This window comes from Pollachius pollachius, assembly GCF_949987615.1.
Source record: "Pollachius pollachius genome assembly, chromosome: 15".
Lineage (NCBI taxonomy): Eukaryota > Metazoa > Chordata > Actinopteri > Gadiformes > Gadidae > Pollachius > Pollachius pollachius.
This window is the reverse complement of record NC_136948.1, coordinates 17329834-17401922: the sequence shown is the minus strand read 5'-3', so window position 1 is coordinate 17401922 and position 72089 is coordinate 17329834. Positions and strand designations below refer to the sequence as shown.

General features: G+C 42.6%; 1 protein-coding gene across 1 annotated transcript; it reads right to left on the bottom strand.

The window, feature by feature from the left end:
- Positions 1-21747: 21747 nt before the first annotated feature.
- Positions 21748-28040, bottom strand: LOC307087093 (leucine-rich repeat and fibronectin type-III domain-containing protein 2; the record flags this gene model as incomplete). Its single annotated transcript, XM_079752540.1, has 2 exons — positions 21748-22732; positions 26665-28040. The coding sequence occupies 2 exons, from the start codon at positions 28038-28040 to the stop codon at positions 21748-21750; spliced, it is 2361 nt and encodes a 786-aa protein (XP_079608666.1).
- Positions 28041-72089: the final 44049 nt, after the last annotated feature.

The window sequence follows — 72089 nt, the reverse complement described above, 5'->3', positions numbered from 1 at the left end:
AGGATGAAAGAAAAGCTAATAAGGACGACCTCACCAAAGATAGACCAGAGAACGACATCAGCTGGAGACATTATTTATTCACCACTGTGCTTTTTTTTCTTTTTTCTTTATAGTCCTCCATCAAAATAAAGATGGGTTTGGTTTTTGACACGGTGCAGCACAGCAGCAATACAGACAGTACATATAATGCACTACACCATTATGGACGAGAGAGAGAGAGAGAGAGAGAGAGAGAGAGAGAGCGCAAGGAAAAGAGATAGAGAGCGAGAGCACAAGAGCACGAGAGAGAGAGAGCGAGAGAGAGAGAGGGACTTAGTATTACATTTCCCTGGGTCTGTGGCCTTTCTTGCAGGGCGCTGGCAATTGCTGCTATGTCTCTCTGTGTCTGTGTGTGTCTGCTGGTCACACTGGCACTTGTCCCACAAGGAGACTCTTAATTACCTGTGTGTGTGTGTGTGTGTGTGTGTGTGTGTGTGTGTGTGTGTGTGCGAGTGTGTGTATGTGTGTGCGTGCATGTGTGTGTGTCCCTGCGTGTGTGTGTGTGTGTGAGTGTGGCTGTACACACACGTACACACAGGTACACGCAGGCACACGGGCCTGCTGTCAGAACTACGATTGTAGTGTGAATTGGCACAAGCCGTAGTCCACAACTGAAATGTCACGTGTATTGTTTGGTTTTTATCCTTTGCCTCTTAATGGGTGCATGTCAAGATTGACTGACATGCATTTCTTTCTTTTTTTGAGGAGTTATTTTATTTGTGTGTGTGTGTGTGTATGTGTGTGTGTGTGTGTGTGTGTGTGTGTGTGTGTGTCTTTGTTCCCTGCAAACATTTTATGCAGCTCTTTCTCTTTCTGATGAAGCAGAATATTTGAACAGGATTAGCCTATAGAATTTGAATTTGTGGTTTGAGGTTTGAGTTTGTGGTTTAGCGGCTTTGGAGGGCTTGACAGTTTGTCTACAACTGCCATCTGCCTATTTTGGTGAGTCAAATGGCTTTTTTTTATATAACTAGAGTTTCCGCACGCACATTGCGCGCGCTCAACCTATAGTTGTAATTAACAGGAGTATTCGTTCAATGGAAAGTGTAGTATACTATGCATACAAATTAATTATTAAATAGATTTTACTGCTATTCGGGGCTGATAAGTGCATTGACATTTTATAATGCAAGGCAACTACTATTGGTTACTTGAAAATACTTGAAAATCATTGAGATTAAACATCCCTTCCAGTGTCCTGGCCAAGACAGGCAGTAGTAGCCTACAGTCAGACATAGCATACACACAAAACCTAAGGAAAATAAAACAACTAAAACAGTCTGCAGGGGGGAAAGGGGGATATCAATATCCCAAGACATTGCTGGAGGCTCAAGGAGGAGGGTAATATTAGGTTTGAGCAACAAAGTGCAAAGACATTTCGGGAGGCTAAAGGAGAAGAGTAAAGTGTAGTCTTGTGGTGGACTCTACAGACATAATTCACCATAGCCTACTGTGTTCTTGACATGTTTCGCTGCGTTATAGGGACACTGTCTCTTTAAGATCACCTCACTTGTGTGTTGATATGCCAGTCGGCGCGATGTTTGAATTCCACATTTTTTATATGACAAAATGAACGACCTGCCGTTGCTTGTCGAGGTGAGAAATTGTCTCTTCCCTTAGGCCCTGTTTACACAAAGGGGAAACGCAGATATTTCCACGCAGTTTGGCCTCTCATTTACACGAAAACCCCTGTTTTTATCACAGAAAATGATTATTTCTAAAAACTCCGGCCAAAGTGGAGATTTCTGATAACGCTGGTTATGTGTTGTCGTGTCAACTGGCAGAAACTGGGTTTTAGGTTCTCAAGCAACACATTAAGCGCCAGAAAATGCTTAAGGTCATGTGAGCGCCCGCTGTCTGTCCACACGAACGAACCTCGCGCCATATAAGGGGATTATTTGTTTATCAACACGGCGAATGCGGGCGCAGAATGATCGCAAAAAGAAAAATTGTTTGACCGGTTGCCATGGTTTTCTCTGTTTGGTTCATTTGCAGTTGCGGTGTTAATTAGCGATGTTGTCAGCTTATTGTTACATTAAACTGTAATCAGAAAACGTGGTTATATGCTATAGACCATATAGTATCTGTGGTATAAAGACACGAATGGGACGAATTTCAAATTATAAATATGTACACTTTATGTTGAAAGTATAGACCGTTGCGATTTCCATTGAAACGAATGGCGCGGCGATTATTCTTCAAAATGAGAGCCGGTAAATTGTGAAAAATGAATTAAACTGTTTTGAAAGGAACAGGAAGTCGCTTGTGTTATTCGTTGTTGTTGATTCAGAGGATTCTGATTGGCTTGCATGGCTTTATCCTTCTCCCTACACTGCCGCCCATAGGTTTGGCATAGTTATAATGGCGCTCAACGGCGTATTTATGCGGGTTGATGTAAATGACAACTTTTTTGAAAACGATGTTGTGTGCACAATGTAATTTTTGAAAACGGAGGGGGGGAAATATTTGTTTCTCTAAATACCCTGCTATGTATAAACGTGGCCTTATTTTATCGCAATTTCTATAGTCTATAGACAAAATGTTTTACCTTGGAGAGTTTGTCGACGGCGGAGCCGTTATGTTTAAAAACATAACGTCTTACCTGGGCGAGTGTCGCAGCGGTGTTTGCTCGTGCGTGTGTGTTCTTACCTAAGCATGTGCCGATGGCGGAGCCGTTGAACGTCTTTAGTGTGTGTGTGGTTGTGTGTGTGTGTGTGTGTGTGCGAGCGTGTGTGCGCGCTTCTGTATATGTGTCGCTGCCTTTGTGTTGACGTGCGATGTGTGCGCGTGCTTGTGTGTGTGTATGCGTGTAGTGTGTGTGCATGTGTGTGCGTTTCCATGAATGTTCGTGCGCATGTGCGTGCGTGCGTGTGTGTTCTTACCTGTGCGTGTGCCGATGGCGGAGCCGTTAAACCTGCTTGTGTGTGTGTGCGCGTGCTTTAATGTGTGCGCATGTGTGTGCGTTTCCATGTATGTCCGTGCGCATGTGCGTGCTTGCGATGTATACATGCATACGCGCTTGGCACATGCGCACTTGAGTAACTTCAGTAACTGGTGAGACAGGCCTGCTATTATAGTAGTACGATTTCTCATATACCAATATACCTATATAAAAAAATATAAATAATAATTGGACATGGTGCAATTAAGATCAAGTAAATATTGTTTAAAAATCCTAAAACATTTGTGGCTATCTGGAGATGGTGGTAGAATCCAGACTCTTGCATTTCATAGTGACTGATCTATCTTGGTAAGCTTCATCATTTTGTGTCATAAACTCCGTAAAAAAGTATTTTCCTTTAATGATCTTCATTTCTCTCTATTACAATAAGGCAAGACAAGTAGAGTGATTCACACAGTTTCTATTCAATGTAAATGTTTCAATACAATGGACCACCAACAACAAATGGAAATAAATTAATGGGATTTCATTAACCTAAAAAATAATATCAGCTATTCCTATTCCCAAATTAACAGACGCTTTACAAATAAACTACGCCAATAGCGGCAGAATGAAGGGTGCGATCTTATGGAAGGAGAACAGATTTTGGTAGCTATAAATCAAGAAGTTAAATAATGCCCCGAACAAAGAAATGAAAGCTTCAGTGGAAGGAGATGAATGGCCCGGTAGTAAAGATTAATAGCAGAGATTAATGTGTTCAGAATACTCCCAAGCTATTAAAGGAAAAAAAACATCGATTGGCATTAGGCTTGCCTGCGCTGCAAGTTTAATGTGAAATGCATGCACACTTGCTTATGCACACAAACACATTCACACGCACAGGCAGGCAAGCACGCACGCACGCACAGGCACAAACACACACACACACACACACACACACACACACACACACACACACACACACACACACACACACACACACACACACACAAACAAACAGATAAATACTTAACGCTAAAAAATGCAGACAATTCATGCACATGGGGTAGTACTCAAGGGGGTAAGAAGCAGTAAAAACTAGGGGGGGGTGGGGTGCATGACTAAGAATAAGGTCACTGTGAATTTGATAAAGACATATATTAAAAAATGTGTGGCATGAATTTGCAGCTATGTTTTCTCAATACCATTTAGACCAACCGAAAACACTTTCCCGATTATGTTGCATCATTATGCTCACTGAGCAGGGTGCTTTGGAGCGCGGTGACCTTAAATGGGTTGCTTTTGATTGCTCCTGGAAGAGATATTAATGCCACCGCATGCAATATTGAAAATGTTCCAAACTCCTTTTGTTGACTGCATCATGTTGGCTTTTGTTTTGCTTCACTGTGGGCAAATGTGATGCAAATCAGTGCCTAGCGAGCCTCCATGTTACTATATAGAAGCTGTGCTGTGTGGATAGGTTTGTTGGTGAATCTGTTTGATTGTCTGATTCTGCACTGTTGGTGGTAGGGCCCATATGTTTTCATCAACACCACTGGAACACATTGTAATTTTCCTAGTTTCTTCGGGGAACCGTCCTAATACTTAAAACAGCTTGAAATGGCTTATGTAATTATTTAGCGTTATTTACTTATTCCCAAATCAAATATTGGAGATTAAGAAAACGCAGGAGGGCTCTAGCTTGATCCGTCGGGATTGGATTGAGTCAAAGCGGGAAACAATGTTTGTTTACAATGGAATAATAAATGATATTGAATTGATTTTGACTGATGCAATAAATACAACTTTCCTGTTAAATACGGACGTAACTGCATTACTGCATTTGACTGGGGAATATTATCTAACAAGGCAAAAGGTAACTTTCATTTAATTTTGTCTTTGATGAAGTGGTTGTGTTTCTAAAACGTTCGATGTGACAAGCAAACATCCCAGATGTAAAGGAATTGTTTTGTTGTGCAATTAATCACTTGCATCCTGTGCACATTCTTACCACAAGGAATCCCTTCATCCCAGCAGCACATGAGTTGTCAGTGCGTGTGTGAGCGGGTGCAAGTGTGTGTGTGTGTGCGCCATTGGTCTGTGTGAGCCTCTCACACCTGACTTTCAGCAGAGTAAAGCCTTGCTCGCAGAGTAGTCAAAGCTGAAAGCTGAGAGCTGAATTATCACTTTGGTTTGGTCGCCCTCAAGGTATAATTAGGAAGCAGGAAGAGTAGCCTTGAGTGGAAAAGGCTTTGGGTGATACTCATTTTGACCATCTGTTCCCTGCCTCCGACTCTTGTTCCATTATATATAAGGACATGAGCCCCAGGGAGGGTTATCAAGGCCAACTGGAGAGTCTAGGAGGGAGTAGAGTGGCCGAGACTAGACTACTGGAGAGAGTGTGTAGTTACTGGAGCGAGAGTCTGGCTCCACCCTGGCCTCCTCCCGGCTAAAGGGGGCTGGAGAGAGACACTTATACCCTAACCGCTTCCTCCAACTAGGAGCCGGTGTCCGTGCATACAGTGGGTGGGTTCGGGGGTCCTGAAGAATGCTGTTTCTGAATCTCTACGGTGAAGGAGTAGTCGTTATACATTTGTATGTGAATATCTGCAAATATGTTGTTAGGTAGGGGATTAACCCAAATGCATATTAGACAATGTATGATAGTGGCTATATATATATATATATATCAAATCTACCCATGACAATAAGCAACATTTGTTTTCATGTATTCATGTGCTGGCTGGTCTCTGTTCTCAATAATAATAATGCCCTGATGTAAAATACACTGTGTGTATTATATGATGCCTATATTTATTTTTTGTGACCAAAAATGAACCCCAAATGTCAACAAACATCTATCAGAACAATCAGAACCACAAAAGATGTATTCAGCATCTTGTTCCTAGCACCCCTGATTCGGAATATGGCCGACCAATGTCTGCTCCCACACCGGTTGTTTAACGGCACAGTGTCTGTGGCTGCATACACGCTAAGCAGGATAGTTAGTACACTCAGCGTTGACCTCCAAAATCTTACACTGAGACCGCAAAATGACGCTGCTCCATGTTTTTTTTCTTCCAAGGTCATGATCGTTTTGACATTATTTTGATCCGTGGCATTTCCCAGAAGTCGAGCTAATGGCATCGTTCACAAGGTTTACTTTGAAGATTCTGTATCGTATTGGACATCGCATTGGATACCACCCTTGTCCTTGCGGTTCATGGTTAGCACCCAGGATGAGGAATGCTTATTAAACTTGCATTGTTTTCCTTGATCACTTCATTTGGTGTATTGTGTGTATGCCTTTTAGGCACACAAACAAAAAGTATACACTAATATCCATTCTGTGCATGGGCAACCTCTGCCCAAGATGTGGCTACAATTAGTGGGTGTCTGGCTTATTAAAGGACAGCATGTTGCACAATGTGTTAATGATTGTTAGATTGGGGCCTCAACTGGAAATCTGTGTTATTAGAACTGATTCTATGGCAGCCCACCTGTTAACACTGTGGTCTAAACTGATTGCCAGCATTTTGTCCCATCTAAAAATCCCCACCCTTAGGAAAATATCAGTTATTACACCTGCCTTTGAAACACCTTATCAAAAGACAAAGGACTTTAGGTCTGATGCATCGACATCCAAGGTCATGAAATGGATAGCTGTAATGTTAGACTTCTTCTGGTTTGCTTACATGCTGGGGCGTATCAAAGCTCACACACCTGGTCACTTAACACATGGAAAACCCCAGAGCTCATGAACGCCTACTGCTTGTTGATTCGATCTCAGCCTCATAGTTTGATTCAGACATTGAATCGGATCAGTATTGATCCTAATTAATCCTTATGCAGTATCTTTGTTTTGACACCAATTGTACCCACATGTTAGGGCCCTTTTTCCCCACGATGCCCTTTCAGAGTGCAGATCCATCAGCCCTAGTGACACTGAGGGTTCTGTCCTCTCCCGGGAACTCTTCGCACTCTATACAAACGAGCGCATGAGAATCCACCCTGAGAACCGCATCATACAGTTCTTAGACGATACCGCCATCATTGGCGTCATGCACAGAGACAGTAGTTCATCAGTTTAGCAGACTGGAATAGAGAGTTTGGTGCAATGGTGTGACACCAGCCGTATTGTACTAAATGAGGACAGAGGAGATGGTGTTAGGCCATCAGTGAGTGATCTTGGGTGGTGGTTTTCCACAATTTATCCATCACTCAGGGCTGCTCTTATAAGTGACCTTGCCCATATGTATAATAGACTCAGACGGAGGCTCAAGTTGAAAGTCTCTTCTCTGGACTGCAATAGTGGATGCATATTTTATGTAGACATCGAGCAGATGCTCATGTTACTAGCAGAAGTTCACGTTACTCTTTTATAATGCAGCCTTAGAGAGTATTATATGCTAGTATAACAGGTAGGGCAACTTGTCTGAACAGTTGAAATCACAGTTTACTTGCCTGGTGTGGACTGTTGTGAAAATTATTGGGGTTAAAAACATGACACGATTCCTTGGTTATTGCATTTACAGTAAGGGTTGCTTAATAGGTTTCTTGTTATCTAAATTAAGGCTTAGATACCTGGCTAATGTCTATCAAAGCCAAATGTGCTCAGTTTAATTGGCTGTTCGTTAGACAAAGACGGTGTTATTGATTATTAATGATAATTGCCTACTGAGAGCAAGGAAAATTTCTGATCTAGAAATCAGCTGATGCTGTGCAGATCCTTGTTCTGTTATGATTTGGCGTTAATGGAATTATTTCTGCGTTGCTTTAAAATATTCAACAGTGAAAGATTTACCTCATCACTTGAGCTTCCAGCCGTAACATTTCCATGTTTCTGCGTTATTATGACACGGTTCAATGGGGTCTGATGGTCAATGTGCTGCAATATTACCAGAATAAATATTGAAACCACCTGCGAAATTGATCTATTGAAACATGTTAGGCAGTTACCAATATTCTGTCTGTAAACAAAGGCAACCTGATTCCAAAAGTAAATATGCATGTGCATTATGGAACAGACCAACAACCACATCTGAAATTAAATATATTCCCTCTTTTAACAGTATCATTCAAAACGCATCACAATTTACACTATAGGAGAAGATTTCCATACATGTATGGGGACATTAATATTACTGCAGCAATGAATGTATACATAATTAATTTCTAGCTGAATACTTTGCATCCACTGCACAGAGCATGTACATGGAAGAGAGAGATGTACATCCTCATGAATAACATGCATGGCCTCTTGGGATGGAAACTAAGGCACATCAGCAGAGGGAGAAATTATGTCATTGATCACTGGAAGATAGAGTCCTCACGAATTCCTGATTTGCATTGTCATTGGAGCAGGATTTGCATCTCTTATCCCACTGGTTTATGTGTGCAGGATTATCACACAGGCAAACATGTACACACACACACACACACACACACACACACACACACACACACACACACACACACACACACACACACACACACACACACACACACACACACACACACACACACACACACATATGGTGATCACCCTGAACCATAATCCACTTCTCCAACTGCTTCTCCTGTCACTCACCTTGAAACACATTTAAAAGCTGCTGAGAGTAATTTATAGTGTTTTTTAGGTACTAAATAAAAGATCGCAAGCCCCTGGTCTCCCCAGCTGATTGGCCATGTGCAACAGCCAATCAACAGGATCATTTGTTATCCACAAAGATATGTCACTAAGTCGCTTTGACACGCCCATAATGGGACTTCCTGCAATGATCACTGAAAATGCTGTGTGTGTGTTTGACCCCGAAAGGTTGTGTTTTCATTGGTTTCTCCCCCGTATATATGATACACACATGAATACGTCAGACATACATACACAGGATCTGGAAAACAATTAAATGGAGAGTGCATGGCCTCTTACGATCCTACTGACTTGTGTATGTGTGTGTGTCTGTATGGGTCTATCTGTGTGAGTCTATGTGTGTGTGTGTGGGGGTGTCTTTGTGTGCGTGAGTCTGCGTGTGCGTGCGTGTGCATGTGGGGATCTATTTGTGATTGTATGTGTTTGTTTGTTTGTGTGGGGGTCTGTGTGTGTGTGTGTGTGTGTGTGTGTGTGTGTGTGTGTGTGCGTGTGTGTATGTGTGTGTGTGCTTGTGAGCTTCCAAATGAGTCGGCCTTGTTGCCTCCAACTGCGAGGGGGCGGGGGGGCCGGGATGGGGGGTGCTTGTTATTCAGAGCGCCCGGTGCCGGAGCCTTGTCCTTCTTCCAGGTGGAAAACGGCACCGCTGTCTTCATTCATCCACTGCTGTATTGGTATTCCGTCACCACTGCGGAAAGCCTTCAAGCACACACACACACACACACACACACACACACACACACACACACACACACACACACACACACACACACACACATGCAGACATGAACACACACGTACACACGTATGCTCACACATACACACACACACACACACACACACACAGACATGCACGCTTACACACACTCTCTCACACACACACGCACACGCGCACACACACACACACACAAATGCAGACATGAACTCACACGCACACATGTACGCTCACACATACACACACACACACACACGCAGACATGCACGCTTACACACCCACACACACGCGCACACACACGCACGCACACACACAAAGACGTGCACACTTACACACACACACACACACACACACATGCAGACATGTACACAAACACACACACACACACACACACAGACATTCACACACACACACACACACACACACACACACACACACACACACACACACAGACATGCACGCACACACGGACACACAGCGACATGTAAGCACACACATACACACACACACACACAAACACACGCAGACATGTAATCTTACACACAGACACACACGCAAATATGCATGCTTACACACACACACACACACACACACACACACACACACACACACACACATGCAGACATGCATGCACACATACACACACATGCACACACACACACACACACACATGCATGCTCACACACAAACACACACAAACACACACACACACACACACACCAGCACTGGCGGCAAAAGGGAAGGTTCTTTAATGCCACGGGGACGTGTGGTGCTGTGACAGAATTCCTTCCCATACTCATGCCTCCGTGTGGAGTCTTCCCACGGAAGGAAAAACACAGTCAATGAGCGTTGGGAAGCTGAGCACAGGATATCGATCATCCGTCTCTGTTGCCATGCGTGGACACGCTGGATGGACAGACTCTAATGGGTGTCGGTGTGTGCGTGAAGGCCGTCAGTGTGTGCGTGTATATGTATGTGTTTGTGTGTGTAGATGCATGTGAATGTTTGTGTATGTGATTGTGTGTGTATGCGATTGTTTGTGTGTGATTTTGTGCGTATGTGATTGTGTGTGTTTGTTTGTGTGTGTGTGTGTGTGTGTATCTGTGTGAAGGGGGTTTACAGTCTGTAGGGGGATATAGAGCAGAAAGAGATGGTAATGGAACAAGTGGGAATGTTTGAAGCTGTTCAAACGTGCAGGAGAGTCATAATTCTCTATCATCCACCGAGAAATTATGAATCATCCACCAAGTGTATTCTTTTCGTTTGCATTGCAAAAAATGAATCACCCAAAATGTCACCAATGTCATCACATTCATGTTGTATATGTGCTTTGTACGCATGTCAATGCGCAGATTAGTAATACAAATGCAATTTTAGAGCTGAATTCTATGTGCTGTGAAACATTGTTTATTCCATAGAGCTTCATTCCAGACGACCAACCTGTTTTTCCACACAAACCGAATCACCCGAACCTCACGACACATGGCGCGATATGTACTCACGACACATGACGCGATATGTCAATGCATGGCACATATACATCACTAGTGTTCTTTCTGTATAAAGATCACAGATTACAGGAATCGGTAGTTATGAAGAGCACTTCTTTTGCACCCTTGAGTGGTAAAACCCCCCAGACCCACGCTGTCTTAACCAGGACAGCGGCCAGCTGGCCCTGGATGCCCTTATAACCCCGCTGTCTCCCCTCACTGATAGTAGTTCACAGCCGGGAAGACGGAGAGGTCAGAGTGTCCCCCTGTCGGGTCAGGAGGAGAATAGGGCTGCTAGTAAAGTCAAGTTGAGTCAACTTTATTTGTATAGCGATTAATCACAGGTCCAGTCTCTATGGGCTAAATGTACGAGCCCGCACAACTCTAGCCCCCCAAAGGACAAGAAAATACTCCCTTGATTGACAACGAGGAAATCTGGAGAAGGAACGCAAAGTGAGAAACCTCTTCTCCCAGGGATGGTCAGGAGTGCAACGGGCGCCATAATTGACATACATAGTAGTATTGTACATTATACACTTAACATATCAGTACATTGTACAGTTACATTGAAAAAATGAATGAACACAAGGTTAAACTTCTTTTTTAATGTCCATGGTGATGAGGTGCTGGCTTGTGAGCAGGCTGGGAGCTGTGAGGGATGACCAGCCGTCCAGACACAATCACACCAACACACTAAAATAGAGACAGCATTATTGTCAGATGGGGCACAATGAACCTGCAGGGAACCGGTAATCTAGTACCTGGTCTAGTAATTGGGAGCAGGGGTAGGTTAGTGCTGGCTAACACGTGGATTTAGCTGTAATGAGAGCAGAGGGACAATTTTGGGAGACAATACTGGGAGCCAAATGAGAGCGTAAAGAGGTAGGTTTTAGGTTTGGATTAGAATCTTTCAGCAGAGTCAGCGTCCCTGATTGCTGGTGGCAGACTATTCCACAGATAGGCCGCCCCATAATAGAACACCCTGTTTCCTTCTGATTTATTCTCAACTTTTGGAATTGATGGATGACCGGAGGGGAGGAGAAGGACGATTGGGAATAATAACGTCCTTCAGGTAGGATGGTGCTAATCCAGGCAGGATTTTTAGAAGGTAGGTAGTAGCACTTTCATCTGAACTGGCATTAATTGGAAGCCAGTGGAGAGAGGAGGGAATAGGGGTAATGTGGTTGGATTATCTGGAGACAAGCAGCGGCTTTCCTCCCAAGCTGGAAGCTTTTTGTAGTGGGGTTTGGGGAACCAGAGAACAGTGCGTTACAGTTGTCTAGTCAAGACGGTGTAGATGCATGGATGAGCAACCTCTGCAGCAGTCTGATTTTAGCCATGATTCTAAGATGAAAGAATGCAGTTCCTGTTGTACTTTCCAAAAACAGCATAGGGTCACACAATACCCTCATGTTTGACACAGGAATTTGTTTGACGGTGGCTAAAATTTTTTCTAGTACAAAGGAAAGGAATGTCAGAGAGCTGCTGAGTACTTCAGGTTGTAGGTCAGGTTCATGAGTAGAGGTTTTATAACGGTAGTCTTTAAAGTAGAGGAAAGTCTTTAAGTAGATAGGGACAGGTTCATGGTGAGGAGCATAGCAGGTCCAACCTTTGAGAAGAGTTCTTGAAGAACCTTGGTTGTGGGTTTGAATGCTTGTTTCAGTATGGGAGTATGGGAAGCATCACCTTTTTGATAACTGATTTGACTTTGATTGCAGATATTTTCAAGAAGTTGCTAGGCGAGATGGAGGAGCCCATTTTCTGAGGCTGTGTCAGTGCATTTACATTGTCAAAGAAAGAAAGTTGGTTATTGTAGCTTTAATAAATCACACTGGAGAAGAAGGCTAATACTGAGGATTTTAGGGCCATGATTTTAGGTGTAAAATGCATTGCATCCATCAAAGAGGGAACATGCCTGTGGGACTAAGTGAAGGAAGTAAGAGAGAGAAAGGATTAGAATATTAGAAATTAGACATTTTATTTTATACTAATTTTTATACTTTATATAAACTTATTACTAATATCATTATCATCAATATGACTGGATGATGGCATCATATATCTTTATTACAAGCTGACAATGGTATCTATATATATATTATATATATATATTATATATATACATATATATATATATATATATATATATATATGTGGTAGATAAACAGATAGATAGATAGATAGATAGATAGATAGATAGGCACATAGATGGACAGATAGATGGATAAATGTAAGTTGAGGTGATGCCTTTCCCTTTAAACACGGCCATTTCACATGCAGATCAGGCGTTTACTCTGCATTCATTAACTGTGAATTAATTGCACAAAAAAAGGAAGATGAGAGACACAGAGCTGTTTACCCCGTTCTAGTGTGTTCATAGTGCCAATGTCCCAGCGATCTCCTGCTCCACAGCACAGCCCGATGCGGCACGGCTAGCTTCGTTGGTACGGTTTCTTTGTGTTTTTTCTGGCATCTCCATAACTGTTTGGCTTGACCTTTGAGCGCTCAGTTAAGTAGTACACTTGGGAGGCAACGTGAGGAAACAAAACAGCGATGGTTTGCTCTCAATGTGTCAATAGAAGACCCCAGTTATACAGAGCAAGGGCCTTGCTGGACAGCCAGCTGTGTAAGAAAGAATTTGTGAAAACACAAAATAAATAAATCACGTAACACTTAACAGGGCTGAGGAGGATCTCTAAAAGATGCCATTTTTCCTTGTTGTACTATTCCAGTTTGTCATATTTTACTCAACTCGGCTACTCATGTTGTCAGTTTGTTTGTTTATGGGCCCATGATTGCCATCCACAGTTTATTTAACCATGCTTTAAAAATACAAATGTATCCCCTCTGTAGTTTTAAGGTTGTGTTACAATGACTTGGTTCAAACGGGTTAACCAGAAAAAGATTGGCTATGGGCTAAGTATGTCACTTAAGTTTGTGTTTATTTTTTTATTTGTTTGGCATAGTTATTACCCTAAAATGCTCAGAAATTACTCAGACAGGATCATACACCAGCCTTGAAACCCACACCACCCTCTTGTGTCACCAAATGTCAGCATTTAGATAAATGTGTCACCATGTATCACACTGCCGTTTAACCATTAGTCACATCATCTCTTGACAAACAGTGAGGTATACTCCAAGCCGCCCCATCCCCTCCTGGAATGTAAACCTGCAAAGTAAGTCATCCGGTGTGGTAATGAGTGTACTGTTACACATTCACATTCAAAACAGGCTTCATAAAACTAGCTTATCGACTAAGCTCATCAGAACATCCTGATCTCTGTTTCTCTCTGCAGATCAGTGTGGCATCCGGCCCTTTGAAATCCTCTCAGGAATGTGTTTAAATGACTGGATCAATCAGGGCTTGGGAGTTTCAGTTCATGAAAAACCAGGAGTGCTGACGTCTGCCAAATTTCAATACAATGGCTGCCCCCAAGGAAAGGGTAGCAATGACCCTAGCAAACCCCTTTATATTAAAAAAAATTTAAGTTCTGGGAAAATCGTACAGCCTTGGGCTAAGCGGAAATCATTTGATGGCCTTACAATTTTCCTATGCAAGGCTTGGGAAAAGCAAACTGTAATATCAGGATGATCTCACAAGACTACATATTTACTCACATTACAGATATATCAACAGGTAGTGTGGTGGTGCTGACATGACACATACAAAATGTATTCTTATCCTTTCTAGTCTCTCTATCCTATCCAGCCTTTTCGCCATAACTTCACTGAATTAACCACCTTAACTCATGTCCCATCGCTGTCTCTTGGTTTGAGCCAACTAAACTGTGAAAACATGTTTCAGGTGACAGTGGACAACTGGTTTACCTTAAAAGTTATGCCAGTGCTGGGCGAGAGCTATCATGGGTTATAAATGACGCATCGCAAATACGGCGGTTGTTGACATGTGCAGGGTGTGGGACGTGTGTGTGTTCAGAGTGTGATGGAAAAATCACCCTCTGCAAACTTAGCTTTGTTTCAGCCAGAAAGTTTGACCATTGACGGAATTATTCAGAATCAGACCAATGGATAGCGCAAACCCCCTCTTAACAATGACATCAATGGTCCAACTTTTCCACAATTCTTTTGAGTTAAGGTTGCAGACCGCAGGCAGTATACTCTATTATGTGAGAAAACAGCATGGGGGTTCACTTTAAAGTGGAACGAAAACTAAGTGGGAAATGAAGGTCAATGCAGGCGAGTCCATTCTCTGCAACGATGCACCAACCTCACTGGAATAAAGATTCTAGTTTGGGAACCTTCTCAAACGTGATGCCTATCCTAGCAATTTATATTTGTGTGGAAGGGAATCAATGGGTTCATTGTTTGTTTCTGTTCCTTTTTAAGAGTAATTTCTGGTCATCGACCCATATTTTATTTAAGAGCTGCGAAGCTGTCTTTTCTTCCCTGGGTTCTCTGGAGAACATTTCCCTGTCACTGTACTAGTGCCCAGCTATGATGCACTGTGTTAAGGCCATTGGGCGTGCCCAAAGGACCACTTGTGCTCTATTTGCTGACAACATGTAGAGATGGAATGGAGGTTAAAGCGACCGGCTTGTTTCGCTGAAAGAATCCGCAGGAGGGCTGGAAATACAAGACTGAACCGCCTACGTCAAGCACATGTTGCCTTTATTCATTTTTATCCTTTGAACTTTTGTCCCTGGTAATAATTGAGCTGCGTGTGTGACATAAAAGAAATATGGAATTGGAATATCACTTATTGGACATCATTACATCAGCTCCTCCATGGATAAAGAAACATACTGTGTCTATAGTATTAATACACAGTACATAGTGCATATTGAGCTGAAAAACTGTAGAAAGTGAATGTCAAATGAGTGCAATAAATGAATCTGTAAGATGGCAGAGTTCAACCTAAAGTTTCCTAGAAAAAAACGAAGTGAACTTCCTTAGTAACTAAGTGTACTGTGTTTTCTACTTTCCAATAAACTCAGCCTGAACTCTCATGTTTTTCTTCGTTTGCAACGTTCTCTGCTGAGTTATGGAGGGACAACTCTAATGCATAGTATAATCAACCACAAACACACACACACACATACACACACACACACACACCACACACACACACACACACACACACACACACACACACACACACACACACACACACACACACACACACACACACATTTCCATCTCTTCCTTATACTTTCTTACCCCTCCTGGGATCCATTGATGTCTCCAGCTGAGCATTAATGGTAGGCTACATGTTTGAAGCGTTTGTAGAGGGCTTTTACCACAGGGGGGTCGGCTGGGAAAGTCGGTATTCTGAACGAGAAGTGCAGATAACGTCCAGAACTGAGCACCCCCTGAAGACGCTCCCCATCTCAGCCCCTCACCCTTGGCCCTGAAACTAATTCCTTGTGGTCTTTCACTAGCTGCTGTTCTAGTGTGGACAGCAGTTAGCGGGGAAGCGTTGTGTACCTCTGACCGTTGAAAAGTTGAAAAGGAAAGTACACAGTACAAATGAAAGCGCATGCTTGGTGGTGAACTGGAGTGTATGTGCTTGTGTGTGTGTATGTATGTGCTTGTGTTTGTGTGTGTGTGTTTGTGTAGAGTACACGTTGAGGTAGTACGGTATCTGCTTTCATTTTTTTTTATACAAAAAGGAAAATGAAAAGAAAACTATTATGCAGCACAATGGACAATCACAACGGATTCTAATTACACGGCTAAGAAGAAAGAGCCTCGATTCACTCTGCTTGTGATGTGTCACGCTGCTTCCACAAAGCACCCGTTGAATGTGCTATGCATGTACGACATGTATCACCGCTTTATCTATAAGCTTAATGACTGGACGCGGCGGCACGACGAGGAACACTTGACGACCACCGTTTAAAATACGCGCGCCACTATTTGAATACTTCTTAAAGACGTACTCCTTTATTCTTTCGCCGTGTGAAAACAAATTGAGTTGATGCGTCCTATTAGATTCTCATTTCAATAAATGAGGATGTGTCAAAAGACAAGTGGTTCATTGGCACAGTTTATCTTCAGTGTGTTGTGGCGGCAATCCGACTCAGCTGCCTGCTCCGCTAATGTATCTCTCATAGTGCTGTAGGGAAACTGATGAAGCTGAATTAGGTAATGCAGCTTTAATTAAATCATTTATCAGTTCATTTATCTTATGGGGGTTTAAATGCTTTAGTTAAATGATGACTGTTGTTTGTATGATTTCATTTAATAGATAAAGAGAGAGATTATAGGAAATGAACCTGGTGGAATGTATTCAGATGAATACACAGATGGCAGGGTTACATTTGTATCCTAAAGTGAACAAAATAAGATTATCAAAAAACAAACAAAAATCCAGTTATTTTTTAAATGAGTTGTGGCCTGAAGCTGTTCCATAAAGTATTCATAATACTAGTTGTCGGATAGAAATCGCTCTTCTAAATCACAGGGCCATTCTTATGCATGTGATATGCAGACAGGTTTGCCTTATACCCGACGCGGGGGTTTGGAATAATGGACTCTATATTTTGCCCCATTCATCATCCAGGCCTGAACACTGACCCCAGCTTGTACAATTGCATGTGGAAAAGTAATACGAAGACAAATGGTTCAAGGTTATATGCACTACATCCATTATTTTTACAGGTTGACTTTCATACATTATTGTTATCCCTTCTTCTGGGCTATTGCTGGCTGAACCACCGGTCTCCCTCCAGAGAACAGACGTTTCGGCTGAGTAACTGGTTCACATTATTATCAAAGTATTCACACAGATGTCTGGAGATGAATTATTACCTCCAATACATGTTTATGACACAAGTTCAGGACATATTTTCAAACTATTTCCAAATGCCTTGAATTCACATCCAATAAGAGCAGATGTGTTGCTATCCCAGTAGACGTAGGGATTTTTTATAAAGAGAGAAAAGAGATTGCAATGGAAAAGCAACCAAAGGGATGAGCAATAACTTAATACTTTTAGCAATAATATACAGTAATACAGTTAATAATTTGTTATAATAAGTCATAATAATTCAAATGTTTTATATTAAATTTAAATATAAATGAGAAAGGATTTCAGTCACCTGTGTTTTTCCAACTCTGTGTTTTTCCAAAATCCGGGCATTTATCAGCTGTACCAGAGTGGACACTGTGTGGTGGAGAGGAAGCGTATGACAGCGCTAACAACAACAACAAAAACAACAACACCGGATATTGTCAGCCCCAGTGTAAGTACAATAAACTCTCAGGGCCCCCAAAGCGTCACACACGTCGCTGGAGGAAGTGGCGTGGACTGGTGCTCGTGGATCCCCTGACAGGCTGATGAACAGCCGGCAGAAACACAACAAGGGCGTCCTTCTTGGCCTCAACGACCCAGCGCTCTGTGCCATCTTTGTTGTGGTAGGACATCCATCCCCCACCATCCACCACCACCCCACCATCTGTCTTCTCTGCCTGCACCCAGGGGTCTCATCGGCGGTCCGGCTATCATTAATATGAGGGTCTGCTAGGTGGGCGTGGGAACAATGGGATTAGCACTATTAGCAAGTTAGCAAGTATTAGCAAGTTCTGTGTCGTGTTGACCCCCCCCCCCCCCCCCTGCTTTGGGGAACGGTGATTAAGAATGTAATCATATTATAGTACTGCGGGAGGATTAAGTCAGCTGCAATAAGAGAAGTCTTGTCGGGCAGAGGTTTTTGGCTTTGAATAAGGGGGAAACGGTGTCCAACAGGGGTATTTCGTCACTGTGCGTCCTAGAAGTTGTTAGGAACCAGGGGGTATTGCTTTTTGACATTGTGCACAAATAACAAGATGTTAACGTCTTAATGCCTTTCAACTTATTACGAGATTGTCATGTGTTCTAAGCAGCAGCAATAGCCTCGCCCTCAGGAGAAAGGCCTTTTATACAGCCCTCGTTTAAGACCTGCGCGCTACAAAATGATCCCCTCTGCATACAATACCATCTTAAGTCGGAACAAAACAAAATAATAAAAAAGGCAAAAGGCTTTGTGTGTGTGTGTGTGTGTGTGTGTGTGTGTGTGTGTGTGTGTGTGTGTGTGTGTGTGTGTGTGTGTGTTGGCCTCTTGGAATGTTTTCCACTCCTGTGCATTCCAATACCAAGCCGAACAAGAAATGCTCGCCTCATCCTCCTCAAACACACTTACACCTCACCGCCCCGATGCCTGGCTCACAAAGAGAGGGCTCTGCTTTTGTGCAGCCACCTCTTGAATCTCCCCATCGCCACTCGCTGACACGGCGTCTTTTTGTTCTTCATATATTTGCTATTAGCGCTGAAGACGCTCTTCGGGGGTATTGATTTTAATTTAGCGGATGTAATTAGAGTGGTGCTTGAGTTTGAGGAAACGGGCACAGAGTGAGTATATATTACACCATGGAGTGAGATCCACTCTCACCTTTTAACAACGGTTCAACGAGCGAGGGCCATTGTGCTTTCTGGAGGAGGTTTCCTGCGGAGGTGGCACAGGCACAGAGCGCCCTTCACAGATTAGATTGACTCGGTGCTGCTGCTGCCGCAAGCACCTTCACCGGCAGATTATATGAATTAAGGCCTTGTTATTGGCTGTGACCATTTCTCCGTGGACACGCCCTGCAGATGAATTGGACAGCGTCTGAAGTAGAGCCCTGGCCTGATTACAGCAGTAGCACACAAAGGGAGATTGGAGAACTCGAAGGAGAATGGTCTTAGAAATCCTTCTGAATGTCTACCGTGAGTTCTATCAGCAGAAAAGCGGGATGGCTTGTTCCTCAAACCTTGTTCCTTAAATTCACTTGCGTTTCGATAAACTGAGGTTAGGTCAGTTTGTTATTTTTCTATTTGGATGCTTATCTTTGCAGATGTGCTGTTGTGTCATGCAGGTAGAAGTGAAAGACGGATGACTCAATTTGATTCGTAGGAATTACCAATACTTTATATTCTTCTTGTAGCAAAATGCTTCCACACACACACACACACACACACACAACATTTCTTGGTCATATTTTTTTGTCTGTTTTTAATCATATCACCCTACGTGAGAATATTTACTATGTCAAGTACACACTCACAATATGTTTCGTCCTTATTTCTCCAAAGGAAAGAGGATCATCGTGTTCAGAGCAGGCAAACTGCCATGAGGCAGGATTCTTCTTACCCGCAATGCATCATGGGATCCCATTCCATTCAGCCGACAAAGAGCCACCGAGTTGGTACACCACACTAAAGCACCTTTGCGCCATTTGCCGAACAAGAAAATAGAAAGTGCCACGGCACAGTTTTCCCCTTTTACATTCTCACCGGAGTTTTTATACAAAAATGCCAATATACAGAAGAACATCTAGAAAAGAAAACCATAAAAAAGACGGAACGAACCCCCCTGTTTTGTAATGTAGCAGAGAAAAAAAAAGGCATCACGATGTTTGTGTACAGTTTGTAGAGTTGTGTCTCTGTTCATCATGGGTCAAGACAGGGAGAAGAGGCCACTCACTCAAATGCTTGCTATGTTCAAATGGTTACAAAGAGACCGATGGGTCGCAGGGGACTAAACTCGACAGATGACGGATGTTCTTGGCAATTCAATTTAAACAATGCACAACAGTGAGCAATCTGTGTGGTGGAAACACGAGACAGCAGGCCGGTTAAATAGTGTTTTAGCGGTTTCCAATTGATAAGCTGTCTTTCCCGCTCCTCCCTACTTATCTCACGGTCCTAGGCATTATACTGACTTGTAACAGGTTAATAGGGAGCTGTTGATTTTCGCTGAAGTGGCCTTTGACCAGCATGCATTAGCAATTAGCAATCCCTGCCCTTTTAACCCCATCTTAACCGGAAATAATTAAGATCCCAATTAAGATTCCAGGTGTTGGGTTAAAAAAACAAAATCCTAATTAATTTGGTTTGATGAATTTCAAATACTTTTTACTGTCTGATGCGACAAGTCCACTGGCACCGTACCCTGAGGCGAACATTCTGTTTACATCAGTGACCTTTTGAAGCCGCCAGCAATGCACACCTTGTCGGCCGATAGGGAGACGCACTATCAAAGCCATCAGACCTTGCAGGATTCTGACCTGAGTTAGATATTTATGCTTATTTTCAATAGAAAGGTTGGCTACAGGGTTCTTCATTTGAACAGCTGCTCTGAGCCGTTTGTAAACCCATCTTGCTCCTCCGATCACATATTTCCTCAAATGCATATCACCACGCATAATGCATTACTTGAGGTAGACGTTTAACACAGGTTCCGATATTCAGGGGATCACACCGTTCATACTGCAGTTGTCTTGGGAAAGAAAAAGTCAAAGGTTTGCATTTTGTGAAAATGTAACAGACAGCAAAGTTTGTGTTTTGAAAATGGTTCTATTTCAGTTGACCAGATTGTCTGATATCTTGATAACTTTGTGATAATCTGAATTTGACCTCTTGATTGATTTCATAAATAATAAATAGTAAAAATGATGAAAAACCCAGACAAAATAAAAAAAAAGGTTATTTTATAGTTTCTTCTTCTGTTCTACTGCGATAGTAGTCCAATATCACATTGAGAGTCCAGCGTATTGTAATGCACATTTAATGCACAAAAGTTTTGGCCCACTTCCCTTTGACTCCTATCGATGAAAACAGGGTACATCCAGTTTCAATTTCCTCAGCTCTCTCTTTTCTTCCATTTTCTCCAAAATCCTCGTACATTTCTTTGCATGAATGGTCGGAAATCCATTTAGGCCTATAGTGGGTCCATAAAAATCGTGTCTCCTTGGAAATAAGTTTGAAATACATTTTCACACATCTTGAGAGATCCGAGCTCAGGAACCGAGAAACCATCTCCTTAAAGGTGTCGCTTTTCACATGAAGTCTCGGGAGGACAGAAGGACAAAAGTATTCACATGGATAAACTTCATGCAGCGCAGGGTGGATGCGTACGTCCCTGGATAGCCACTCCACCGTATGTCTCCCAAGTTCCCCCCACCGCCGCTGGGGGTCCCGTCAGAACCGACGCCCTCACACTGTACTTTCCATCACCCACTCGGAGCTCTCCAAAGAGGGCTTCTCCTCCTCAGAGTCATCGTACTGGAGGAGCATGCCGTTGACGGACACGCTGCGCTTAGTCCAGATGTTGCTGATCCTGCGCGGGTAGCTACTGACGCACTGTGCGGCGCCCGCGTGGCCCATGTCGAACGAGTGGCTCCTCTTGGGCTTGCTCTCCTGGGGCAGCCCCAGCAGGCGGCCCAGCACGGTGGTGGACTCGGCCCTCCCCAGCAGGGGCTCTTTGTCGGAGGGCGGCACCACCGCCACCGTCATCATGCCGGTGGTGGTGACGGAGCAGCCGGCCGCCTGCTGGTGCTCCTTCACCGTGACGCTCCGCAGCTCCAGCGAGGTGAAGGCGCCCAGGAGGTGGTCCAGGTGGGGCCGTCCTTTGGGGCCGGGGCCGTGCCTCCTGAACTTGCTGATGGGCAGGGTGCTGCACTCGCTGGCCTGGAGGCTGTACTGGTCGGCGGGCCCTCTGTCCAGGGAGTTGGACGAGTTGGACGAGGACGAGAGGCTGCTCTGGAGGGAGCCGCACTTGAACTCCACCATCTCCTCGTGCAGGACCACCACGGTGGGCTTGGCCAGCGGCTGGGCGCCGTTCAGCCGGCTCAGCCCGCCGTTGGTCTGCGAGTACGTGTTGCTGACGCTGGGCAGCTTGCTGGCCGGGGCGCCGCTGCCGGTGGCTTTGTAGCGCACCATGAGGATGACGATGAACACCAGCAGGGTGGCCACGATGACGCCGCCAATCACCAGGATCATGGTCCCACCCAGGAAGCCGCTGTGGAGGGACTGGCACTGGGGGTAGTCGTCGGTGGTGGCGAACTGGACACAGCCCACGACGTTGGTGGCAGTGAGCGTGGTGGCCGTGTCCTCCCAGATGGCCAGGACACACAGGTCGTACTGCATCCCCGACACCAGGTTACTCACCAGGAAGGCCTTGTTGGCCATGGGGATCATCCTGAGGAGAGGGCAGGGAGGAAGACGTCGTTAGGCACGCCTTAGCATGAGCAACGTGAACCGCTCTCTACATGCGGAGATGTTGAGGGGCAGGGGGAAGACGTGTGCGGTTTGATGACGTAGCTAGTTATGGACATATGAACCTGCTTATATTAACAATTCCATAAGGCTTGATGTGTTACACTATTCTAGGTCCATGACGGCCGTCCTGTTCTGACAAGTGTTGAGTCGCTTGTGCTAGAGGTCTTTGACATGACCCAGTTTGGGAACTACTGGGTTAGCGCTTTCATAGAAACCCCCGATGGGGAACCCACTAGCGAGGTACACCAAAGAAACCTAACAGCTTAACTACTTGAATCATTAGGAGGTTAATGCTCATTTTGCGTCTGATATACTGTACATGTGATACATTATTAGAGAAATTAAATAATTATTTTGTCTTGAGTACTAATACTTTGAGTAATCCATTCTTACAAGTTACTTAAGCCATTGTGTAATACATTATGAGAGAATAATTAAATGCTGAAATTACCAAAATGCGTTTTCAATCCAATTGTAAACTCCTTAGAATAGCAACCATTTCTCCAACTGAAATTGAAAGTCCTTGCTTCTTTTGTGTTTCACATGGGATGCCAATCAATGACATGCTAAAAGAATCACTGTTATTTCCATGGCAACAGATTTTGATGGATGCTTTCATCTACCGAATCCATCTGTCCAACACCAGATATAGCAGAGGCAGATTAGATCTGTAACCACCGACAGACATTAAAGCCTGGCTAAGGATTTAATTAGCTTGAAAAAAAATACACCAGATCCTGCCTTTTAATTACATTGCAAAGGTAAGCCAGGCATTCCAGAATAGTTTTTTTAATAAATGACCTTACGCCCCATTTAAAGGACAAATCCAATAGCAATTAGCAATTAGCATTCAGGATAGAGCCTGAATAAGATTGTAATTATGCCTGCCTTTTTCACTGGTGTATAGGCTGCCATGACGAGCCTGAACAGTCAAACATGCTTTGCTATTAACTTCTAACTCCTCTCAACCTCGCTCAGTAGGGTTTCTAATTAGCCAAGAAATGCATTGTTTCTCAATTGCATTGTTCAATTGCCATTGAAGCTTCCTCTGGTGACTATGCTAATTGAGAGGGAAGAATGGAATGCCATTAATACTGCATTAATGACTTTTCTATTTAATCTATTCAGTTGGATTCTGTGGTCATTAACCATACCTGAACTCCTCCAAAATAACTACATGACTCTGCATTTTATTGATTCATTTGGTTGTTTGATTGCCGGTATGATTGATTGACATTTTTAATTGATTAGTGTATGCATTAAAACATGTTGGAGTATTTTCATCTTCTTTTTCTACTACATCTCCTACTTCTTCTTACAAATCTATCATGGCTTCGACGTGCCCGCTGTGTGTAGTGTAAGGTGGCCGGGAAACAGTCGTTACACATCGCTCTGTGATCAGTATTTGACACTCGATCCCCTGTGCATTGACCGCTGGGCGCTGGAGGCACGTGCATAACAAGCTCTGATCGCACAGCGTGGCTACGTAACCAGCAGACCCACAGAGCGCTTTGATGGCCTTCATTGTTTATTTATGAATTGTCTTCTTCATTATTCAAAAGGAGGCGCTATACATGTGTACATGCATGAGCTCACGGCACAAGAAGCGATTTTCTTTTCCCACCCAGCAACCGAGTTTAGACCATGACGGTGTGGCCCAGATTGATTTTTACTGCTGCCATTGGGCTGGTCCGGGGGGGGGGAACCACAATTGAGGGGCTTGTTTTGAGGCCCATGAGGAGAAGAGGGGAAGGAGTGCAGTGGGGAATAACCAGCTTCTAGCTTAGCTTCTTTTATGCACTCAAACTGTACCCTGGCGCTATCGAAAAATTATCTAATTTGCCTTCTGACATTCAAAACCCAAAGGAAAGTGTAGCCATTACACAAGGTAGCACATAATCGATATCTCATCGGCTGCGCTGCAGTGGGAGCCTGGCATTATAAGTTTAATTGAATAGCTTAATGTTATAGCCGACAAATTTATCGATATTGTTCAGCGAAGGGCACAGAAGTTTTCAGTTAGGGGATACAGACTTGCCATATAGTACTACTGTAAGTCCATTATCAAATTATGTATATTTAATATATTTATGATGCTATATTACTATAAAATATAAAGTGACTATTAACTTTTGTCATATTTTTAAGACCACAGCATTCCAAAAGAAATATGACCTTTATGAAGCTGCTCACCGAAGTCATTAAGATAAAACCGTATTAACGACCCATTCAAGTCTTGATAATTGTTTTCAATTAGCTGAACAAACCGAAAAGTAAGGATTAAGAAACTATGAATTATAGTTTCCGAAATTGAACTCAATTCTCTTGTAGGCTACTGCAATATACATTTTTTCTACAATATATAGTAGATCCTAAAAACGCCACTAAGCAACTATTGCAATTTAATGATAAACAGATTTTTATCAGATTTTTGTGTAAACAAATCGAACACACACAACAAACTAAATCATGTGTTTTGCGGCAAATTTTCACTACATTCCTTTCTCCCCAGAGACTCAGAGACTCTCCTCGCACAGAAGACCGGATAAACACAATCAGTGCATAAAAATGATGAGTTTCAACCAGATACCCTGGACAAAATAATAACCATCTGAAAAACGGCACAAACACAACCTCATTCTTATCTCAGCCGCAGCCAAAAACCAGCTGCCTTACTGCATCGCTTCTGTGGACGGCATCGGCTGCCGTCTCATTTTAAGGTTCATTTGAAGGGGATAGTTGTGTTGGAGGTTGGAAGGGGGAGGGGGGTTAAATAGCATGGCGCTAGTATTAGTGTGTATAGTGGTGTGCGCAGGCTTTTAATGGGATACATTATTTGCTGAAGGGATTCATTAGCATTCGATCTGGAGTGATTACAAAACGAAAAAACAAAAGAATAGAAAAACGAAAACAAAAAGCGTTTTGGCTGTTCTATTCCTATTGTGATAGGGTGTATATTCTTTTTTTAAATGTAGCTCTACATTCAAATGACTGCAGAGGAACTATTGTTAGACTTGCGTATTGCTTCTGGTTTTAAACTGGTAAATCCTCAGATTAAAGGGTAATTTTCTTTTCTCTTGTGCACATAAGTAAATGGTTTTGCTGTATGCAGGTTAAGGATTAACATTCAGAGCATGAAAAGTATTTCTTAGTCATTGCTATCAGTTCTGGCAGGGTAACCTATGTAATAACCTTTCATAATTAAGTTCCTAACATGTATTAAACACACCATGCTAAAAAAAGATTGAGTCACTGGAGGAAGGATAACGCCATTAGAAACAGCATGTCGGAGACCAAGTGGAATAAAAGAGGGGGCATCATTTGCAAGAAGCTGAAATTGAAACTGCATTAAAATGCTATGGTCCCATGGTATGCTGTAATTTAAACGCTTATTGAGTTACTCTATCGCTGTAACATTAGTGACTGCACATTTTTATTTTCTGAATGTGCCAATGCTTGCAGCATCATATCAGAATCACATAATAGGAAAATTACAAATATTTTAGAACATGATGTCAATATCCAAGCCCAAATATGGTATTAGACACCTCATTCATTCTGAAACTATCTACTATCCTCCCTCTAAGACACCCATTTACCCTTTCAAACCTTTTCTTGAATGATCTGAAATAATCAAGGATGAGGATGAAATAATTAAAAGGATAATTTTACCAAGCCGGCGTCTACCTGTTTGATTTTCTTGATTTTCACAAATAAAGAAATTCTCCAACCTCAGGACTTTTGAATTAATTAAAACAGGGCTTTTGCCCACTAATATATCACACACATGAATCACCAATTCAGTGTCACAATGAAATGGCACTTAGTTCCAGCCACAGCTGTCCATCTCACCTGTAAATGAGCACTTCATCCTCAGAGCAGTTGTACTGGAGCTGGAACATTTTGACCTTCGGGGTTGATTTGCTAACGATCCATTTGATCAGGGCAGAGACCGACGTCACCTCGGACACCGACACCGTTTTCTCAGGGGGGGGCTTGGGCTCGCCCTTACTAATCTTGGTGGAGCTGGTGATGTCAGAGAGGCCGGACTTAGGCTGCGCGGTGCGGTTCGTGCTGTTGTTCAGGTGGGGCAGTTGGATGATGGAGAGCTCGATGGAGGCCGTGGACTCGCCGGCGGCGTTGGCGGCGATGCAGGTGAACGTGCCGTAGTCCTTGGCCGTGGTGATGGCGATGTCCAGGGTGCCGTTCTCGTACACAGTGGCGCGTGACGAGTTACTGATCAGGCGGTCGTCGGGCGCCACCCAGTGCACCGCTGGCATCGGATCGCCGACGGCCTTGCAGCGCAGGCTAGCCGTCTGGCCCTCCAGCACCAGTAGCTTGTGCGTGTGTTGCGTGATCAACGGGGGCTCGCAGACAAACTCCTCTTCCCGAACGGACCAAAAGTAGCGCCCCTTCAGGGTGGCGGGGGAAGCGCACGTCTCCATGTCGTCCTCGCGGTCCAGCCTGCGTAGCCACAGCACTTCACAGTTGCAGTGCAGTGGATTGCCCCCAAAGCTCAGGGACAGCTGCGGGGCGAATGGGGTGGTGTGCACCACGCTGCTCTGGGAACGGCTGAATATGGGGTCCGGGGGTAGTTTCTGCAGACGGTTGGAGGTGAGGTCCAACCGGGCTAACTTATCCAGATCGGTAAACGTCCCCTCGGAGATGTAGTTAATGAGGTTATGGTCCAGACTCATCTGGTGCAGGTTGACCATCTTGCGGATGGTTTCCCAAGGCACGCTGCGCAGGTTGTTGTAGGACAGGTCCAGGTCTTCCAGGGTCAGCATCAGGTCCTCGAAGGCGACGTTGGAGATGCGGTTCAGCTGGTTGTTGTTGAGGATCAGGTGCTGCAGGTTGACCAGGCCCCGGAGGTCGTCGGGCCCCAGCTCCGTCAGCCTGTTGCTGTCCAGGTGCAGCGACCTCAGGGTCTCCAGGTCGATGAAGGAGAAAGGCTGGATGGAGCTGATGGTGTTCCGGGAGAGGGTCAGGTCCACCAGACCGCTCATGTTGGCAAAGTCCTGCGTGCTGACCTTGAGGATGAAGTTCCCGCCCAGCCGCAGCTCCACGGTGCGGCGGTCGATGTCCAGCGGCACAAAGAGCAGGCCTTTGGACGGACACAGCGTGCCCAGGGACTCGGAGAGGTTCTGGCAGACACAGTACTTGGGACAGGCATGGGCCGTCATTACGGAGGTTCCCAGGAGCAGGAGGCTGATTACCACTTTGTCCATGTTTGCTTATGGAAGGGGACCTGGGATGAAAAGAGAAAAAGAGTTGACAAATGTTTTATTATTAATGACTGCACTCATTCATTCAATTATTCATTCAATTTTGATAAAACTGTCCTTTGAAGAAAAAAAACATTCAATTATTATATATATTTTTATCAATTTATAAATGACCACTAACTTCGACTAACTGAATACATTGATGTTACAATTCTGAGCATTTAAGGTTAATGGATAAGACCTTGATTACAAGGACCTAAGCAGCCGGGATGGCTATTTGCAATGAAGCTGATGCCCTATAAGCTGCAATAAAACTTTGACAATTTTTTTTAATTTGAATTTACACCATCCATGACGCATCAGCTAAACTACCTGAATACTTGCGTTTTTAATGCCAGATAAGTAAAAGCTGGCCTTCAATATTTATGGTGCTTTAACTGCTGGTTGGAAGAGCCATGTACAATACTTCCATGCATGGTCTCATACAATTTGGATATTGTTCTTCATGCACCATTTGTCTCATCACACTTGGTTTGGCCCGAAAGATTTAGCAGAATGTTTGTATCATCAATCCTCCTATACAGTCAAAACTTTTCAACCAGGTATTTTTTTTCAACCCTTAAAAAAAGTATTATTCATCGAAAACCCTGCCTGCAAGCAGAGTCTGCGCATTCTTCCAAAACAAAATATATCCATAATTCAATTTTAATTTGCACCATATGAAGCGTGGTTTGTTGCTTGCATCCATTATTCAATGTTAGACAGGCTTGACACAGTATGAGTGGCTCTTATCTGCCTCTACTTCTCTGGAACAAGCCTTTCATGTAGAAAACCTTGGTTTCAATAACTCCTAATTATGAACGCCTATATACATGACAACCCCCCTCCTGGCTGATACCAGTTTTGCAATTATACCCTGTAGCGCTGATAAAACCCTACTACACGTCAAATGGCCATGAAGCTAAATTGAAGTACTGCAATATTGTGAATGTGGAACATAGTTTCCAAGCAATGAATATTGGAGCAAATGAAAGTCAACATAAGTACATTAATAATGCTGCATTTTCTTTACCGTTAATATATATATAAAAAATTACGATGTTCAAAGCCTTTTGCCTTGAGTGACCATAACAGGGGCAGAACAGCTTCAACAACAATCCAAAATCCATACCATGGTTCACTTTTAGCGAGTGAACCATGGTAAAAAATTCATGCACAAACCGTCAGTTTACTTTGCATCGTAGTCGATAGCTTTGAGAGAACATGTTGACAAGATCCCTGGCTGTGCACTCAAAATATTATGTACATGTTGCTGTTCATCAACTCTCAACATCTAAATTGGATTCCATTAAAAAGAAACATGCATAGGTTGGTTAGGAAAATACTGCTACATTGTGTTGAGCGTGACCCTCACAAACACTAAACAACCAGTATGAGCCATCTGAGCGATAGTGGCCTTTTATGGTGACAGACTTCTCAGAATTACTCATTTTCACACATCTCTTTATCCCCACAAGGGCAGCAAAAAATATCTAGAAATATATTTGATATGATTTTTTGTTAAGTCTTTGAATCATGAATAGTGCTGGTAAATGTGACATTTGCACACCTTATTTGCGTGTGACAGCACTGTTCTCTGGAGTCAACCAAACCGCAGCCTGAAACTTTTGGTGTTTTTCTTTCTCCTCTGATTTCTAATTGGGTGTCACACTGATGTCCTTTCCGTGGCGATTGCAAGCCAGCCAATCGCACGCAGAGCTCACAGAGAAGCTGTGAATTGGCATTTACAACGCCACAGCCTTCATGTCAACAGTAGAATCACACAATGATATACGATTTTTAAAAAATGTGCAAACAAAACAACTTTGCAGTTTGCACGGACCCGATCCAAAGCAGCATAAACAGACAGACACACAACCACACGCACACACACACTCACACACACACACACACACACACACACACACACACACACACACACACACTCGATATTAAAACCATAGCCCTCAGGAGGGATGTCATGCTTCCATTTTTAGGTCTCCTCTGAGCATTGCGCCCTGAGGGATACTGAATGTAAATACGTGGACTGCGTGCGGCCGCTTTGATCCCTGGTTATTAGCTTTGGAGGACGGCCCCTCCGCCTCAGACCAGCTGCCGCCAAGGCCCCGGAGCACCATGAGTCGGCACATCTTTTACGAATATATTAAAGGTTACGCACAGTTCAAATGCAAGTGTCTATTTTATATTCCTACTTTAGCCGGCGTTCTCTCGTTATTTCCCATAAGTCTCAAAACCGCATAGAAGGGCTTGTGATCTTCTCCCCGCATGAGTTGTCCATACAGACGCCTATACTGTATGTGTGTATCCACTGGTCCTCCATAGGTTACCAGTCAGTGGGTTACTGTTAGCTCTTTTACTGTCTTAGACAACTTGTGCTCCATTTCTCTGTGCATTCCCTGGTCCCTACATAGGTTCCCAGTGAGTGTAGAGTTTTGTCTTTTACGGTTTGAGGCTCCCGGACTGTATATCTCTGTATATCCACAAGCCGTCCATATAGGTTACCAATGAGTGTGTAACAGTAAGGTCTTACACGGTCTTAGACACATGTCCTGTACATCTCTTTCCTTGGTCCTCCATAGTTTACCAATGAGAGTGTTACAATCCAACGCCATCTGTTATTGTTGTGTAGAAACATCGATTTAAGTTAGGCAAGAGAGTGGTTGAAGAAAGGAAGAGATTCAAAGAGGGATAATTGGTTACACTTTACAATACCGGTAGACTAATTGACCATTCATTGACATTAGTTAATGGAGTAATAAGCATTAACTAACATATAATGAGTGTTATAAGATCATCATATACAGGAATGGTGGATATTGAGCTCTGAGCTTTTGTTAGACAAGGTGATTTTTTGAACCAGTACAGCTGTATTGATATCTGTCAGACACATCTGATGCAAATAGCTTCCCTCCCCACACAGATCGTCCCAAGGTGAGACTAACAAAGATGAGCATCTTTCAGAGTGATTCATCCAATATATGTGTCATGTATTCATGTAATTGTTCCTAATTAAAGGGAATAATTAGCATAACCACTCATCCATCAGTTTGGGCAACAATACACAGATCGTGAAGTGGATGGATTAATTTAGCCGTAACATTTTTTTATAAAGTGTCAATGCTAGTTCAGGGACATTATGTGTTTGTTTGTACTTTCATTGTATATTTTGTTTTTATATTTGTCTACATTCCATGTTACGTATTGAGGCAATAGCTCCAGGCGTGAAATTGCGCTGGGAATTTCAGAGCTAAACTAGTTCCTGTGCCAACATGGGACATTCTGGCAAAATATGAGATTGGATTATGAGAATGGAAAATGGTAGAAACACACAGCTGCAAAGTGCCACGTCTTTGGATGTCAACCAAGTTGGATTCTGGTTCAATTCCACGCACGTTTGCCCATGGACGCACCCCCGCACACACAAACACACGCATTGAAGCCTCCTGGAGGAGTGAGCGGCCGCCTCTGCTGATTGGATCAACCAGTGCACTTCATTCTTCATTGGGAGGCGTTTGAAATGGAATCTCCGTCGCCGTGATGGCGGTTATTCGACGGAATGGAGGAGGAAGGGGTTCATACATCTCAGCTAACCTGCTCCCAAATTAAAATGGGGGACGGGTCATCATTTAACAAAGCAAAGCCAAGGTTTCCATCTGCCCTTCCTCAGGATCAAGTGCTCATTGGTGAGAAGCGTGCAAACCCTTTATCAATAGTAACGCCTACTTTCCTTAAGGAAAACAGTGAGCACGGACGCAGGTCATCAAGCAGCCACTCTGTGTCGGACACCTCAAACTAATATGCCTGGCACGTTTCCAACATTGAAACCCCTAACCCTTTGTCTTGCCACTACCCTAAGCCAGAGCTTTTCTCTGCCTTTTCTCCTTAAAGGCCTCAGCATTAATCAGATGACTTGATTTAGTAATAAGCAGTGCAGCAAGTCGGAGAGACTGAGCAATTCTCTCCATCCCAGTAGAGTTCTGCTAAGTCCCCTGTATGTGGGTTGTCTCTCTTCCACCATGTGCAGGTGTCAGTCCATCATCCATTTGCATCGTTAGCCCGCCTCTGCAAACCAGCTTATCCACCTCATCCGTTTCCAACAATGGGTGGCCTGCCACAACCATTTATAATCTTTGTTTGGTGGTCAGTCTTTCTCTTTTTCCTCTGCTGACGGTACCTCTGCTTGATTAGGAATATATCAGTATATTGCCCATCAGTTATATTGCCCTTCCCTCTACTTGAGTCGCGTTTTCAGTGTTCCTGTTAGTCTGATCCCATTGTCATTATTTGTTGCCACCTTGCGGTCTTGGGACAGGTAAGAAAGAGGCCTCTATACACTTGCATCATCATATATTGGGTTAGGAGTTTAGCCATCCACTGTATTCTGCGGTGAGTTTAGGTTAGAGTAGGTGTGTGGTTCTAGCTTGCAGCTAGGTTAGCGCTGTTTTCTTTTGATATTAACCTTGGCAATGCTAAAGACCCGGGTGCATGTCTTGTGGTGTTGAAAATAATTATTTCATGTTTTATGTTCACCTCTATACTTATCCCTCAGTCAATACATTTTTCTTGATCACCTGTTGCTTCTAGACCATTGTTCTTGTCCATTGCTCATTCACTATCCCCTAAACCCAGCCATTTTCCATCTAATACCTCCACCACTGCCCCTAGACAGTGGGGTTGTAACAATTATCGAATACACACATACTCCCACACGTACTACCCACGCAACTACAAATACACACACTTAATGCGGTCAACACACTGTCGCCCTCGCCGTTAAAAAAATGATAACAAACGGCAGAGGTTTCGCCTTTGAGAGCCAATCTCAGCCATGCAAAACAAACGCTAATTAATTTGCACTGCCTGAAGCCAAAGGGTAAAAACAAGTGTCCTTTCTCGCCATTGTCTTTGTAATTTGTTTGTTTGTTGTAACATGCACACTTTGCCATCTCTGCCCCTGCATGTGGCCCATCCCCACCCTTCATCTGACAACATTAAATGATTCCCTGGTGAAATAGGATCGTGATAACAACACTGTTTCTATTTTGGCTTTGTTTTAAAGCTCCAGTACTCCAGGAGTTCCTAATAAACAATAGATTTCCAACAGACAAGGATGGAGTACCTGAAATACAATTTACAAAGTAATGTCTGTGTCGTTAGAAATGGACCCTGGATTTCCCACTAGCCGTCACCCTTGCCGCTGATAAGAAGACAGTCAGACATTCAATTATACGGTGTGTTGTGTACCTTTGGACGATATCACTAGCCTAGAGTCAATATTGACGCTTTTACATCGACCTCTCAATACTTAAAGACAAAAAAAAAATAGACCGCAGATAACAGAGACGTTTATTACCACGGGCCGTGGTCCCACTTCTTCCAAGCATCGCTGTCCACCGCGCTCAGAGGGGTAGAAGGACTACTTTGCACTTTTATGAGTAGCAATAAATACAAGGGAACTGATTTCTTGCCTGAATGCACCACTCACACAAAACACTCAAGTGTGTTTTATCAGAATCCATGCAAGAAGCATCTTGTTGAGTAGGGAGTAGGGACTAATATTAAGGGGATTCTTTTCCGGCTCTCCGGCGATAGTTTTGATCGAAACAACATTTCAACCCCATTGGTAGCCATTCTCTTTCTGTCCCCATCCATGACAAAACCATGTTTTCATTGAGCAATGTCCTCAACAACTAGATTACACAAACACAGAGAAAAGACTAAGAAAGACTGCACAAACACTGTGTGCAATTGTGTGTCTTTATTTGCATCTGTGTGTGCATTCTACAACCCATTTGGAGAAGAAATGAAGACCAAAATTGTTACAAAATTACATTGATTTTGACAAAGAGGAAGGTGCTCCTTTGCAGCCTTTCGCCTCAGAAAGAGATCATAAAAGTGGATGGATTTTCTTTAATTTCTTGTAAGAAAATCCTAAATTCAATCACAATCTCGCATCTGTTTTTAAATGCCATTCCGTCGTCCAAACTCCTGGAAACCCCTTATTTGGTTATTATTAAGTAGGAGTTTTACGTGAAAAAATAACTTAAATATAATGAAATTGGCCAATCAGAGCATTTAATCAGAGCTGACTGGGAGTGGCCATGATGTTATTACTGACTAACAACTCATTAGTAAGCCTGGTGTGCAGCTGATTTGGAAGTGTGGGCTCAGTCAAAAGGAACAGCTCCTGCTATCAGTGTGAAAGAAACATCCACATACTCATCGATTGACGAGTAATAGCAAATTGAGCATGCATAATGCACACCAACATGACCCGTCACACATAGTCAGAAGCAAATCCCAGATTTAGGTTGCCTGGGGCTTTAAAATGTCAACACACAATTTTTTCTCTGGAAATACAAACTAAGACAAACGGCTCTGAAGCCGGGCAGCTCTATAAACAAGAATCCAAAGAGATGTGTACACTCATTATAACAGTGTACCCAGAGCCACCCCATTTAAAGCTTTTAATGACTTGGTTTTCCTGAAAGTTGTCCGTTTCAATTATTCTTTTCAGTTTTCCACGGGCCATCGCGGAATGTCAGGAAAGCAGGGAGTATTGAGCTCTATCTGTGCCCGTAGGGGGTAGGGGTGTAATTGACCACTCAATACCCACAATGCTTTTGGTGTCTGCCAACCTCCTGGAGTTCCTCTCATTGGACATCCCAACCCTCCACACCGTTGAGCATTCCCAGGAGCATCCGGACCGTCCGAGCGTGAGATGAAAGCGAGAGGTGTGTGTGGTAGTAGTAGAGAGTGTGTGTGTATGTGTGTGTGTGTGTATGTGTGTGTGTATGGTGTGTGTGTGTGTGTGTGTGTGTGTGTGAAGTCTGTGTGTGTATTGTGTGGTGTGATTTTGAATGTGTGGTTGCATTAATGCCATTGCCCCTGATTATATCTCTAACTGACAATCAAACTGTTAAATTAAGCCAATAAATCCACAATGAAATTGGGAGGAGGGATATAAAGAACAAAGGTTGATTTGCTAATGACACTCGGGCACAATTACATAAATTGCTGGGGAATAATGTCAACTTATGAAATTAAATGGCAAACCAATTAGTTTTTGATTGCGCAAACATCCATTTATTGGATTGTATGTATACATCATACGTTTTTTGTATTTTAATTAGCTGCAGCTTTTCAGTACAATTTTATTGTTTTTATTTGACACACATTGAACTTGACATCTATTGAATAATTCAGTGTGGGGCTCATTTGTGTAACATGCATGGCACACATGAATGAAATAATCATAAGAAAATCCAAAATAAACTCATAAATAAACCTCCATCTGAGATACAGCGAAGGAGGTGATAATTAGGAGTCAAATTGTGAAATAATTGCTGAAAGACCCAATGTATTTGAACCCCCAACCCTCTTTCTCTCCCCAGGTCAGAAACGGCAAATCAGGCTTCAGATTAATTTCTAAGTCGGGGTAAAACGTTTCTACTCCACCAGGTCGGGGGGGGGGGGGGGGGGGAAGGTAGATGGGGGTGGTCTGACACTGGCAGCGCGGTCGTCGCGGTGAAGGGGGGGATGTTGCAGTACTTAACTACTTAGAGGAGTCGGCTGACACCGTTTCTCCCCGACTTCCTTGGCAGACTGATTTGGGCTAAAAGGCCCGTGGCCCGGATCAACTCTTCACAAGCTGATTTTTAATTCCTGTCTCGCGGTAGCCGCCGCCGCCACCATGCTGTTGTGCCCAGACAGTGGAGTTGCCATGGGCTGTTCCAGTATTTACAGTTATTACAGGGATGTTTTCAAAGTTTTAAAAAACGTTCTTCATCACGTCTGGAATATCCCAGCATAAGCGCGTTCCGAGTAAACAACCTTTTTGCATTTGAACTTTGTGGGATGTGTTGTGTTGGGCACCTAGGTTCTCCTTCAGTAAAAGAATGCAGAACAAATGGTAAATTGATGACGCGACCATAGATGCAATTTCTTTCTTCAATTTTTCTCTCTCTCTGATTTGATAAACACATATGTCCAGTGCCTCCACTTCCCACACAGGGTCAACAAGCCTATAGTGCTGCTCGGCCTCCGAAAACCCGGTCTGCGCGATGACACAGGCCTGCCGGTCTCCCCCCCCCTCCTCCGACACGCTGGCAGAAAAGAAGAACTGGCCGTACGGAGGACGTATGGAGAAATAAATAAATAAAGTAGGAAGACGTCTCTTGAGGGAAAAGCGAAGCATCTTGCCTCTGCTCTCTCTTATCAGAGGCTGCCAGATGCCGGCCCACAACAGCAGCAGCCCACGTAAAAAGGCCTGGAGGTGCACAACGAGAGAGAGAGAGAGAGAGAGAGAGAGAGAGAGAGAGAGAGAGAGAGAGAGAGAGAGAGAGAGAGAGAGAGAGAGAGAGAGAGAAAGAGAGAGAGAGAGAGAGAGAGAGAGAGAGAGAAGGGATGGTTAGGAAGAGCAAGAGAGAGCGGGAAAGAGTGGTGAGTGTATGCGTGGAATGAAAAACAAACTGAAAATGAAAGAAAGAAACTGACAAAGGAGGAGGAGGGGGTGGGGAAAAGTGGATCAGAACATGGAGGAGGGTCTAGATTGGGAACAGCAGGAGGTGATGAGAAGTGGATTTCTCTTTTCTCCTTTCTTGCAGAGACAGAGGCAGAGACAGAAAGAGAGAGAGAGAGAGAGAGAGAGAGCATGAAAAACAACATTTTGTTTTGATGGCAAATGAAAGAAAGGGATGGTCAGCATGGCAGCTTCTAGGGCAACGCCACAAGAAGCAAATCATTCTGGAGTAATCGGATTCATCCATCAACTCCCTTGAGCAGAGCATTCCTACGTACCCTTGGTAGCCCATGAACAACGAATCCTGCCCGGAAACGTGGGTCGCTATACAGCAGGGCCTACAGGGCTTCTGTCTGGGGTGGGCGGTATGCTTTTATCTAGTTAGCATGCGAAAAGTTATGAGAGGAAAAGATCAAGCCGTTTCAAAGTGTGTTTTGACAGGACGCTGAGAGCCAGCCACTTGGCACTCTTTAAATGTTTGTTTCAATTCAGCCTCATGCGGTGCACACTACAAAAGTCACACATCTTGCTGATGACACACACAATCACACACAAACATGTCTATGGGCTTGACAGACAGATGGTTGCACACACTGCGCCGACATTTAAAAAATAAGAAAAATCACGCACCAGAGATAGTCTGTTGCCTTTTTTGTTGTTATCACATTTTCTCAAAATGTCACCATATTGAAAGGTTTTGTTAATTTTAGTATACTGTGCATGTAAGCACGAGAGACAGGTTCCTAGCTGGCTCCACTGGGCCCAAAATATCTTCACCCTCTTCTCACACCGATTAAAAGCATGCCTATTAAAAGCGCAAAGTGGGTGGAGGGGCAACTGCCAATTTCAGGTAACAATTGTTTTAGTGCAACCCCTTATATGCTAGTACCATCAAGTTTGTTTTCCATGCAATTGGCTCTGTTGTTATATACTAGAATAGAGTACTAATTCCCTTCATGGTGTTGTTCATGTTCTGCTACGTGTTTGCTGCAGGGCATTGCAAATATGTATGTGGTTGGGCTGATCAACACACACACGCAGGCACAAACACGCACAAACACACAGGCGCACACACGCACGCACACACATACACACAAGTCAAAGGGTTCTGTCGGAGGCTCAATCTCCTGACTTGAAGCCTGAGAGTGAGGGCTGATTACTGGCACCTGTTGTCATCCAAAACAAACAACAGTAGGGGGGGGCTGACTGCAGCCCGGCATCACAGAGGACGAGGAGGGTAGCCATAAGGAGAATGGAAGCTGTGAAGCAAGATGCTCGTCTGTATGAAACACGGACCTCGAGGACTGCTGCAGACCTACAGTAAGAAACACTTTTGCCTGTATCCTTTTTGCCTTTGGGAAAGTTTGACCCGTTTTTTTTTACTATTAGACTGGTTATTTTGTATTGAGGGGTTCAAGCGCGCTGCACTGGACGGAACGTGAAAGGCAAAAGGGAGACATTTACAGAAATGGGAATTGCGTTTGCTACAATGATCAGACTCAAGAAAATAAAAAAAAGTCCAGAAGTTTGCATAGAAACAAGTTTAACTTCCTACACACAACAAAAAACATTTCTAGAGGAGAAAAGTGTACAACGTACACACCACTTTAAAGTGCCGAGGGGCTGAAACATTGCCGTAACAAACTGTTCTTGTGTGACTCACAAAACGAGCTGCTTTCAACCTCTCGCAACTTTACTTCTAAACTTACAAGTGACACAAAAAAAAGAACCCAAGGGAACAATGTTTTCACACGGATGCTAAATGTCCCTTCCGTGGCATTGTTTGTGCCAGCACTTTGAGTCACTCTTCAAAGGGATTTGAAAACCATGAGAACGCAAGACGTTTTCACTGTTGACATAGACAACCATTGTCAAAACAATCTCCAGGGGTACTTTACGTAACATTCAATCTTGATCGATGGGGACGGTTCTTGAGACAGATCTCTTATGCAAGTCATGTGCTTAGCTCATACGTCATGGTCGTCAGACTACATAAAGCAAGGTGATGTCATTTGCTTTATTAATCAGAAACATTGCCATGTCCTGAGATTTCCTACCCTTGCACTTATGTAAACAAACATGATTCAAGGCATTATCCAAGGCAATGTAAACTGGTACAGAACGGCTGCGGAGTCTTCGCCCATTTTTGGAGATGCCCAAAAACCATGGACGTGGTATAAACCTGAAACTTGTCGTAAACCGCGCCTACCATTGCCTGACAATAGTGTTTGAAAAGGCAATGCATGTAACTCCTCCCTAATACCATGTCGGGCAATAAGTTCTTGCGCTTGCACTGAACAAGATCTTACTGACAAAGTTCCCCGTGCTGCACGAGAGAGCCTCATACAGGAAGCACTGAATTGTGCTGTTGCATAATTCATACCGCAGGTGTTAAAGCGCTTAAAGTCCCTGCGTAGGAGACAAGCAGCTTTAGCATGGCGGGGCTCCTTGCTCAGAACGGGCCTGCTTACCCTCTCCGAGTGACTGACATGCAGAAACACTTCTGAGACACCGTGGGCCGGAGACATGTCGACGTGTGTTTTCATCGGATGACTCGAGGAGGAAAATGAAGACGAAAATAGATAGCTTCCCTATGGACTTTTAAGGATGTATGGTTTCTTGTCTAAATTGATAATGCTGGTAAGTGCATGATGCATTTTTGCTATAATTATGAGATGCCGGGGGCTGACTATCGCAACAATTTGATACTTTATCAGCAGCAGCAACAGCGTTCAACAGCTGTTGTATGTTAATGTTTCTGCACACAACAACAACAAAATAAAACATTATATATATAATATACACAAGGATCCTGCTGTGCACTGTCAGCTCAGACAAATGATGTTGCTGCTGGAATCACTACTTACAAATCCTGTTCTCACACCGATTAAAAGCATGCCTATTAAAAGCGCAAAGTGGGTGGAGGGGCAACTGCCAATTTCAGGTAACAATTGTTTTAGTGCAACCCCTTATATGCTAGTACCATCAAGTTTGTTTTCCATGCAATTGGCTCTGTTGTTATATACTAGAATAGAGTACTAATTCCCTTCATGGTGTTGTTCATGTTCTGCTACGTGTTTGCTGCAGGGCATTGCAAATATGTATGTGGTTGGGCTGATCAACACACACACGCAGGCACAAACACGCACAAACACACAGGCGCACACACGCACGCACACACATACACACAAGTCAAAGGGTTCTGTCGGAGGCTCAATCTCCTGACTTGAAGCCTGAGAGTGAGGGCTGATTACTGGCACCTGTTGTCATCCAAAACAAACAACAGTAGGGGGGGGCTGACTGCAGCCCGGCATCACAGAGGACGAGGAGGGTAGCCATAAGGAGAATGGAAGCTGTGAAGCAAGATGCTCGTCTGTATGAAACACGGACCTCGAGGACTGCTGCAGACCTACAGTAAGAAACACTTTTGCCTGTATCCTTTTTGCCTTTGGGAAAGTTTGACCCGTTTTTTTTTACTATTAGACTGGTTATTTTGTATTGAGGGGTTCAAGCGCGCTGCACTGGACGGAACGTGAAAGGCAAAAGGGAGACATTTACAGAAATGGGAATTGCGTTTGCTACAATGATCAGACTCAAGAAAATAAAAAAAAGTCCAGAAGTTTGCATAGAAACAAGTTTAACTTCCTACACACAACAAAAAACATTTCTAGAGGAGAAAAGTGTACAACGTACACACCACTTTAAAGTGCCGAGGGGCTGAAACATTGCCGTAACAAACTGTTCTTGTGTGACTCACAAAACGAGCTGCTTTCAACCTCTCGCAACTTTACTTCTAAACTTACAAGTGACACAAAAAAAAGAACCCAAGGGAACAATGTTTTCACACGGATGCTAAATGTCCCTTCCGTGGCATTGTTTGTGCCAGCACTTTGAGTCACTCTTCAAAGGGATTTGAAAACCATGAGAACGCAAGACGTTTTCACTGTTGACATAGACAACCATTGTCAAAACAATCTCCAGGGGTACTTTACGTAACATTCAATCTTGATCGATGGGGACGGTTCTTGAGACAGATCTCTTATGCAAGTCATGTGCTTAGCTCATACGTCATGGTCGTCAGACTACATAAAGCAAGGTGATGTCATTTGCTTTATTAATCAGAAACATTGCCATGTCCTGAGATTTCCTACCCTTGCACTTATGTAAACAAACATGATTCAAGGCATTATCCAAGGCAATGTAAACTGGTACAGAACGGCTGCGGAGTCTTCGCCCATTTTTGGAGATGCCCAAAAACCATGGACGTGGTATAAACCTGAAACTTGTCGTAAACCGCGCCTACCATTGCCTGACAATAGTGTTTGAAAAGGCAATGCATGTAACTCCTCCCTAATACCATGTCGGGCAATAAGTTCTTGCGCTTGCACTGAACAAGATCTTACTGACAAAGTTCCCCGTGCTGCACGAGAGAGCCTCATACAGGAAGCACTGAATTGTGCTGTTGCATAATTCATACCGCAGGTGTTAAAGCGCTTAAAGTCCCTGCGTAGGAGACAAGCAGCTTTAGCATGGCGGGGCTCCTTGCTCAGAACGGGCCTGCTTACCCTCTCCGAGTGACTGACATGCAGAAACACTTCTGAGACACCGTGGGCCGGAGACATGTCGACGTGTGTTTTCATCGGATGACTCGAGGAGGAAAATGAAGACGAAAATAGATAGCTTCCCTATGGACTTTTAAGGATGTATGGTTTCTTGTCTAAATTGATAATGCTGGTAAGTGCATGATGCATTTTTGCTATAATTATGAGATGCCGGGGGCTGACTATCGCAACAATTTGATACTTTATCAGCAGCAGCAACAGCGTTCAACAGCTGTTGTATGTTAATGTTTCTGCACACAACAACAACAAAATAAAACATTATATATATAATATACACAAGGATCCTGCTGTGCACTGTCAGCTCAGACAAATGATGTTGCTGCTGGAATCACTACTTACAAATCCTGTTAGTACTCTTTGAAGTATTTACCTCTTTTACTGATTTAAACCTGGGGATCGAAAAAACTGAAAAAAGGCTTATACATTAACCAACACCTTGTCAGTCCAAGACAATGCAAAACACATTCCATTGTAGTATTGCAATGCACATTACTGGCTTCTCACTGTTACTTTATACAAATACACTTATGTGAATGTTATGTCAATCAAGGTGTCCTCAACATAATTGCAGACTAAATGGTTCATTAATTCAATGACTAGAATGGAATCCAATCATTATGTTTTCTGTAACTTTCGGTAGTACAAACCTTTGGTGTTTGCAGCATGAGCTCAGGGTTTAGTGGAAAGAAGTTCAGATTTGGACCCGTTTTGTAAAAATGCAAATAGGTTTGCATTTTTACATAAGTAGGGGTATCTAGCAAAAAGGTTGAAAAATACAGAAGATACATTGCTGCTCATAGAAAACCACAATAGCACATCCCGGCACAATGTGAATACAAGCACAATGTGAATACAAGCACAATGTCCATTGGCACCAGTCTGTTGGTCATACATGACCCACCGACACATGCTGAAGAAGGAAGAAAAAACACAGGAATCACACGATCCGAAAGCTCCCTCAAAGCGTCTAAGGGATGGATAAATAATGACGGGGTTGTGATGCAATCAGATGCAACATAGCGTCTCTTTGAGCAAACGCTTGACCCAATGGATGGTTATTCACACATACATCCCCCCTCCCTCCATTTAACCATAGACACACACACACATCCAATCACCATAGCCCCTCCCCCCCCCAGCATTGATGTGCACATGAAAGTGGAACTGAATCTTACGAAAGAAAAAAGAATAACAGGGAATAGAAGAATACGATATTCTAAGATGCAAGACAGAGGAGTGACTTTAGATTCGATGGAATAAAGAAAAGCCCACATATTTGCACCTGTGGGCGAAAACACGGCAGAACCAGGAATGTGGAGCCCTTCTTACCTGCAAGATTCGAGCATCTCTTTTTTTTTCTGACCGAGCTTTAAGTGCAGACACATTGCAGCTTCTTTCTCTTCTTTATTCTCCTTCAAACTATTTCTGAAGGCTGCGCAATCCACAGTGTCAGCAAGCGTTGGAGGAACATCAGGAAACACAACGGGAGAAACCCATTGAAGCCACCGCGGCGGCCTTTTGGGTCCGACATTAGTTCAGCCCCAGGGGCTTTTGTCACAGCCAATCGGGCGGGAATATATAATCTCTTATTGCCTTTCCATGATCAATGCAATTCTATGTGAGGAATTTTGAATTGTATGCGTCGCCACAGAACATCTGAAGTGGCCTAGTTTTGTGTTGCGGTGCCTGTTATGTAAGCCCCTGTTTGGATGACGGGATGGGGGAACAGAACATATTTAATGTTGTTTGAATCTGTAAACTGGTAGTAACCGAGAGACCCTGAGATAATGAGCAATAATCAAAGCTTTCTGTTGTATCGTGGCCGTGTTAGTGTTACTGTGGCCGATGAAAGCAACATCAAGTCAAGTCATTCTCGCCTTTTGTTCAGCGCACATTTTTTTATCTACCAAAACACAAGGAGAGTGCGAAGAGGAAGCATCTGCTGTGTCCATATGCCAAGCTTTCTTGCATTATATGTAGGCTCGTCACAATAACATGCACCTGTGACTCGTCAGAACAATCAGCATAAACACAGAGCCGCTGCATCACAAAGAAATGCATTTGGTCGACTCGCATCCACCGCCTTGTCTTGATGCCTGCGGTTGTCTTTTATAGTTGTATGAAAGAATGTCTTGACTGGTTGATTACCCCTGCAACAAAAATCCAAATAAAAGTCCTTTCAAAGATTATTATACTTAATCCCGCTGATAGCCTGATCTCTAATTGCGCAGGGTTGTTATTGCATTAATTCTATATGCCAATCATTATTTCCAACATCCCCTTAAAACAGAGTGATAACGCTGCGCATTACCGGTGAAGCTTCTTCTATCAAGTGGTGAAGCTTCTTCTATCAAGCGGTCGTTATGAGGCAGCCTTGAAATGTAGAGCGTAGAATGAGAGGCTTGTCAAAGTGAGGCAGATAATTGGCTGACCTTCAAGAGACAGCAGGAAAAGCTCAAACAGTTAGCAGACGAAGATAAAGCAACGAGACATATTAGAAATGGGCTGTGCTATTGTAAAAGAAAGGAAAAACAAGCTTGAGGAAGTGAAGAAATGTGTGCCAAGTGGTTATTGAAAGAAAGGAAAAACTAAAGGTCTTCACACAAAGCTGGAACCGCGTTGGTCCGAGGAATATATCTATATATATATATATGTATATGCATTTACATGTATAGATATATATACACACACATACACAGACACATATATATATATATATATATATATATATATATATATATATATATATATATATATATATATATATACACACATACACATACAAATATATATTAGGGCTGGGCAAAGATTAAAAGTTGTCATCACAATTAATTGCATAGTATTGGCGAGTCGCAATTAATCACACTTTTAAAATTATATTTCAAATCAACTCCAATTGAAGTTAAATGAGATTATCAAATGGAATGACACATAATCAATTATACCAAATGTACTTAATAAGCAAATACTAGCCCAAGTGATCTTGAGGGAGTTTTATTGACTCACTCAGTGTGGGTTGAATATGAAACTTACAGAACAACACAGATTTGGGAATTGTAACCAGGCTGTCACTTACTGCAATTGTAATCAGGCAGTAACCTACTGCAAGTGTAATTTAATGTAAAGTAGGTGGAACTAAAGACAAAAAATATTTCTGATATGCATGTTGACATTCTGTGGGCAAAACCTTTCAAAATCAAAAAAACAGAAAAAAGAATGTGTTAATGTGCCAACTTGTATTAATCCCGTAAAAAATGATTGCGGTAACGCGTAATTAACGCGTCAACTTCTCAAGCACTAATATATAAACTTTCTCTGCGATGCTGCTACCTGAAACTGTGGATCTGTGAATGTGGAATGGCTCATAAATTGCATGAGGAAAGGGATGGTTTTGACAGAAACAACAGAGAAGTAACCCAAGATCGACTAATGAAACATTTTGCAATAGCATAGATGTGCAACTGAATTAAATTGCTCCCCACTGTATTGCAGCCTTATCTGACCCAACTTGAATCATGCAAGAATTGCATGAGCATGCAGCAAAGGTCTTACTCATGACATCCTAAATGATAGAACTGGGAACATTTTATGATAATCGTCATTTAAAGTAAAACACCAGTAAGCATGTTAATATTTCAACCACATCACATGACCTTTAAATGTGATAATATTATCCATAAACTTGTTACTTTTGACACAAGGGTGAAATAAGCCATTTCCGTGTGTCTAGATCCCATCATTGCCTAAACCTATTGGTAAATATTGGTCCGGGGCCCCATCCATCACAACTCAATCAGAGTCATTAAACTCGGGGAGCAACCAGGAAAAATTCCACACATTTGTGTGTCTGCATCAAGTGCATTGTCTACAACGCACCGTTCACTGCATGCGGCGGGGGGCTGTCCCGACGCAGAATAGCGACTTGACGACGCCTGGGACGCTCTCTATATTGTTCTCAGAGGACCATCCGATCCCCTTAGCAACACGGCAAGCCGACTGCTCTCTCTCTCTCTGTGTTTGATCGCTGTTCTTTCATCTCTCTGTGAGCCGGGGACTGGTACACAACCGCAGCGTGGCATGATGTATGGCATTCCATCTCACAAGCGTATGAAAAATAAATTAGATTTGCCTTAATGCCTTTTTTCTCTCCTGATCAAGCTCCTCTACACACCCCACCCACCCCTTCACCCTTCCTTTGACAAACCTGCCCTCCCCCTCACAGCTTCACAACAAAGGCTACCCCTTATGGTTGAACCCGAATGCATGTGGAGCATCCATAGCAGCCATAACAAATCAAGCAAGTTCATTTTAACATTATCAAGGCTTGCATTGATAATGTTAATATTGATATCAAAACGTGAATGTTCGTTAACAAGTATATGTTTGATCATTTTGGAAAATAGGCAACCACAAACCAAACAATAGCAAAGTTTTAGATTAGGTTGTAATACCTTTCAATCTCATACTAATCTTTTTTAATTTAAACTACAATGAATAAACAAATGGAATATACTAATGAGATGAGGTGGTTTCACTGGCCCAATGATTTTTTTCATCATGTAATGGGAAGAGTCCCACTCTGAACCCACTCCAAATCAATGTGGTTTGAATCAAAGTCGGGCATATTGCTCTTGTCAGTAATATCAACACTTTGGGTTTGTTCAAGATATGTCCTCGTCTACAAAAAAAAATTATGTCTGTTTGCTAGTCTGTCTTGTCTTGAATGTTCCCATGTTGCCCTTCAAAATACTCAGCTCAGAGCTCAGGTTTGTCAAGGATCCAGGCGTCAAAAACATGCCTGCAATCTCTTTGACTGCAGCTGAAAAAGAAAAATGACAAGATAGAGCCTCAAGCAAGACGCCTTAGAGGATATGACTCCACCTGCTCAGGATTATCTTTGATCTACTCTAGTTAGGCTGTCCCCAACACCTTTGTAATTAAAAAACGAGAAGAATGAAAAACCATTTATATTGGGATTTTATCAACCGGAGTTGACAAAGCCTTTGTCAATATTCCCTGAATGGAAGAGGGAATAATTCATCATTCTGGTGTAGCATGCAGGTAGAACAATAGTTTAATGATTTGTTTCTTTTGTTTGCAGTCGGGGAAGGAGGTAATTCAAGGAACTGCTGAGCTGGAAACAATAGTTGTGACTTTTAAAAGTCCATTATCACCAAACATGCAGCCTTCTCTTTTGTGTTGCAACCATGGGGGCAATTACCTGTGCACTAGTTTAGACATGAGAGAGTTTTCATCATTGTACGGCTTACAAGCCTTGTACGATGCACACAGCGCTCATGAGACAATGTCTCGCTTGAAGATCCCACCGAATTGCGTGTGTGCATTGTTTGCATTTTTAATACGGATTGTTCCAGTCCTGGATTCTGACTGACTCAAAGTTGTTGCAAAGTACTCTATAAACATACACCGGTGATAAAGATGAATTTTCAGTATTAATGCACCACCACTCTCAGCCTGTATGTTAACCTTAGTTGCTTGGCAACCAATTTGTTGCTGAGGAACTATATTACTTAGAATGATGATTTGTTTTCAATAAATTCTTGGATTTTTACTGTTTTTTTCTTAGTCAAATCTTACTAAGCAGTCTCTAGTAGCTATTTTAGTAACTCTGCTTCGCGTTTTTCCAAACAAAGCCTAGCTGTTCTAAAATCAATGTGAACCACGGCCTCTTGTGCTTTTTTGCTTAATCGTAAAATACGGGCGAAGGTGAAGACACAGTTGCAAAGAGTATATCTGACCCATTGTCTATGGTATTGTGCCATATGGCTCCTTTGGAACGATCACAGCGCCACCACAAATTCAGACTCAGTGAGAAAAAAAAACCCTCTTACACAGCGTGGGAGGAAATGGCAATGAGTTTGGTATGGTACTCATGCTTGTTTACACAGCCAGTGTCAGTTGCCAGTGGCTGACAGATATTGGCGATTTATTTTAATAAATGACTAAATTCTATAATTCTCTTTCCGCTAGCATTATCCTACAAGCACATGAATATTGTATATACGCATGTTATTGTGTGTGAGTGTGTGCTTTTGCATGTGTGTTTATGTGTGGGTGGATGGTGTGTGTGTACGGTGTGTGTGTATGCGTGTGTGTTTGTGTGTGGTGAACTGGTTTTCTAGGAGGCTGCTGGTAGTTGAGATGAGTCGGTAGCTACATGCATCATGCATAGGTGTGCCAAAGCAGTTTATGTTGTTGTTTTTCCACCCAAGGAACAATTTAATTTACCCCTTTAGAGTTTTGCTATTTGCGTTGTTTTTGGAGCTTCTCTCTGCTGCTTGCCACTTTCAGATATGTATTTTATTCTCCCGTCTCTCTCCACGACCCATCCTCCTATTATCTCTCTCTCTCTCTCTCTCGCTCTTTCTGATCCTATTGACCCATCTTCCAATTCAATCGCTATCTAGAGCTCCCTCTCTCTCTCTGCCTCTCTCTCTCCCTGTCCCCATCCCTCTCTCTTGGGATGTGTTCCCTCTGTCCTCCCAGCCCACAACCACAGAACATAACTGGGGTATATCTGACTGGGGTGTATGCCGGCATCAAGTAAGCGGAACTGTGGTGGGGTCACATTATGGCTGCACTAGTTGTGTGTAAGGGGCTTGGTAAAGTAAGGTAAAAAATGTATTGCTACGAGAAGAGAATGTCAAAAAATCTGGGATCAGTTTGTTTAAACCCCTTACGGGTAACAATGTGTTATGGTTGAGTTTCGGTTTGTCATGTATGAAATGTGAGCAACCAGTTGTGACCTAGAGAGAAGGAGTTAGATATGGAGGCTTAGATAGCCTACGTTTAACGCCCTACACAAGACAAAACAACAATGAGCAAAGTCCTGTAAAAAAAAACACCATTTGTTACAACACTTATAGATTGAAACTAGTATAGCCTAATATGCAACAATATGCAAATCTTTTGGGTGCCTAAACCTCAAAAGGATAAGGGGTGCTGGTAGAATAGAAGTATGTGTTAATTGTAATATTACTTGTACTGGCTGCTAAGATATTTTCTATCTATGATCAGTGTTTTGGAATTCTTTGCGTGCATGTAATTTACGGTAAAATACAATTTGGCAACTTTATAGATCCATCCAGCTCTCCCTCAGCCTCTGCCTTTCTCAAAGATGATGTCTTCATTCAATTCTCAACAAATATGTTTTCTGGACGGAGTTGAAGATGATGAATTCTCCATAATCCTGTTTTTGGCCCCTTCAGGACTAATACAATATACACATTCCTCACTATAAGTGCTGAATAAATAACGCTGCCAATGGTTTGGTGAAATGCTCTCCACGCTAGACGACGAGATCATTTCTAAGCCTTTGTTGTATCCGTGGACTACACACCAGAAAGTGTAAACTTCATAGAACTCTACTACGCCCTTCATTTTGTTCTCAAATTTGAGCGTTTCGTGAAGTGTAACCAATTTGGTAAGCCCCAATTTTCAGTCACATAAAGAGTCTGTTGGGAGTTGCTTTATTGGCTGTGCCTCATATGCAATTAACAACAATCTTGCTTCTTTTTTTATTTTTAAACCCTATCCCGAATGACACTAATGGGATGAGGCAATATCGCTGGGAAAGACTTTTATGTTGCAATGTGAACTATGTTTTTTAATTAAATGATGTAGCAAAGCTGCTTTAAATAATGTGTTGACAATACAGAGTCTTTGCATGAATGGGCAAAAACCTAGTGATTAGTGATGGAATCTTTCTACTGGTATGTCTGGAAACAAGAGAGTGTGAAATGCAAATCTATTTAGTGTTTCAATAGAAATGTATGTTCATCTGAAACTCTGGATTATGGGTTTTCATTCCTCCCAAAAGCCAGAACAACTAGGTAATAGCCCATAATACCAGAGATGGTTCCACCTTAATTATTAATCCAATGCATTAACTGAAGCTTTTTCTTTGCAGATTTCAGCATAGAAAAGACAATTTATGCTATGTGTTAGAAAATATGATTTGTATTATGTATGCTTATATATGATTTACGTTTATTAAAGCACTGTCCATATTATTATTGCTGTTGTCATCATGCTGGTAATTGTCACAGTCAATAATCATTATTCATCATCAATAACCATTATTATTATTATCTTCCTTTACACGTATTTATATACTTCAATATAATCACACATACACATAACAACACAAGAACGAGAGACATCGAGGCTTCGTATTCATACAACTAGAATTTGCTCTTAGCTTGATATATTAAACATTCTTCAGCTCCTCATCAAATTACGAAGCCATTAAACTGCAGAAATTCAAACGGTACCCATTAATGCAATGGCGCCAGCAGAAAACACAGGCTAAGTTCTAAATTGTAAAAAGTAATTGAGGTTGGAGACAGACTCATCGCTCATATTAAGCCCATGGTTTATGAGAAGTGCTTTGATTGGAGTCTTTTGTAACGCTATGCTCCACACTGTGCTTCTCCGGTCTTATTGCCAAAAGGGCGCATTAAAGAAGCCCTTCTATATACGTCACCATTCACATATATTATAATCTAGCGGTATTAGACAGCCTACTCCCCTAGTGAGGACGGAAGTGATTCCGTGCAAAGAAATCTAATCTAAGAACAGGGCCAGTCCAGTTTTAAATGTATCCTTTGAGTGTTCTCAGCCTCAGGTAAATCACTTTGGTGAATAGTATCTGCTACAGGACTCAATGTGGATGTAAAATACATCATAAACGCCACAAAGGACTCAAATATGAATGTGAAAAAGTTTAACACAAACAACTTGATACAAAACAACTTGACAAAGGAGTAGTGCATGTCCTTCCCTTCGCCTGGATGTTAAGAGCATCAAGCACAGTATCCGTTCATGGCGATCTCTGACTCCCACCAGCAGCTGCGCTTCGAGGCCCATGCCGGAAAATGCATGTGTAACAAAATAGCACATGCCTTTTTTAAAAGCCCACGGTTTAGCCTGGAAAGTACAACATATTTAAGCTCTGCTGACACATTGACACAGTAAACAAATTAAATGCCACTAAGGCATTCAGGTAGGTTTGCTTATCCCCCCCCCCCCCACACACACACACACACACATCTTTTGCAGGGGCTGTCATGGTGCATATGACTATGAAGTTCTAGGGTTCTGAGCGGAAGAGAGGACGCGGAGCACCAACGAGTGAGCCCTGCCTCGCCCAGCCCCACATCACAGACACTCTAACTCCTGCAGAGAGACATGTAATCACTTTTTCCACCAGGTTGCTTCTAGTGCCCTGTGAGAAAGAGAGAGAGTGTCTGAAAGAGAGAGAGAGTGTCTGAAAGAGAAAGAGAGAGAGAGAGAGAGAGAGAGAGAGAGAGAGAGAGAGAGAGAGAGATGAGCATCTTATCAAATCCTTATATATTGTCATTGTCATATTGTCACTGTCATCACAAATCTGGTTAGTTTTTTATGTGGCAGTGTCTCCCGATACAAAGCCACTCATCCGTCCATTGTGGTCTTAAAGACAAATCTTGATGCGACGTGCCTTTCTGCCTTCAGTGAGTCACACCCTTCTTGGTATGCCTTTTAGGGGACCACTTGGGGCCTACCATTGCTTGATAATCTAAAGGTGAAGTGTGTAAGATTTAGCAGCATCTAGCCGTGAGGTTGAAGTTGCAACCCACTGAATACCCCCCTCTACTCTCACTTTCCAATGATATATGAGAAGCTACGGTTGCTTGTATTGGCCAAAATCTTCCCATCGTCTATCACAGCCGATCAAGAAGCCAAGTGGGAAGTTATAAGGTTCCTTGATAGATTTATGAAAGTAATATAATATAGTAATATAGCACTAATGATATATATTTTTTAGATTTAGATAGAACTGTCTGTTCTTGAATGTTATAACATTGCGGTGTTACATGGCGGTCTCCATTAAAGAGGACCGTTCCCTGTATAGAGACAAAGGGCGCCTTCTAAGGTAACGAATACACTATTCTAATTTTCATGGGATTATACACTAATCAAAACAGACTCATGAATATTATATTCCATATAGAGATATGGCTTCATTTCATGTAGATATCTTAAGCCTTTGCACAAATGTGTGCCTAGCAGATCAGAAATGATGGTTGATATAATCACGCCGTTCCGAGAATCCTGAGAATTGTGCTTGTGATTTAAAAAATGGGAAAATAGGGAATTAAATGTATTTGTGTATGGATTACTATGCAGAGATGATTTAGGGAGCTTATTGTCTTGTATGGTATGGTTTTGTTTGGTACAAACATAAAGGAGAAAGTACTAACATTTTTAAAGAGAAGGACATTTGCAATGCACATGGGGCATGCATGCATATTGACTTCTGGTGCAAAACCGTTTGACTATACTATGTTTTTATTAACGGGAGGAGGACTTTGAATCTCACACAAGGACACTTGTTTCCCCTTCTAGAGTTGACACCAAATACAACTATTTTCTTTACCACAGGCGAGGAATTAACTAGCAATATAAAAATGTTCAAATGCTTTGCAATAAAAAAAAACACTGCATACACACAAACACACTCGGCACACAAACACATACACACGCAACCTCACACAAAATCCACATTTACTTAGGCAAAGTAATAATTAAGCTCATACACACAAAAAAGGAAAAGAGGTGATTAAAATTCGTACAATGGCAGTTTTGAAAAAGTAAGCATACATAAATTTAGCTAGACTGGATATATAAGGGGGTGCAGTTTGATAGGTCATAACAACAGCTAATCCTCTACCTCAGATCAATATGCATGTTTGCAACACATTGTGTATGCTACTGCAGTAATCACACATGTAGCAATGGAAGTAAGGTAGACAACATATCACACTATATATATATAAAGATATATATATATACACACACTCATGGCCAAACTTTGACGAAAAATAAAACATTCAATGTAGTCTTAGGAACATTCTTTGCCTGCCTTTGTTAAATCATATTACTTCTTAAAGGCATTACTTAGTTTAGCTCCATGGCCAGATGTACACAGAGAATCTGCTGTTTACTCTGATGAAATGATTGTCTCCTCACGGCATTCAAAACAATTGAATCGAGTTTTCACACTTTCAATTTCATCTAGTTAGATAAGCTCCCTGACACATGTTGTAATATAATCTATTTAGTCTCATTCCACTTTGTGTTTTCTCAAGGATTTCCACTGCTATTGATGTTTCATATTGAAGTTTGTTTTGAACCCATTAGCTCCATGCTTGTCTTTGTGGCATGTGGAAGAAAGGGAACACGTGTTGGTGGGAACCATTGAGGCACTTGCTGCTTTGCAACGACCTTCCAAGCTTCCTGTCACGCCTATTCATGAAGGTATAATACCTGCTTCCTCCTGTTAACCCTCGGATGAAAGATATATTTATTTATTTATTTATTTATTTATTATTTTATTATATATTGCATTAATTAATGCCTGGCTGTGTGTATAATGAAGAATGACCAACTCCTGCTTGTATAAAGTATCAATGTTTATAGTGATTACATGGCTGGGACTGCAAAATGTGTTTAAATCCTTTGTCTTTCCTGAGTATCTTCACTGCGAGTGTGGGGACACCAAACTGTTGTTGTTATACAGTAAGGTTCGGTTTTGACAGGAATCGTTACACCCCTAATATTTATATAATATAAACATGGTGTATATATATATATATATATATATATATATATATATATATATAACGTGGTGCCAACAGAACAGGCAGGTACTCAGTACATGTCACAGCATCCGCAGTCTGCCGCCTGTGGAAGTCAAAAATAGGGTTGTGGGCGAGTGAATGTACTCCAATTGGCACTGATCCCTGTCCTTTAAGAACCACTCGGAGGGACAACAAACAGATGCCATGGCTCCTTGCTATATCGACCATGAGTGCACAGTGGACAGAGACGTCCTGATCCTGGAGCGTACTGGGTGGATAAAAGGCTGCTGCAGCTCCCCCCTACCGCAACCAACCGTATGTGTGGCCAATGCATGACGCGTCTGCACACGCCGCGAGACGAAATGCAACAGGGTGGAACCCAGCTCTCAGGGTGCGGGGTGGGGGAGGTTAGATGTAGAGTAATGGAAACTCAGGAGCCGTGTGTTAAAGTGTAAGTTAACCCCCTGCTTCAGCTCTAATTTGAACACGATGAGATTGAAAAAACGTAAGTGTCTTGAGCTGAGAGTTCTAGGAAGGAGGGAGGGTGTGCTATACCCATGGCCTCGACCAACGGCAAGTTGGTAATACTTTTAAAGTGTCGCCATTGTGTACAAACTTTATAATAAGCAACGCCGCGGCACACACCGTGGCGCTTTACTTGAAGTGTTCGAGAATCCGCTCTCGGATGCGGACATCAAAATCTAAGGCTCGCCAGACAGAGCTCCACATATCCCCACACACCGTGGTGTTATAGGATAAGTGTCCAGGGCGCGGCCATCAACATCAACCACTGCAGAGACGGAGCTCGACACATCCACACACACCTCTGGTGTCCCTCGCTGGCATTGAGGCAAATTGGGACATCCACAAACGGGTTTGCAGAGACCGGAAAAAACAAGCACTTCCACTGTTTTCTCTGAATGATGATCTAGTTTAGCATAGACGTAAGATAAAATGGCAAAAATACTATGTTGACGATGATAATAAGACATATTTCTATGCTTAAGACAAAACAAAAAACGTTTTGGGTTTACTGCCCCTTTGATGAGCTGGATAACTGAACCATGACATAACTGCTCAGGAGCTGGATAGGAGTGTATCTGTGTTGATGTGTTTACCCATGTGTGGCTGTGTCCGTCTGTGTGTGTGCGTGCGTGTGTGGATGCATGCGTGTGTGCGTGTGTGGATGCGTGCGTGTGTGTTTCCACTCTTCCAGGTAAAGCCTAGATAGCCTCATTTCATTTCCCAGAAAAGCGTCAGGGGAGTGGGGGGGGTGGGCCGGACCACACAGATTGAGGGCCAGATAGCTGTGGATGAGAGGTGTAATCAATAGGTCAAGTAATGACTGCTATCGTCCCATCGCCCTCTCTCTGGGATCTGGACAGGACCGGAGAAGGGGAGTCCAGAGCCATATTCTCAACATTCTCATGGGATTTATTTTTGCCTATTTTCATACTCGTTAATGTTCTTAATTAACTTCAGAATCTTCCAGGATATCATATAGTTATAAGGAATGGTTGGGTTGTTTTTCTTTAAATAAGTTCTTTGTTTTGTTTTGACTTTTCCAGAATTAATGATATACCTCATTTTGCTGCATAAAATAATGCAATAGATTGTTTGTTTGCAAATGTATACAACTGGCCATTTCCTGACGATGATGGAAATACCTCTTATAAAATAGAGACAAACCAGCGTTAGTTCTTCACATAGACTGACCGAGCTACACTGAGCCCAGTGTAGCTCGTCAAACAGCGTCTCCTGGGAGGTTTCCACTTTCATTTTTTTTATGTCACAGAGAGTAAATCAACCTTTCGTCTCCTGCAACCAGCAAGAGGCAGGCTTAGGAACTCCAGACTAAAGCCTTATACACTATTCTATTTTGGGAAGATGCGCTAGTAAAATGAGGAGAGAAATTAAAACAAAGGGAGGGAGACTTGATTTGGCGTGAAATATGCTTGCAGGGGCGTTTTTTCCGAATTCATTGAGAAGGGTTAAGATAAGTTCAGAACGTGGAATATTTCTACGTATTGTAATAGTTTGTTAGTAAAAAAAGAAGCTTTAATGCACCACATTATATATATATCCACTACATTGAATATTCAGTGCATGTTTTTTGGCAAAGCTAATGTTTACCTTTTGTTGTGTTCATTTATCTTATGCTCTCTCTCTCTCTCTCTCTCTCTCTCTCTCTCTCTCTAACTCTCTTTTCATTTCTTGACAGATGATTTTAATTATTTCCTTTATTTGTCATTTTCACCCCTGCCATCATACTTATTTTAAGTTCCGTCTCATGTGTGTCGGCCATCACCATGTCTAAGAGCGCTCTCACGTGAAGGGCCTAGGGGAGAGCGTACATAGCGCGCTTCATGTCCCAGATAAGGAACACACATACCTTGCTGACAGTTAGGAGCTAATACTTCTATATCAAGTTGGCAGAACCCCCCCACCCTCCCTCCCTCCCCTCCCTCCCCTCCCCTGCCCCATGCATGCATCCTCCCCCATAGCATCCCCAATCATGCCTCTGGTGTATCGCTTATCTGAACCCACCCACCCCATCTCTCTCTCTCTCTCATTCCCATTATCTTCTTCCCTTTCTCTCCCTGCCCCCAAAAGCCAAATTGAAACAAACGTGGATTAACTCGATGTCACGGTTGCTTTGTCCCTAGGGATAATGGGAGACGGAGGGGAAAGGGGGTGCTCCAGTCGAACAGAGATGCCAGTTCTTCCCAGGGCGCCAGAGAATTAGAACAAGTAGAAGAGTGACAGACATAGTTTAGAGATATGGCTAAGGCCCTAATCCGAATTTGTAAACAAGTGCACTCCTATTTGCTGAGTGTTCCCTCTCACTGAAAGCTATTTACATCGTCCAATCCTATAGCTGTGCCGCCTGTAGAGGAGGCTGGCTAATGATATGCCGTATGCAAACGTGAGAAAGGTTTACGTTTGAATACATTTATTATTTGCTGTTCTATTTCTATTCTAGTCATTAGGCTGATGCTTTAACCCAAATAGATCATTAAAATTGTAGGAATCTTGCTCCAGTATGCATGTATGTGTAGACTGTGGACATGGAGATTGGCTGAAGAACCGCTGGACAATCCTGGCCTTGGTTTTCTATCTTCTGCAACTGTGGACATTTAGAAAGTCCTGCATTACTTCTAGTAATTGCACTAGAAAATGGCTTCCTTATGCAGACTGCAAGTCATTTATGACATTAACTTTAATATTGAGGGTTTCTTCTTACATTAAAGGGCCCCTTCAATATCTTCAGTGCACACATTTAAACCAATTACTAGGATGGAATATAATCTGTTCAGTTTTCCATCGAAAAGTGGGCATTAAACTCAAATGTCATAGCAGGATCAGAATATCTTTCCTTCAGCTTTTCACTCAATGAAATTGGTGGCTCTGAGGAAATAAACAAAATACGGTTTTGAGTGCCACGGGGCTTTAAGGTACTGGAATATGCAAACTAAACAAACCACTATATTGCTTGGGTAGTTTGCTCAGGTGTGGGTATCAGCAATTTTAGGCTACAGTATATAGAAAATGTATGGGCAGCATGTGTGTTTGTGTGCTTTTGTGTATGTATTTGCGTGTCCTTTTGTGTGTGTGTGTGTGTGTATGTGTGTGTGTGTGTGTGTGTGTGTGTGTGTGTGTGTGTGTGTCTATGTGTGTCTATGAACTATCTACTCACAATAGACTCATAATATACTCACAATCGTCGTTTGTTCAGGTCACGGTTTCATGTCCAAAAGGTGAGTGTATGACATGCTGCCATGACACACTCCTATTGGTTAAGCCTCACATCCGTCACTGCTGTCTCCCCCGGGTTACCTATATAAAGCACAAAGAAGGGCAATGATTATTATACTGTGCCAGTTAGAGAAGATAATCTGCCCGCAGGTTATCTTTCTGTGTTGTTTGACGTCTGAAATATTTGGTGGAACTTTGAAGAAGCCACATGAAATACCTTGAAATAAAATCACATGAAAAGATGTAATTAAAGACAAAAGGAATATTCAATATGACAGTTGAATAGCGTATTTTTTTAAACTTTTTTTATAGTTTCAACTCACTGTTTTTCACTGTATGACAGACACAAAAGTTCAAATAAAAGTGTTGCATAAATCGTAAAAAAAAAAAAAAAAAAGTAGGACATTTGTCAATTTCCTCCTCATTTGCCAAGCCATGAACATCAAGTAAGCATCGGAGGATTTTTTAATGGTATTTTTAAACTGGTAAATAGAATATTTACCAGTTTTAATACAATTTAATACAATTGTAACTACCTTTATCACTGAAAATGAGTGAGCTGTAAGCATTCTGGGGCATCTCATCTCCTCCCTGAAGACTGCCAGAGTATGAAGGAAAGGATTTATATACGAGTAGACACTACACAGTTGTCCTAATGACTATTTTCGTCCCTGAATGCCTATTGTCTCACTCTCAGCCTCTATCCCCCATTGATCACTTCTCAATTCTCAATGCAATTAGTGTTCTGTTTGCAATCGAGTGTATTTATGAGCTGGACCGACACTACTCCCAAGGTCTATCGCTCCAATCATCTCAATTATCCCAGTGAAAACCTAGTAATTTGAGTTCTCCCCCGGGCAGAAATCCTTTGCCATCTTAAGACATAAAGCAGAGTGGAGACACAAAGAGTGTGCGTGTATGATCAGTGTATTATTCCGCTGGAGGCTACTATGGTCTGTCTGTGAGACACCATCATTTGTGAACGTAATGAGATTGTTGTCTTTATGGAGTGTTTTGTTGCTCGTTTTGGATTAGCGTTCAACCATACAAAGTAATAGCAGCGTTTTCAAGGCTGGCCCCTCAGATGTGTCGGTAGGTCAGTGAGTTATGTGCCTGAGGAGAGCAGAACATGTGAAATAATCGAGCATAGAGTGGGAGCAGGAGTTCAAGTCTTGTGGTGATGTTCAAAGAGAAAACACTCAAACACATACACTCAAACACATACACTCAAGCAAATACGCACACACATGCACTCACACAATCAAATGAACAAACACAGACAAACGCACACCTACGCACACCCAAACACAAACACACACAGACACTAGCACCTTCCCACACACCCCGAAACCACCCACACACACGCACATGCATTTGCAAATGCATTGATCGTACGGGAAACACCAACACAGCTTCTATGTTTGCCTATGTTTACATTTTATGATCATTGAATACATGTAAAACCAAGTCGCTCAAAATAAATCGATCAAAAAAGTTGATTTGTGTTTTCTTTTCCTGTAAAAGAAACACGAAAGAAAGATTTCAGTGGCCATTGCTTGTCATTCCCATAATGCATTTCAGTGGTGAGACCCGTACCCTACCCAGCTGGAACCCCCTCGGGGAGATACAGCTGTGCGTGGGGTGTTACCAATCCCAGGATTTCTGTACTTCCTGGGTTCAAGCAGTGGCTTGAGCCAAGTACACCTCTGCTTTGATTCTCACAACACAATATATACTTAATGAGATTCCCAGCCGTGTAGTCTCTCTTGCTGGCTCGCTCTCTCTGCCTCTCTTGCTGGCTGTCTCTGTGCTCTCTCCATCGCACACTCTCTCTCTCATTTCCTCCACCTATCTCTTTTTTCCCTTCACCTCTCTCTCTCTCTCTCTCTGTCTCTCTCTCTCTCTGTCTCTCTCTCTCTCTCTCTTTCCCCCTCCCTCTCTCTTTCTACCTCTGTCTGTTCCTGCTTACATGCAGAGGGCTTGCCACATCAAGAACAACTCATGACAAGCCCATGTTGAGGGCTTGTCATTTTTTCCGGAGCCAAAACAAGCATGAAGCTTCAGCCAATTCCACTAGAATCCAGGCGGCCGTTATTCCATGCTCTACAATGGAGTCGACAGTGGCTCTTTCTGCATGCATGTCACGCAGGCCACCAGCGCCTGTCATCGTGCGTCAGAGTTAAGGAATAACTAAATCACGTCCCACTTCAGTTGATGGAAGGAACCACGCATGTGTGTTTGCGACGCTTAGGCAGAATCCTGAATACTGAAGATGGATCGCAGTTACTGGAATATGGGTAGCAGGTTTTTTTGGGGTTGCTAGCCAGCTAAAACAAAAAAAATAATATTTCAACGCTAAATATACAGTATGTGTTGTTTAGCATTAGTAAAAGCAACCACAAATAACCGTTTATCATTCAACAGTGTGGAGCCACATGATATCAATTACCGTCTCAACTCACAAGCAATAGTAATTGCTTGACTAGCAGCAACCTAAACAAAAACAACCATGCAAAATGCAATTCATGCTTTGTTTTTAGCAGACTAACTCGTTAATCAACATGAATGGAATATTGTGACTGTGATTGTAATGGTTACTATTTATTTAAATAAAACGCAGGTGAACCAGCACAGCGATGTGAGGACACAGTACAATATCTGTAACAACTGTGGTACGCTCTTCAACACGCCAGGCTGCGTGTGCACACACCTGCCCTCATCACAGCTGTGACAGTTCGCCAGGTGTGCGCCACGGCCACGCTGAGAGACGCTAGAGCCTGAAACTGAGCCGTCCGGATGACTGCAGGCAGCAGAGCCTGCTGTGCCCAGCTCACTGTGCCCGCTGGCTTCCAACTGTTTGGATCTTAAACACCGGGCACCTCTAACAGGCCAGTCGCCTTTGGGGGAGGGGGGGGAAGGGGTGTGTGTGTGTGTGTGTGGGGGGGGGGGGGGGGGGGGGGGGGGGGGCTTCAAAGGGGGACCTCTGCTCCTCCCTGAGGTCAGCTTATGGCACTGAAGGCAGATTAGACGAAGAAGGCCGGGGTGGGGAGTACTTCACAGAGATGGTAAGGTGTGTGTCAAGATATCAAAATATCAAAGGGAAGGAGTGAAATGTATTGAAACTGCATATTGACAGCATGGAGCATCAACGTTGATTAGGCCCCCCTGATTGGGAGGCAAGGATTTAAATCAGTGGGCCCGAATGGTTGCAGCTCCACATATGGCTGATTTGTAAACATATGGTAGATTATGTGTAATGTGCAGAAGTACTGAGAGGATCTCAGTTGATATGTTTCTTTCCACTTCACAGAACCGGCATCAGTTGAAACGAAATCGTGACATACTTAAACACTTAAAGGTTTACAATGCCAACGGTTGGGTATATATCGCAATCCAAAAGTCAATAATGCAGACCGTCCAGTGGTAATCGCGTCCTCCGATCGGGCGTGACGCACACACACATACATTATGTTCCGGCGCATTATACAGAATAGGCTCTGCAAGCGCGCCTCACAGCTCAGCAACACATCATATGCTTGTGGATCTGGGATGTTTTTTTTTTTTGCTCGCAGCTGAGATGGAGGAGGTCAAAGCGATGCGGGGGTCTATGTTTAGCTCTGCGGTAATGTTTACCTGTTCACGCAGCTCCTGGGTGGCTCCGCTGGGCTTTGCTGCATAATTGATCTGTGTGAGACCGAAAAGCCTCCCTGCAATATCCCCACTCCCTCCGCAACTCACACACACATACATGCATGTATGCATGCATGCATGCATGCATGCACGCACACACGCACACACACAAAGCATTATATTCAATTCCCCGAATGGATCGAGTTATGCAAAGGGTTCATACCGTGTATGGTCCATACTAAAAAATGAATCATATCGTGCGATGCCTTTCCCTATCATTGTCTTGACGTGAATGATCATTGGCCATTAACAGTAGCCTACTTCAAATGATGCACGCGCGAGGTAGAGGTTGCTTATTTCTGCAATACTGAGCATTAGTCACGGGAATAAACACATTGGTAGTGAACTTGCCATTCTAAGACGCACCCGTCACCCAGTGCCATTTAATTGGTGTTAACATCTTAAATAATTGTCAGCTTTGGTTGTTTTCGTACTCAGGGGAAGGTTTAGGTGCTGAGGAGAGGGTCCGGGCAGTAAAGTAGGATAATGTTATTGCTTTTTTGCACAATGTTCCAAAAGCCCTTTGGCCCTCAAGTATTTCCACGACAATTCTGGAAAACACTAGTTTTCACTTAACGGACAAACACATGCAATAGCACACACTTAAAGAAATTCAATGTCCTCTTAAATTCAAATAAAACTGTGTCTTCTTCTTTTGCCATTTGCACCAATTATCATGCTTTTTGAATATCCAGCCCTGGGAAATCCCATTCCATCACCTGAATACATACCCTAAATCATTTGCCAAGGGAATGCAACTCCCACTAATGAAAGATTAAGAGAGAATGACGCTTTAGTTGCGGTGGGCGTACTATGTGTGGGAGCCAGCCCAGAATACACGATGTGTTTTTGTGTGTGCGTGTCAGAGCATCGCAACAGATTGCAATAGGATGTAAACGTCTAAAAGATTTGGCAGGGGGGGTTGGAAGACAGTTGGAACGTACCCTGTGTAGGGGTACAACACTCTTTGTGCACTTTGTCGGGGGGGGTGCATCTGAGAGATTTGGTGGCATATTTATAGCCTCATTTGCATGAAAGTAATATGGAGGAGCGGGAGCCACATGACTGAGTGTTGAAGCCTGAGCTTCACAGTCCCACATGCCACACAACCCTCCATGCACTGTGCCAGAATGCATGGCATTCACTTAAAGCAAAGATGCTTAACGGACAAAAGGAGGAATAAACAAAATGGATGGATTTCCGAAAGATTTGGTGACGTTTTTGTTCAGTCTTTCTGGAAAAGAGTTGGTGGCAGCTAATGAAATGTGAGATTTAATCTCATGTTTGTCTGCTGTCAGGTGCTAATGCCCTTGCCTACGCAAGCCAAATATAAACAAGCTAGACGGATTATAGCAATGCCCAACTGGGAAAATAAGCTTATGTTGACGTTATTATCAGCGTTATTATCTCAACAGTCATAACTGCTCTCTCTGTATCACTCTTTTTTCCTATTTTCACAGGGCGAAAAACTACTTTTTCACGTAAAAGATGCGTTTAGGGTGGATTAGAGAGCTTTCCCAATAGACTTTGGCGTCACTTTGTCTCCTGTCAGACATGAGAATCCTATATATATCACATCACCAGCGTTCGGCATAACCCCCCAGTCCTTGTCGCAGACGCGGCCTAACATTTTGTGAGTAGGTTCTAACCACATAGGTTAACACACGGACCAAGGCAAGAACATTGCATGTAGGTGGCGACGCATCAGTGGCGTCTGCATCTGTCTCTGTCTCACTGCGCAGTAAGGTCACACGGGCCCAGAGACAAAGGATGACATTTTAAAAGGCCACCCGATATGAATACACGGAGAACTTCATATCTTTGAAGGTCGGCACCTGGCTCAGTCTCTGTTCCCTTCTCTATCCATGTATCTACTGTATCTCAACCGTATCTATCTACTGTATCCTTCTATCTACCCACTGTACCTCTACTGTGCCTATCTATCTATCTATCTACTGTATCTCTACTGTTTCTATCTATATATCTATCTACTGTATCTCTACTGTGTCTAACCACTGTATCTATCATATCTATCTACTGTAACTACCTACTGTATTGATCAGCTATATTATATTCATCTATATCTATATCATCATCTATTTATTCATCTATAATATTACTGTATCTGTATCAATTATCAATCGATCTATCCATCTATTGTATCCATCTACATATATATATATATATATATATATACTGTATCTATTGAGCTATCGATCCATCTTATCTTTACGGTATCTATTGGATGATCATTCAATCTACTGAATCTATATCGATCCATCTATCCATCTATCATTCAATGTATATGTCTTATCCATTGTATCTGTTGATCGATCAATTGACCTACTGTATCACTCAACCGATCGTCCAGTGATAGTAATGACCGAGCTCAGAACTAAACAGACAAACATTTAATGTGTTGATGAATGTTTTTAGTATGATTAATTATAGCAGAGAATATAATATCTTAGGTGCAAATTATGTTAAACGTGCATCGACCCATATAATTGCAAAAAGTTTGCTTTAAAGTAAGATGTTCATGAATATATGAACAGCGTTCAGTGCAGTGGGTTTAAATAACCCTTTTAGCGCCCGGTAATTATCATTAATAAGAGCTTATAATAAATTGATTTTATAATACATACTTCTCGTTTAAATGAGATGAGGATTTAAATCAAATATCTGACACCACAACTAAATTGTGAATTTGGCTACAATACCGATGAAAACAAAACATGACATTTAACAAAACCAAAGTCTTTAGTTTTTTTAATTAATTTGGCAATAAAGAAAATCTAAACATGAACTGCTTTGAAGCCCACTGAGGGTATGTCTAAAAATCAAACCACACTCGTTTCGCATAGGATTCAGGACATCGACAATGTGATCCCAGTGCCTGAATGTATGGACGAACCTCAGCAGCACTCTGGCAGAACATTCACAGGCACATGGAGCACGTCGGCAACACATGTCCAGATGAAATTAACAGTTTCAGATGGTTAGCTCAGCCTTACACCTGCAGTGACTATGGCGGCTATTGCACTGCTTCGGTGTCTTTAATGTCACTCTGTATTTAGCTTGTTCATGCATAAGCCTAGTTGCTAACGAATGGTTGTCAAATGAGCTAACTCTCTAGAACCAGACAAGGAAAGACAGCTTGGTTTCAAAAAACGTAAGGCCTTTGCACTCCTACAATCGTTCAACGCAAAACAAACAATGCTGGGTTGCAAATATTTCTTGAGTTGAATGTTACTGAATATCAGAGCACAGGCTGACCCATGACAGTGAGGACCCATCTGTATGAGGAAGATCCAGGCATAAGCTCTACATACGTGCATGCAACGCATATATCACATATCATCATTTATTAATCATTATCCTGTTTTATCTTCATCTTATGACTTTGCACAGTTTCTCAGAAGAAAAACCAACAGATATTGTCACAGAAAAACAAATGATGCATTGTCATGCAGCGAAATATTATTATTGATGTGGATGGAAATTGGTGAGGACAGTAATCTTGAAAGATATTGCAATGGATGGTCCAACCTCTAAAGGCTGTCAAATCCACATTTAGAAACATCAACTATCCTCTTTTTGTCAATGTGAAGAGTCTGTATATGCAAATGAAGACAAACTGCAGTGTTTATCTCCCTTTCAGGAGTGCTGTGTGTTCCCCACCTACAATACACAGATCAAATATTTACCAGTAATTATTATCGAAACTATTATAAGAGGATAGGCACGAACCACAAACCGCTTCTCTAAGCCACCTCCACAGTTGTTTCTTGTTCAGGATTCTTTTGAACAAAGATATCAACTTGTAGGAGTGGAAAGCCAGCCAGGGGAGGGAGAGAGGGAGCCGTTATTTCATGGAAGCAATTATCAGATCAAGTGGTACTGGGTGAACTGCTGGAAGCTACAGCAAAGTTTAACATTTTGAGTTTGCATCCTTATGTAAATGTATCATTCTCAACAGCCGGGATTCATGCCAGGGTCAGAGTTCATTATTATTACTTTATCCTGTCTATTCTAAGGGAAAGTGCACCGCCCACTTAAACAAAGATTTCAGACCATTCTTTGCATAACTACGTTATCTAGTACCTCCCTATCTATAAAGATTGGGACCTATACAGTATAGTATGATGGTACTTGAGCTAAATATTTCCAAGAGGATTCATGAACAAGTTGAATTGGAGGAGGACAAATTCCAGTTTCATCTCTATTTTTCATGTCAAGCCTGATTAGTTGTCTGAATCAAACACTCCTTCTACTTCTCTTGCACATTCACACTCAGACACAAGCATGCGTCCCCCCCCCCCACACACACACCCACACCCATTAAACGAGGACAGAAATGCCGTTAGAATGTGAGAGCTTCTTCATCTCACTTCTCCTTGATGTGACACTTGCTAGTCTTTTGATAATACACGGCATGTACTTTGAAACTACGACGACGCAATGCTAAATAAAGCACAGAGAGAAGCACCAGGTAAAAAGTTACTGATAATCAAGGACTTGCATTCTCTACTTGGGGATAGGCTCCTGGCATGAGGCTGGCCACGGAGCTGCTCCACATCTGCAGCATCTGGGACTGACTCTGTGAATTGTTTGTCTGCCAGTATGAAGTGCACAGTTCATTAGAGAAAGAGAGGGAGAGAGAGATAGGGCCAGCAGAGAGAGGGAGGCGAAAGAGAGGGAGAGAGAGAGTGAGCGAGAGGGGAGAGAGGCTGTACAGCCTCCCCTAGCTGGCTGCTGTTGATCAATAAAACATGAGAAGTGTCATCAGCAGCTGCACCATTCATGCAAACCCATTTTGTAAGCGTTGCCATTTTTCAAATCATATTTTCTTGTTTATACCCCGGATAGAAAAGAAACATTGATCTTACGCGTTCAGCAGTACTTCACAGATTACCTGCTGGGTATGCCATATTTTGGCTGATGTGACACATCACATGACAGTAATTTAAGTGCTAGCTGATGGATTGGGCTTTACATTGTAGATGTCATTTTCATGGTGAAAACGTTTTCAGAGGGACTTAACCCCAAAAAATCTAATAATTTGGGCAAATTTGAATTTTCAATCAATGTCCTAATGGCATTGCAATGTATTATTATACATGCTTGTTGATCATTCAGATTTCAGAAGTGTGACCTACACAAAGGCTTTAGCTGCCAGTGACTAACATGAAATCTGTGTACTTAGCAAACAATAACACACCATCATAGATCCCTTTCCAGATGTTGATTCAGATCAAGTTACTGATGTTTACCCGTGGCATACAGCTTTATCTCCCACTGAACGCATACATAAAGAAACGCCATGCACTCAGCAAACATCAGGGACGCCAGAAAGACAAAATTAAACCGTAACCTTTGGAGATGGCGAGGAACGCCATTGTCACTTCTGTACTCAACAAATCTTCAAATTAAACATTGAATCAGTGTGTGGTGAAACAGTTGGAATGTAATTTGATCACATGGATGAAATCCATCGTTTTCGCAAAAGTGACACTCAGCCGGATTTGTTCATGCAATGCTTTATTAGCAAAGCAGTAGAAATGTGATGATGTAATTGTTAGGAATACTCAACATCTCAGCCTGGAAAAGTCGTTCTCTACATGCACTGAAAATGTATTTGTAGAGGTTTAGAGTTATGTTTATTATATGAATGGTGGTGTAGTTATGATTTAAGAGCTACAATTTGAGTATAATTTGTTATAAATAGCATAGCCGTTGGTTGGCTGAGAATATCTGTTCAGGGTGACTGTACCAGCTTCTGTGTGGGTAATTTGGATTTAATACAGGTCCTGGTTCATTTTGGGTTATCTGGGCATCTTTTCACTGATTGGTTTGGGGAATCCATCCTGCCAGTAAATCAGAGGTGTAGAAAATAAAACACTTCTCAATATAGTTATTAATACAAAATATAACTGTTGACATATCTTCTTTGATGAAGAGGTTAATAATGCATTATGGGGGGAAAAGATCAGATCCCATGGCTCATTTCATTGTGTGTTCAACATGGCAATGTGTCTCTGCAAAATATTTTGGCAGCCCTCCATCTAGTTATGGCAAAGGTTGATGAGCTGTTACTTCAGAAAATTAAAGTTTGATGGTAATTGCTGCGTGTACATCGACAGTGTAATCAAGCGTGTTTGTTTCAGGCTCTTTCTCTTCCCCTCCTCTCTTTTCCTCTCTCTCCTCGTCCACTTTCCTCAGGGTTCACCGGCCTCCCACCTAAAATCTTTGCTTACCTTACGACAAGGTAAGATGTCAATGCATCAACAGAGAGGATGCAGAAATGTTGGTAACGCAACATTTCCCTGTCTTTACCTCTTACTCTCTTTCATAATCAATCTCTCATTCTTAACACTCTCTTCCTTCGATTTATATACAAACTGAGCTTGACGTGTCACATTCATCCCTAGCATTTTCCAGGACAACTCGTAAGTCGCCTGCTATTAAGATGTCTTCGTGCATCTGCATTCAAAAACTAAGATGTTGGTGAGAGAAGGAACAGAATCTCTCAACTTGTGTCTTGCCAATACTACTTCTCATTAAAAACATTCACAATGAGTTGCAGTTTTTTTTATATTGCTTCAGCTATAAAAGGACACCAGGCAACCCACATAGTATTCATTTATTCATCACCTGCTTCTGCCTCTGCTGGCTCACCAATTAACCTGAGCCATGTTTCTTTTCGAAGCGGGGGAGGAAACTAGATCACGGAGCGGAGGAAAAAAACAACAGCACAAAGACAAAGAATTTGGTAAGCAAACCTAAGCAAACACTTCACACGCACAGCCAGGCAAGGTACCAAACCCACTGTCTGTGTCTCCATTATTACAACAAATAAGAACGTTTTGTGTGGTTGTGTTGCTCTTCTCAATCGAGCACACAAAAATTATCTAGAAGTATTAATGTCTGTAAAAATGGTCACAACTTTGAGTTGATTGTGTTTATTTAAACGTTTCTCACCAATGCAAATCTTACATGTGCACATCTACGATAGTAGGGTATGGGACTAAAAGTAGTTCACCTTTCTCTCTCATGTTGACTATTTTGATATTTTTAATGACATGTATTTTCATAATTCATTTAGACTATAAGACTCTGCATCTGATAAGTCTATATCTTCATTTCACGATAATACAATACCATTCAATGAGGATAAACCATAATATTGCATTATTGCCCAGCCCTTCATACTCTCTAGTTAGGTGCATATGGCTTCAATCAACAGGAAGCACAGCTAAATGTATTGCTTCTTAGATGTGTTTAATAGGAAGCCTATACCAGAGTCTTTCCTGTGAACTGTTGTGGTCCATCAGCAAGTTGGTTCAAGTCGTTCAAGCCAAAGTTGTCAGGCCATTAGCAAAAGGTGCAACACTGCAGCGGTTAGGTCATTTATTTCCGATTTAATCCAGGAACCGACATGGGTGAAGCTCGACAAGCAAGATGAGACCGCTAAATGAAATACTTTGTGATACAACCCCCCCCCCCCTTCCCCCCCCCCGCCCCACAAAAAAAAGAAACCTGAATAAATATTTAGACGAGGAACACATCCATCTAATCTTTGTGCAGGGCCCTGCGATGACAAACACATCTATCAGTCCATCTGCGTTCCAGAGCTGACCCTGTTTGTCCTTCATGGCGTCGGGCTGGGCAGCTCCACACCTAACGCAGGTGTCATTATTCTCCCCACCAGGCTTGTCATTGGATGGACGATTCTGTACGGGAGCCACAGCCAAACTATTAGTGTCCGACGTGTGTGGGGCGGGGGGGGAAGACTGTGACCTCATCTGTAACTATCATCATGGGTTCTGGGTGGAATCAACAGGCCCTCACACTCTGCAGGAGACGGGACCGGCAAATTAGGGATGGAGGGAGGAAAGCAAGGAAAGAAAATAACCTTTTCCGTAGTCCTTACTTTTTTTGCATTCTATTCACCCATATGCTCCCCCCACACACACACACACACACACACACACACACACACACACACACAACTCCCAGTGAAGTCATTAGCCCCTGAACATGTCGCTATGTTTATCATTTAGAAACAGACTTTTTACTCGCAAATGCTGACATTTGTTGTGCTCCGTGCATAATTGTGCAGAGTGGGATAATATTTTCAAAACCTGAGTAAGTGGATTTCAACGCATTCATGAAAAAAAACAACAACAACATCATTCAGGCTTCAGTACCTGTGACCTATATTATGTACACCCAAGAACATATCATTGCCGTGCAATGCTCTGGTTGAGGTAAACTGCTCGGGTTGAGGTAGAATGCCCTGCAAGCACATGCATGCATGTTGCAGTAGCTGTAATTGGCGGAACTGAGTGAAGGTCACAAGTGGCTTTCTGATGTATGCAATTAACCCAGTTCCACAGTCGTCTGGCAATCTATGGGGAAGCAATTAAAATCCCAACAGCCCCAGTGTGTGGGGATTAACGGAAACACAGCCCCAGATTGCCGCGGTGTTGATGACGAAGCCTAAAATGAGCGGACGGACAAACTGAGGGAGGGAAAAGTAGGAGACCAACAGAAAAGGGAAGAGATTAAAGGTAGCTTACCCAATCACGTCTGCCCAATGATTTCTTGAGTCCTTCGTTGCTTGTTAATACTTTGTTATGGGGTATGTAAATCGATTCGAGTTTCACGTGGAGTTAACTTCAGGAAGTACTTCTTTTATTGTCTTTTTATATGAGATGGCTGCTCAATACTATCTAAAATCCATTGGTCAGTGTATCCCCCTAATCTAATCTTCCAAGTATTTTACACCCCTTGGTGGGTGTGCACAATCGGTGACCTTGTGTTCTTCCTGCGGGCAACCGGTAATCCTAATACATTTTTCCTCCCACGAGTTTGCACTGCAAGGGGACTTCTGTGTGTGCATCGACGAAGATGTGCTCCAACTCATTCGCTCTCTCCTTCACCTGCAAGAGAGAGAAGGGGAAGAGAGTTAAACAATATCCACAGGAATTTTTGTAGCAATGCTACAAGCCACCTAGTTGGCGGCCACATTCCTACGTGGCTTTTGTTGGGCTACTCTAGACAAATGACACAGGTGGTGATGTTGAGGCTGGTTAATTGAAAGGTATGCAGATTTTTGGCCTGGTGCTCCATGTTGCCATGCAGGATAACTCTCTCCAGTGTCAGTGGTAAAGGCTGGTCTAACCTGTGCTCACTGATTGCTCAATGTGCAACAGGTGTGCAGCCTCACCAAGCCCCAGAGTCCAATCAGTCTGAATCGGGTCAGATCATCCTCCCACACTCTTACGAATGTGTTATAAAATCCTCAGATATCGCCAATCAGAAAGGCATCTCTTTAAAATGCAACAATTAGCATTTCCAAAAAAGTAGGACAAAAATAGAAGTTTGTAACGCAGCATTCAGTGATTCAGACAGCTGGAGGGCAGAGAGACAAGCTCCTATCCTCTCCACAGACTTGCAGCTCCTCCTTCTCATGTTACTCATATTCATATATTTATTTATCTGTATATTTCATTTTTATTTGTTATTTGTATATTTTATCTTTATTTTCTATACATATATTTTTTACCTTTCTTATATATTTAAAATGTTGTTGTTCTGAATTGCACCATCTGGATGACAGTTAAATATATACTATGTACAATGACAATAAAGAGAATTATATTATATAAAATCCTATTCTATTCGATTAAATTCTAATCATAGCATAGCAGCTTCTAAGGAAAGCATACAGCGATCAAATTGCGTTGAAAAAAAGGTCACAGTCTGCAAACTTGCCCCCAACCATCTGAAATCAGTGTTTTTCTAACCGCCAACGCAGGATGACCCAGCAGTTGGTCATGCAAGGGGGAAGGGGGGCTGCAGAATCCCAAACCCTCTTGGTCCACATGGTAATTGGGGCCAGAGCCTTGTCCAGCTGACATTGCAAATCGTCCCATCACGAGATCAGGGCAGGTGCCCGCGGCGTACATCACGCTAGTCAGCCTCACTCACAGGGTGAGCGCCGTACCAATTATTGCCTGACACTACCATCCATATCGTTCTTGTGGATATTCATAATTTATTACACATCCCTGCCCGGTGCCCCCCCCCCCCCCCAGGGACCACAGTTCCATTATGGCGCTAAAGGAAGATCTGATAGGAAGGACCACTGTTGTGTTTTTTTTTTGTTGGAACCGGGGAACAAATTGTAATGCAAGGATGGTGCTGTGCTCCGCTGGCACAAATAGAGTTTGTCTTCCTCTGTCTGCATCATCCACCCCCTCCATGTCCCCTCCACTCCACAAAAGATCCCTTGTAAAGGAGCCGCCCGCTGTTTATACCACTGGCACGTCCCACCGATCCTTTAATTTATGCAAGGTTGTATACCACTGTCTGTGCTGTTTAGTACTCTTGGATTATTAGCATGCTACTAGCGGAGTTTCAGGCATCCAATGCCACTTCTCTAAGGGGAGAAGAGGGACTGCATCTCAAATTAAGGATTGCCAAAACTTTATTTTACTGATGACGAGCAGAAAAGTTATCAAACAAAATCTACTGGGACTTAAAAGGCATTTTATGAGCACACAGAAGAATGACGATATGACTTGGATTTAACTTTATTTTTCCGCCGATTTCTTTATTATCTGACATCTGCGGGAGTTTGTTAAATGCCTGCCATCTGTTAAATTGATGACCTCAGGCTTGTTGTTGAATAGATTTTTGCTAGCAGACTATGACCCGGAAGGTTAAGCCTATTTCAGTGCAAACGATAAGCATGACACTCATCCTTAATCTCAATTGTAATTATTCAAGTGGTTAGGAATTGGAGGGTGGGGAACAATATGAATATCATATAGCTATGCGTAGGCTTTGGACATCAGCTTTGAAGGAACTGCAAGATCTGCAATATATTCGTACATTTACTGATTTGGAAGGTTTTTTTCTCGTTTTTATCTAAAAGAGATAAACACATGCTTGCATATTTAGTTCTCAACAAAGTTTTCTATGTTGAGAACATATTAAATATCTAATATCATGTGATCACTGGGATGTTCACAAAGATCCGATCATGTTTCTTATACTTTCAACAAGTAAAGTAATTCCACTTGCTGCAAAATGCAAATTCAGAACAAAGGTATTCATTGGTAATACTATAAGACAAGTAGCTTGTTAGCCAAGTTAATTTCCCAGCAACAAAGAAGTCGCATTCCTATCTGAGTGCTTTCTTTGGTCTTTAGCTCCCTGTATTTTTGGTTCCTTATTATGTTCTGCAGACTTAAAGATCCATTCACCCAGTTAGTATTCATTGGGTAAAGCAGTAAATAATCACACATCTTTCTCTCTCCTCTATCTGATATTGCTTGAGTTGTTGGCCACCTCATTTTGGTTCCATCTCTCTAGGGAAGGGATTCTGCAGTTCCCTTTGAGATGAGACGGTTCAGGGTTCTGCTTGGCTGCCCTGCCCATAAAGACATTGTTGTTCATTGTTTTTGGGCCCAGCTCTTCTCACTTCTCTCCCCTCCTATCCCTTTCTCGTCTCGCCTTGCCTCTCTTGTAATCGCCTCCCTTTTCATTTCCTCCCTGCTAGTGCAGTTCAGATTTAAAGTTGCTAAGCGTCATCACATTGTATCTGTGTGAGGAAAAAAACTAAAGAAAGCAAAAAAGAGAAAATGAAGTGAAAGATTATCACTGTTACAACCCAAGTCATTTCCAACTACGTGTTTTAATTCAATGTTTATGATTGAATGTGATGCAGCAGCTTGTGAAATGTAGAATA